This window comes from Haematobia irritans, chromosome 2, assembly GCF_050003625.1.
Source record: "Haematobia irritans isolate KBUSLIRL chromosome 2, ASM5000362v1, whole genome shotgun sequence".
Classification (NCBI taxonomy): domain Eukaryota; kingdom Metazoa; phylum Arthropoda; class Insecta; order Diptera; family Muscidae; genus Haematobia; species Haematobia irritans.
The window spans coordinates 48,503,208-48,575,296 of NC_134398.1; the positions used below are offsets into that span (position 1 = coordinate 48,503,208).

General features: G+C 33.4%; 2 protein-coding genes across 2 annotated transcripts; one reads left to right on the top strand and one right to left on the bottom strand.

Moving 5' to 3' along the window:
* Window positions 1-29,537: 29,537 nt before the first annotated feature.
* Window positions 29,538-35,252, bottom strand: LOC142224553 (uncharacterized). The gene is made up of 3 exons (XM_075294337.1): window positions 34,184-35,252; window positions 31,088-34,015; window positions 29,538-30,388 (listed from the first exon to the last, which is right to left on the bottom strand). The coding sequence occupies exons 1-3, from the start codon at window positions 35,250-35,252 to the stop codon at window positions 29,538-29,540; spliced, it is 4,848 nt and encodes a 1,615-aa protein (XP_075150452.1).
* A 26,014-nt stretch (window positions 35,253-61,266) lies between these two features.
* Nepl4 (Neprilysin-like 4) lies at window positions 61,267-63,934 on the top strand. The gene has a single exon (XM_075293990.1). It carries the CDS (start codon window positions 61,596-61,598, stop codon window positions 63,621-63,623), a length of 2,028 nt encoding a protein of 675 aa, XP_075150105.1. The 5' UTR covers window positions 61,267-61,595; the 3' UTR covers window positions 63,624-63,934.
* Window positions 63,935-72,089: the final 8,155 nt, after the last annotated feature.

The window sequence follows — 72,089 nt, forward strand, 5'->3', positions numbered from 1 at the left end:
GGTAAAAAAAAAATTTAAATTTATAAAATCGTATAATTTCTTCTACATTGTTTGTGTTACAGAAAAAGGTGCTAAGAACTAAAAAACTTCGTGAAAGTGGGAAAGATGTGAGGGAAAATGCAATTAGCCAGAAAAAAAATTTTTTTGAGTTAGTCTTTATGAAATTGTTTTTACATCCTGGAAAAGAATAAACGTTTATCACAAAAAAAATATGATTTTCTTCCAAATACACTTCCTTTCAACGAAAAGCAAATGAGAAACGAACCTTGTTTGTCTGAAATTTCGTTTGGGAGGAAAGAATTATTTTTTTGCGTGTACGCAATCCATGGTGGAGGGTACATAAGCTTCGGCCTGGCCGAACTTACGGCCGTATATACTTGTTTCTTCTTTATATGGGGCCGTTTTGCCGCGACCTTCAAACGCTCCAATAACGCCATATAATAGTCATTGTTGATGGTTTTTCCCTTCTCAAGATAATCGATAAAAATTATTCCATGTGCATCCCAAAAATTAGAGGCCATTACTTGCCAGCGGACTTTTGAGTCTTTCCACGCTTCGGAGACGATTCACCGTTCGCTGTCCACTCAGCCGACTGTCGATTGGACTCAGGAGTGTAGTGATGGAGCCATGTTTCATCCATTGTCACATATCGACGGAAAAACTCGGGTGTATTACGAGTTAACAGCTGAAAACACCGCTCAGAATCATCAACACGTTGTTGTTTTTGGTCAAATGTGAGCTCGAGCGGCACCCAATTTGCACAGAGCTTTCGCATATCCAAATATTGATGATATGACCAACAGGTTCCTTTGATATCTTTAAGGCTTCTGCTATCTCGATCAACTTCATTTTACGGTCATTCAAAATCATTTTGTGGATATTTTTGATGTTTTCGTCGGTAACCACCTCTTTCGGGCGTCCACTGCGTTCACCGTACTCCGTGCTCATTTCACCACGCTTGAAGTTTGCATACCAATCAATTATTGTTGATTTCCCTGGGGCAGAGTCCGGAAACTCATTATCAAGCCAAGTTTTTGCTTCCACCGTATTTTTTCTCCTTCAGAAAACAATATTTTATCAAAACACGAAATTCCTTTTTCCATTTTTTTCACAATAACAAAAGTTGCTTCACAAAAGACGCTCTATCTCACAAACTAATTGACTTACAGACGTCAAAATTTTGACACGAAACATTTGAAGATTGGTACTATATAAAAATAATATGCATTTAATACTAGCGACGCCATTTATGTGTCAGACCGGGGACTTATCAGCCAACTTGTTATTATCAACTAACCTTCTACAACGAAAAGTTTTCAAAGGAAACTAATATTATATTTGATTCATGGTGGTGCAATGTGAAACGCCGTTCGGACTCGGCTATAAAAAGGAGGTCCCTTGTCATAGAGCTTAACATGGAATCGGGCAGCACTCAGTGATAAGAGAGAAGTTCACCAATGTGGTATCACAATGGACTGAATAGTCTAAGTGAGCCTGATACATCGGGCTGCGACCCAACCTAACCTAACCTATGGTGGTAGGTATTTAAGATTCGGTCCGGCCGAACTTACTGTTGACTTGCATACCTCCCTTAAAGTCGCATATCTTCCAACTAAGGCTAATTTTCCTTAAAGTAAAGAAACACATTTTCGATTTAATGAAATTGTCCTTAAATTAACTGAAATATTGAAACTTTAGATTTAAGATAAAAACTCTTCAAATATAGGCTAATACTCATTTTTAGGATTCAGCTTCTTTGCTTTAAAGTTTTTTTGGAATTAAGAAAACATATTTGTTACTTTGAAGTATCCGTTATAATTTGAATTTTTATAATGGCATTTGTTTGTACGTGAGTACCTTTATTAAATACCTCGAAAAGAGAATGAAAATTTGATAAATGAGATATGTATACTAATTTTAATTTTATTGGTCCTAGATTTAAAGCTAAAAAAATTATTTATTTTAAAGAAGCCGCATCTTTGGCTCGGAATCAATACCAAAATCCTTAAGGGAAGGTCAAAATCTATGGATCCAAGTAAACTTTTTTTTTTGAGTGTAGGTCTCTAAGAAATGTCTTTATTTTAAAGAAGACGCATCTTTGGCTCGGAATTAATGCCAAAATCCTTAACCCTCTAATGCCTTTAAGCGGGCTTCCTAAACAAGCTTTTAGTAAAACACACCTTAAGACAACAAAATGGGTAAAATAAAAAGAAAACTTAATAAAATCTGTTCAAGAGGCTTTGCAGCGTATACCGAATTTTACCGCATAATTTTTTCTTGTTTCGTTTTCTTGCTTTTGTGTCGTTAACATTGAACATTTAATCAGCCGGCAAAAATTGGGACATTAGAGGGTTAATGGAAGGTTAAAGTCTTTGGATGAAGTGTTGTTTGAGTGTACCGAATATTATGGGAAAACTTTTTCAGCCTTTCCTTGCATGTCTTCCATAGTAGGTCCTATAGGTTCGATTGATTGACACCCATTTGATTGTAGGATTGTGTAACAATTTTGCTGGAGCATGAGTTTGTCCATTTACTTCAGTATTACCACTATAGGGTTCATTCAGCTTATATCATGGTAAATGTGTGTCCAATAGTAGTTCCATACTCTCCCGTAGTCTTGTTATCTTATAATAATTTTACGAATCAGAATATTATTATGCAAATACCTTCCTTACCCTTAAGTGGTGGCTATACATTATTACGAAATGATATGACTGTTAGCACCTATATGAAACGTTTCTCATACTTTCCCCCAAAGTCTATATGGAGAGTAAACTTGGGGTATAAAATATTCATTATTAAAGTTACAAAACGTGTGATCAAAAATTCCGTTTTTCCCTTTATCATCCACCTTTTTTCAAAATAAACAAAGCCATGTTTATACCATCGTTTACTTGTTGCAAAATTGTAAATCTCTTTGGAAATTTTTTATTCTAAATTGTTTTTTTTTTCCTTCCCGTCACGTTCTTGTAATATCTCTTGAATTTAAATTTAAAACTGTCATACATTCAATATTTCAATTGGTTTCCTGCTAAGATACCATCCTCTTTGACAATCCTCTTTGGATTATGAGAAAATGACAAGAGTGCGCACAAACAAGCCAAAAGCCTAAGATAACAAAATACTTAACAATAATAATAAAAAATAAAATTCGAAAAAAAAATAACAAGGCGTAAAATAACAAGAAAAACAATAACATGAAAAAATCGTAATGAAATTCATAGCCTTATGTTTGACAAATCGAGGAAACAGCAGCAACGGCACCTACACCTTTTTTATAGCATAAGCTTTAGGCGCTGACAATAAGGAGGATTTCACACTCACGCAGAGTGTCGACAAATATGTACAATGGAGAGATATGTGTTTGAGTGTGTGTGTGGGTCTGGCTTAAAATAAGAAACACTTGTGAGAATCTATCGGTAGCACACATCCATACACACATTCATATAAACAATGTGGTATATGAAGAGGGTGTGTTTATTCTCCACATGGCCACAATCCCAATCGTATTCATCGAGTGTATATGTCACAAGAAAATATTTACATCTGCAAATGTGGCTTAAAGTAAGGGTACACTGATAAAAAAATAAGAGTATTTGCCTCTAAATTAAATAGAATATTTAGAGATTAAGAGTTAAAAGTTCAAATCATATATATACGGTTGATACACACAGAACGAAAAAATAATTTTATTGAAAAACGAAAAACACCAAGATACAAATGAAATATTTCTCAATTTTCCTGCTATAACCTTTTTTGTAAGCTTCAATGTCCAAAGTTTTAGGTGTTTAATCGAAAATATATTTTTTTATTTGATAAAAAACTGTATTCTACAATGATATCGTAGGCATTTTATCACCACTAGTGCCAAAAACTAATCTACCAATAATCGAATAAATTTTACCAAAAATCTACTAAATTCAAAACTTATTTTAACGTTTTGTGGTTAGTATAAAAAATGTTTTTTTTTTTAATCTTTGAAAGATATCTTTCCATATATCTATATATCTTCTTTCAGTATGTGCAATATATTATGATCTCTCCTATTAGAGAAAATTTTTTGTGTTATAAATATCCTATGACTTGTAAATGTGTCGAATTTTAAAGGTTTCCACGATTTTAGCTCACCATGGACTTCGATAGTATCACATAACAAGCAAATTAAAATTTGTAAAGATATAGAATTTATTGATATATTGTCAAAACTTTATTTCTATAGACAATTTTGTCAAAATTTTATTTTATAGAAAATTTGGGAAAATTTTATTTCTATACAAAAGTTTCACAAAATTTTATTTCTATACAGAATTTTATTTCTATAGATCTTTTGTTAAAATTTCATTTCTCAAAATTGTATTTCTATACAATTTTTTTTTATACCCTCCACCATAGGGTGGGGGGTATATTAACTTTGCCATTGCGTTTGTAACACATCGAAAACCGCATAAAGTGTATATATTCTGGGTCGTGGTGAAATTCTGAGTCGATCTAAGCATGCCCGTCCGTCCGTCTGTTGAAATCACGCTAAATTCCGAACGAAACCAGCTATCGACTTGAAACAAGTTGTTGTTATTGATGTAGGTCAGATGGTATTGCAAACGGGCCATATCGGTCCACTTTTACGTATAGCCCCCATATAAACGAACTCTCAGATTAGACTTGCGGAGCCCCTAACAGAAGTATATTTCATCCGATCCAGCTGAAATTTATTACAGGGTGTTGGTATATTGTCTCTAACAACCATGCCAAAATTGGTCCACATCGGTCCATAATTATATATAGCCCCAATATAAACCGATCCCCAGATTTGGCTTGCGGAGCCTCAAAGAGAAGCAAATTTCATCCGATGCGGCTGCAATTTGGTACATGGTGTTGGTATATGGTCTCTAACAACCATGCAACTATTGGTCCACATCGGTTCATAATTATATATAGCCCCATATAAACCGATCCCCCGATTTGGCTTGCGGAGCCTCTAAGAGAAGCAAATTTCATCCGATGCGGCTGCAATTTGGTACATGGTGTTAGTGTATGGTCTCTAACAACCATGCAAAAATTGGTCGATACCGGTCCATAATTATATATAGCCCCATATAAACCGATCCCCCGATTTGGCTTGCGGAGCCTCTAAGAGAAGCAAATTTCATCCGATCCGGATTTTTTGGTACGTGGTGTTAGTGTATGGTCTCTTACAACCATGCAAAAATTGGTCGATACCGGTTCATAATTATATATAGCCCCATATAAACCGATCCCCCGATTTGGCTTGCGGAGCCTCTAAGAGAAGCAAAATTCATCCGATCCGGTTGAAATTTGGTACTTGTTAAATTTGGTACATTGCGCTAGTATATGGTCGCTAACAACCATGCAAAAATTGGCGACCGGACATATCCCTCAACGTACATTTCGCCCAAAATGATTTTTGGGCGTTATGACCTCCATTGGGGCGGTCACATCGCCCAATATTAGTTTGGGCTTTATGTCCTCCCTCATCGCGGTCATAAGCCCCATAAAAAAATGTGGGTGTTATGACCGTTTGAATATAATTGAATATAAACAATAGTTTAAAATAACAAAATATATTTTTTTTAAATCATTCAAAAGCTATATATGATTACCTATCCATTAATTTTAAATATTTAATAGATAGATATGCCTCTTATTGACAAATATCGAATCCTGCTTTTATTGTATATGCTGGAAGAAGATGTTAAACTAGCATATCTTGGCTTCATCGTTTGTTTTAATTCTTTTTGACTGGAACAAAATATTTGATCATTTTTCTTCTCAGCGTACGATTGAAATGGAAAAGCGGCTAAAGTGGCACTACGAAGACCTATTTCGCTCGGTTTAAGCTCCAAGTCATTTGAATTTATATATTGTATAAACATGAAAATTCGAAAATTGATAATTTTTTTCTTTTGAACAAAGCAGACTGAAAATTGGAACGAGATGAGATGATCATCTCAACTCTTTCCAATTTTAATGTTTAGAACAAGATAATAAAACGAAAGTTGCAAGAATGTGAGGATGAACTGAATGTGATGAATTTAAAAAAGGATTCGCGCGCGCGATTTGGAGGCAGATGAGATGATCGACGTGCTGCTGATGGGTACTTGAAATAAATCGCGCGCGCGATTTTCAAGTATTCAATTTCAAGTACCCATCAGCAGCACGTGGATCATCTCATCTCTTTCCAATTTTAATGTTTAGAACAAGATAATAAACTGAAAGTTGCTAGGATTTGAGAACGAACTGAATGTGATGAATTTAACAAAGCATTCGCGTGCGCTAATTCTTTTTTAAATTCATCACATTCAGTTTATCCTCAAATTCTTGCATCTTTCGTTTTATTAACTTGATTTAAAAAATTAACACAGTTATACTGACATGTCGTTTGTAACCTTCGTAAATATTGGTAATTTCTTGTAAAATGGAACGACCGAAAAAGGGACATCAATAAAACAATAGCATGTCCATCATCCATATTTCATTTATTCAGTATTTCAGTTACTGGGGTGGAACACAAAGAGACTGTATGCCAAATCGGCTTCCATAATAGTGGTTTGCTAAAATATCTTTTCCGGCACACTTTCGCACATTTAGTATTCACTCATATGTTCTGATTTGGCAAATAGTGCTATGAGTTCTTGGGGACTTTGTGGAGCGTTTTGCACCATTTTCTCCTTAATTTTCTTATAGACCACGAGATCTGCACTGTCTTTCTAGTTACGTCATTTTGAATTAAATACCGTACGTATTTAGTTAACCAAAATTGGGGATCAAAACTACTTCATTTAGGACAGTTTTTGATTTGTATTACGACAGTATTTTCCCCATAAAATATTGGACGTTTTGACCGCCTATTTTTTGGGACATATGACCGCGATGAGGGAGGACATAAAGCCCAAACTAAAATTGGGCGATGTGACCGCCCCATTGGAGGTCATAACACCCAAAAATCATTTTGGGCGAAATGTCCGTTGGGGGATATGTCCGGTCGCCGCAAAAATTGGTCCATATCGGTCTATAGTTATGTATAGCCGATCCCAAAAAAATAATCTACCAAAATTTTATTACTATAGAAAATTTTGTCAAAATTTTATTACTATACAAAATTTTCTCAAAATTTTAATACTATACAAAATTTTATCAAATTTTATTTCTTAGAAATTTTTTTCAAAATTTTATTTCTATAGAAGATTTTGTCAAAATATTAGTTCTATAGAAAATTTTGTCAAAATTTTATTTCTATAGAAAATTTTGTCAAACTGAATTATATACGTATTTAATAGGCTTTTTTTTTGTTTGATATATACCCCGTATGGACTAGCTTACAATTGAGAAGACGGAGTCAACAAGATTCGATTGTGGATGACAGTCTATAGTACAAGTTTCTATGCAATCCATGGTGGAGGGTACATAAGATTCGGCCTGGCCGAACTTACGGCCGTATATACTTTTTTAATGTTATTTCTATGTAAAATTTGGTTAATTTTTATAGAAATAGAATTGATTTCTATAAAAATTTTCTCAAAATTTTAATTCTGTAGAAAATTTTAGAAAAAATTTTCAAAAATTTTGTTCTATACAAATTTTTTTCAAAATTCTATTATATTCCCAAAATTGCATTTCTGTAGAAAATTTTCTCAAAATTGTATTTCTATAAAATTTTTATCAAAATTTTATTTGTCAAAATTGCATTGCTATACAATTTTTTTCTTTTAAATTTTATTTGTATAGAAATGTTGTCAAAATTTGACTCTTTTTATATAACTTTGTCAAAAGTTTATTTGTGTAGACAATTTTGTAAAAATTTTATATTTTTACAATTTTATATTTTGTGGTTGTTTATTTCTAAGAAAATTTTTGTCCAAATTTTATTTCTATAGAAAATGTTGCCAAATTTTTCTATATAGGAAATTGAAGTACTTCTTATTTCGAATATTTTACAAAATCTACCAAATAGTAGAAAATCTAAAATATTTCAGAATTATATTTCGTATTATTGACCTATTTTATGATTATTCGGATTATTCATTTTGTTTGGCTTGATGTCATAGAAACAATCGATTATTGATGTGTTTTAATATTTATTTCCAATATTTCGGTTAGTGCCACTAACCATTTATGTAGATACAAAATCCCAGAAAATGGTTAGTGGCACTTACGGAATTATTGGAAATAAATATTAAAATACATCAGTAATCGATTGTTTCTATGACCTCTAGCCGAACATAATTTATAATCAGTAGAATTCTATTCCTACAAATTTTTTTTTTGAGAATTTTATTTCTATAGAAAATTTTTTCAACATTTTATTTATATAAAAAATGTTGTAAATTTTTCAATTCTGTAGAAAACTTTGTCAATTTTTTATTTCTATAGCCAATTTTGTCAAACTTTTAAAAAAATCTTTGAAAATTTTATTTTTGCAGAAAATATTGTTAAAATTGTATTTCTATAGAAAATGTTGTCAACTATTTCAATTCTGTAGAAAATTTTATTTCTATAGCAAATTTTGTCAAAAATTTATTTCTATAAATAAAGAAAATTGAAGTACTTCTCATTTGGAGAGGAATATTTTACAAAATCTACCAAACAGTAAAAAATCTAAAGTCAAAAATTTTATCAGAATTCTATTTCTATAAAAAAAGTTGTTGAAAATTTTATTTTTGTAGAAAATGTTGTCAAAATTTTATTTCTATAGAAACTTTTGCCAAATTTTATTTCTATAGAAAATTTTGTCAACATTTTATTTCTATAGAAAATTTTGTCAAAATTGTATTTCTATAGAAAAGTTTGTCAAAGTTTTATTTCTATAGAAAATTTTGTTAAAATTTTATTTCTATAGAAAATTTTGTCAAATTTTTTTTTCTATAGAAAAGTTTGTCAAATTTTTTTTTCTATAGAAAAGTTTGTCAAAATTTTATTTTTATAGAAAATTTTGTCAAATTTTAATTCTGTATAAAATGTTGTCAAAATTTTACTTCTATAAAAAATTTTACTTCTATAGAAAATTCTGTCAAAGTTTTATTTCTATAGAAACTTTTGTCAAAATTTTATTTCTATAGAAAATTTTGTCAACATTTTATTTCTATAGAAAATTTTGTCAAAATTGTATTTCTATAGAAAAGAAAATGTTGTCAAAATTTCACTACTATAGAAAATTTTGTTAAAATTTTATTGCTATAGAAAATTCAGTCAATATGTTATTTCTGTAGAAACTTTTGTCAAAATTTTATTTCTATAGAAAATTTTGTCAAAATTTTATTTCTATAGAAAATCTTTCTTTTTGAACAATTATGTCGTAATAGATTTATAAGTTTAATATTGATAAAAAATCCACAATTTGAATCGCCCGATTTTCCCAAAATTTACCCTAATAACCTTATTTGTGACCATAATGCTCTCATTTATTAACTGATCGGGCTCAAATTTCACACAAGCTATTCTCCTGTTATATCAACCAAACCTCTAAAATATCATCCAAATTGGTTCAGATTTAGATACAGCTATGTATCGCCCGATTTTGCCATATTTGGCCATTATATCATTTTTTACTAACCGATCCTATCCAAAGTTGGCACAATATAATCTTCTATAGCACTTTCTAATTCACTTACCTTTTTACAATGTTAGTGTTTTCCACCCTGGGGCATTAGCCGATTTGAATTTTAAGTCTAGAGATTTTGTAGAAGTTTAAAAAAATTTGTAGAGGTTTGTAGAAAATCAGTTCATATTTAATATACAAATTATATGGGAAATCAACGTTTATATATTGCACACAACAAATTGAAGATTTCAAATCCTTCAAATCCAATCGAAAATGTGCAATGTATAATATAGTCGGGCCGGCCCAACTTTGGACTTTCCATACTTTTTTTATACCCACCACCATAGAATGGTGACGGTGGTATAATAAGTTTGTCATTCCGTTTGTAACACATCGAAATATCGATTTCCGACAATATAAAGTATATATATTCTTGATCAGGGAGAAATTCTAAGACGATATAAGCATGTCCGTCTGCCTGTCTGTTGTAATCACGCTACAGCCTTCAATAATGGCGCTATCGTCCTGAAATTTGGTACAGATTCGTCTTTTGCTTGCAGGCAGTTCAAGTTCGAAGATGGGCTATATCGGTCCAAGTTTTGATATAGTCTCCATATAAACCGACCTCCCGATTTAGGGTCTCTGGCTTCTAAAAACTGTAGTTTATATCCAATTTGCCTGAAATTGGAAATCTAGAGGTATTTTAGGACCGTCAAAAAGTGTACCGAAAATGGTGCCTATCGGTCCATGTTTTGGTATAGCCCATATGGACCGATTTTCCCGATTTTGCTTCTTGGGCATCTAGAAAGTGTATTTTCTATCCGATTTGCCTGGAGTTGGAAATCTAGAGGTATTCTAGGACCATAAAGAGGTGTGCCGAAAATGGGGTTCATCGGTCCATGTTTTGATATAGCCCCCAATAGACCGATCTCCCGATTTTAATTCTTGGGCTCCTAGAATCTGTAGTTTTTATCCAATTTGCCTGAAAGTGGAAATCTAGAGGTACTCTAGGACTCTTAAGACGTGCGCCGAAAATGGTGAGTATCGGTCCATGTTTTGATATAGCCCCCATATAGACTGATTTCCCGATTTTACTTCTTGGGCTTCTAGAATCCGTAGTTTTTATCCAATTTGCCTGAAATTTGAAATCTAGAGGTATTCTAGGACCATAAAGGCGTGTGTCGAAAATGGTGAGTACCGGTTCATGTTTTGGTATAGCCCTCATATAGACCGATCTCCCGATTTTAATTCTTGGGCTCCTAGAATCTGTAGTTTTTATCCAATTTGCCTGAATTTTGAAATCTAGAGGTATTCTAGGACCGTAAAGGCGTATGTCGAAAATGGTGAGTACTGGTCCATGTTTTGATATAGCCCCCATATTGACCAATATCCCGATTTTATTTCATGGGCTTCAAGAATCCGTAGTTTTTACCCAATTTGCCTGAAAGTGGAAATCTAGAGGTATTCTATGAAAATAAAGAGATGTGCCGAAAATGGTTATTATCGGTCCATGTTTTGATATAGCCCCCATATAGACCGATCTCCCGATTTTACTTCTTGGGCTTCTAGAATCCGTAGTTTTTACCCAATTTGCCTGAAATTGGATATCTAGGGGTATTCTGGGACGATAAAGAGGTGTGCCGAATATATTGTGTATCGGTACAGTTTTTGATATAGGGCCATTATAAACCGGCCCTCCGATTTGGAGTCTAGATTCTAGAACTACAATTAGATGTGATGAATACTGTGTGGTATAGCCCCCATTACACCGAACTCCCGATTTAACTCCTAGGGTTCCTAGAAATTGTAGTTTTTATCCGATTTGCCACAAATTGAAAATATACTGGCATTTTAGACCCATAACAAAGTGTATATGATTTAGTTTTATCGGTTCATTTGGTAAGGCCTCCATATAGACCGAGTTCACTTATTGAGGGTATAGAAGGCGCACTGATCATGAAAATTGCTTGAAACTGAATGCAAAATTTCCCGATTTTACTTCTCGTAGTCATTTAAAAAATTGGGATGAATATCCACAAATTTTAGATTTCAAATCAAGGCGTTATTTCATCATTTTCTTGCACAATTACAAGAAATGTTTATGATTCCTCTAAAGGTTGATACGGTCAAAATTTGGTCAAGGGAAAACGCGTTGTAAATTAGTGAAATCGTTTATTTAAAAAATCAAATTAAATTTCTTTTTCAAGTTCAATTAGTATAAAATTCAGGAAAAATATTCAGTTAGGCTTTCGCTTTTCCAAATCCGAATTGCCGGGCCTCACGCTTGACATCTGCCATCAGATTTTGTACAGCCACCTTGTCCACCTTCTTCACCTCAGAAAGCCAGTTTGCCTTGAACTGCTGCTCGTCCTTAGCAGTTTTTTGGTCTTCTTTAGGTTCCGCTTGACAATAGCCCAGTATTTCTCAATTGGGCGGACCTCTGGCGTGTTGGGAGGGTTCTTGTCCTTGGGAACCACCTGCACGTTGTTGGCGGCGTACCACTCCATGGCCTTTTTACCGTAATGGCAAGGTGCCAAATCCGGCCAAAACAGTACGGAACAACCGTGTTTCTTCAGGAAAGGCAGCAGACGTTTATTCAAACACTCTTTCACGTAAATTTTTTGGTTGACAGTCCCGGAAGCTATGAAAATGCTGCTTTTCAAGCCACAGGTACAGATGGCTTGCCAAACCAGATATTTCTTTGCGAACTTTGACAGTTTTATGTGCTTGAAAATATCTGCTACCTTTCCCCTTCCTTTTGCCGTATAAAACTCCTGTCCCGGAAGCTGCTTGTAGTCGGCTTTGACGTAGGTTTCGTCGTCCATTACCACGCAGTCAAACTACGTCAGCATCGTCGTGTACAGCCTCCGGGATCGCGCTTTGGCCGTCGTAGTTTGTTTATCATCGCTATTTGGAGTCACTACCTTCTTGTAAGTCGATAGCCCGGCTCGTTTTTTGGCTCGATGCACGGTTGTAGACTATACACCCAGCTTATTTGCGGCATCTCCGAGAGAGAGGTTAGGGTTTCGCTTGAAACTACCGGCAACTCTCTTTGTCGTCTCAGCGGCTTACGGTTTTCGATTTCCCCCCGATCCAGACTTGCTGGCTGTCGACAAACGTTCCCCAAACACTTTAATTACATTTGTAACGGTTGATTTGGCAACTTTTAGCGATTTTGCCAGCTTTGCGTGCGAGTAGCTCGGATTTTCGCGATGCGCGAGCAAAATTTTGATACGCTGCTCTTCTTGCTTGGACGGCATTTTGACAACTGAAGAGTGAATTCCAAAATCAAAATAGGAGCAACATTCTACACACACACACCTTCAAAATGAGGGGTGTTTAAATGCAAAATTGAAAGAAATACGTCAAGTTTATATTGACCAAATTTTGACCGTATCACCCTTTAGCACAGTCTGTATCGAAGAACTAGATCTTCTGAATAGTTCCCAATAAGGCTATATGGGCTTTATTTATCCAAAAAATAATATTTCCCTTAAGATTATTTACGAAAGTTTTTATTTTTCAGTGTATTACAAAAAATACCTCCACATACACATTGTGCGTGTCAACAACAAAACTAAATAAAATTGGAAGATCAGACGCCCCTTAAGGCTACAAAAATCAACAACACTGTCATCATATCAAAGTAAATAATTTTCTGATTTCCCATCTCCTCCGACAGATATGATTTCCCATTTATGGTGTACAGAACGCCTTGTAGATTTTCTTTATCATTTGACAGTATTAAGTACTGCGGCATGTGCATAAACTTTTACAAAATAGGAAACTGCTGTTAAGAATGAATTGAATTGAAAAGACACAAAAAAATGGTGCGATTTATATTTGATTCAGTTGCTGATTTCTTGGTAGGTGTTTACGATTCATATGAAAATGAAATCGAAGATATTTTATGAAAAACAAAAACAACAAAACAATAGCGACAAAATTAGGTTAGCAACCATTTGTAATAGATTCATATCAAAAGAAGCTTGTAGGTGTTTGTCTTTGTCTCTGTAATAACGATTGTTTTTGTTTATAAGGATAAGTACAAACTTCCTTAATGTCATGTTGCATTTACTTGGCGTCATTTTCAAAACAATGCCAGATTTGGATTTAAATATCCTTGTTTCTTTGTTATTCTAGGGATTTTTCGAGCGCTGAAATAATATACAACCAAAGAGCAAGCGAATATGCAAAAGGTCAGATTAGGTTTTAGTGGCAGTCTTGGCTTTATTAAGTCTCGATGGCGACATATGACTTTTATTCCCTGGGTTCTGTGTAAATCACGGCCTATAGTTGGGAAATAATGTTTCAAATTTGTTATTGATGAGAGGTTTTGCCACAGTGTTATCCATATCCCAGCAAAAAAAATTGGATGTTTTTCTAAAGGCACAACTTTAAAAGGACTTCCAAAAATGTTCTCCCAGAGATGTTCTTTATTTTAACTGCACAGGAAGTTCATTTGAGTCATTTTTTTATAACTGGCTGTTTTCATATTTTTAATGGGAATTTAAATTTTTTTTTTTTGTTTCAAATAAGTTATAAACAGTTTAAAAATTAACAAGGCCGTATAGGCCGTTAGTTCGGCCAGGCCGAATCTTATGTACCCTCCACCACACGCAAAAAAATAATTCTTTCCTCCTAAACGAAATTTTAGACAAACAAAGTTCGTTTCTCATTTGCTTTTCGTTGAAAGGAAGTGCATTTGGAAAAAAAGTATATACTTTTTGTGATAAACGTTTATTCTTTTCCAGGATGTAAAAACAATTTCATAAAGACTAACTCAAAAAAAATTTTTTCTGGCTAATTGCATTTTCCCTCACATCTTTCTCACTTCCACGAAGTTTTTTAGTTCTTAGCACCTTTTTCTGTAATACCAACAATGTAGAAGAAATTATACGATTTTATAAATTTTAAATAGTTTTTACCTTTCGCCTGGACGGAGAATCGAACCGCGGACCATGCACTTTGTAAGCCAACACACTAACCACTGAGCTATGTACCTGTTATGGTCATCAATAGATAAATATCCATATAAGTTATATTTATATAGCATAGCTTGCGGCGCCCACGAACCGAATAAACAAAGTTTATTTAACAGAAACAAACATTTAGTTTGGCACCGTGGAGCAGTGGTTGCTACGTCCGACTTGCATGCCAAGGGTCGTGGGTTCGATCCCCGCTTCGACCAAAGTTTTTTTTTGTTTTTTTTTTTTACATATATTCCAGATATGTTCGGAAGTTTCCGAAAAAATGTTCAACATTACATTGTAGTATATTAAATTTTGAACTGTATACTGTGTCTTATTAAAAACCTAAAGTCGGAAAAGAACAGTGTTTGATATAAGCGAAATGGACTGTGTTGTTGTTTCAAAAATAACTTTTTTTATTGAAAAAATAAAAATTTTGTAACAAACGAATTTTTTTGGTGATAAAAGTTTAAAATTTTCGAAGCAATTCAAAAAACTCTAACAATAGAAAAACGTTTTCTTTGCGTGCATGGATTGCGTAGAAACTTCTACGAAAGACTGTCATCCACAATCGAATTACTTGGGTTGCGGTAACACTTGCCGATGGCAAGGTATCTTAAAACTTCGTAAAACCGTCTTCCCAAAAAAAAAAACCGAATTATATACGTACTTACGTATATAATTCAGTTTGACAAAATTTTCTATAGAAATAAAATTTTCTACAGAAATAAAATTTTGACAAAATTTTCTATAGAAATAAAATCTTGTTGACAAAATTTTCTAATAAAATTTTGACAAAATTTTCTATAGAAATAAAATTTTGGTAGATTATTTTTGGAGATCGGCTATATATAACTATAGACCCATATGGACCAATTTTGGCGTGGTTGTTAGCGGCCATGTACTAGGGCAATGTACCAAATTTCACCACGTACCAAATTTCAACGGGATCGGATGAATTTTGCTCCTCCAAGAGCTACGGAGGTCAAATCAGGGGATCGGTTTAAATGGCGGTTATATATAATTAAGACCGGTATGGACCAATTTTTGCATGGTTGTTAGAGACAATATGTAACCACCACGTACCAAATTTCAACCGCATCGGATGAATTTTTCTCCTCCAAGAGGCTCCGGAGGTCAAATCTGGGGGTCGGTTTATATGAGGGCTATATATAATTATGGACCTATATGGACCAATTTGTTCATGATTGTTAAAGACTATATACTAACACCAAATACCAACTTTCAACCGGATCGGATGAATTTTTCTCCTCCAAGAGGCTCCGGAGGTCAAATTTGGGGATCGATTTATATGGGTCTATATATAACATAATTATGGACCGATATGAACCAATTTTTGCATGGTTGTTAGAGACCATATATTAGCACCACGTACCAAATTTCAACCGGATCGGATGAATTTTTCTCCTCCAAGAGGCTCCGGAGGTCAAATCTGGGAATCGGTTTATATTGGGGCTATACGTAAAAGTGGTCCGATATGGCCCATTTGCAATACCATCCGATCTACATCAATAACAACTACATGTGCCAAGTTTCAAGTCGATAGCTAGTTTCGTTCGGAAGTTAGCGTGATTTCAACAGAAGGACGGGCGGACATGCTTAGATTTACTCAGAATTTCACCACCACCCAGAATATATACACTTTATGGGGTCTTAGATCAATATTTCGATGTGTTAGAAACGGAATGACAAAATTAATATACCCCCCATCCTATGGTGTAGGGTATAATAAAATGATACAAATTATTTAAATTTTGACGAAAAAAAGCTGAATCCATTCTAGAAAACTTGCGAATTTTTGAAAATATTTTATGTCAAACGTTCCAGACAAATCATAAAAAAATTTTTAAATGTATTTATTTTTCAAAATATCGCGTAATTTCTTAATTCACATCCAAAACACTGAATTCGCATCACTCCTGAAGAAGTGATGCAAATTCAGTGCAACGGCTGTTGAAATTGTGGACATCCGTCCTATGACAAGCCCATGTTAAATTCATTGCTTTTGCGCCAATTTTGCACCACTTCCGGATCCAAAAAGAACATTTTCACTACTTTTTTGGCAACGCTTTTGTTTTTTTTTTTGCTGATATCGGTTGGCACTCTTTTTTAGAACCAAACTGCGGACAGAACAGCGTTAGCTCGCACAACCGTACATCCGATGTTGCAGCTTTCTGGTGCGACAACATATCTAAAGGCCATACACAGAGAATAGAGATAGGTTGTGACAACCGAATTTATTGCCAACCTCCTTTTGGCAGTTGCAGCAACTATCAGTTGGTAGTTGTGTCACCCGACTGATTCAGTCGACACAACTAATACCGCATATGGTGTTGGTTAGGCCTGTCGACAACATTGGATGTAGCTACTTTCATCATTCGGTTTGTTTAGCCAATTTTAATAATATTTAACATCTATATATATAAAATTCAAATTATGTTTGTTTATTTGTTTGTTTGTTTGTTTGTTTATTTGTATGTTCCGGGTTGGCGCGAAAACGGCTGAACCGATTTACTTGAAACTTTCAGAGATCGTGGGGGGCACTCATGTGCTGAAAATAGGGTACCTCATTTTTTGACATATGGTCGCGGAGAGGAACCACCCCTTTGTCCGACTTTTTGAAAATTAAACCAAACTTGACCAATTTGCACGAAGTTTTCAGGGATAGTAGAGGGTGATCCGTAGACAAAGATTCTCAATTTTTTTTTCGAAATTTGATCGGGAGGGGGTACCTCCCCTTAAGTGACTTTTTGTTTGTTTGTGTGGTCCGAGTTGGCTACGAAACGGCTGAACCGATTTACTTGAAACTTTCAGAGATCGTATGGGGCGTTCATGTGGTGAAAATAGGGTACCTCATTTTTTGACACCTGGTCGCGGAGGGGGACCTCCCCTTTGTCGGACTTTTTGAAATTTGGACCAAATTTGACCGATTTGCTTGAAATTTTCATTGAAGGTTGGGGTTGGCATCTAGACCAAGATCCGCTACTTTATATTTCGATATTTGGTGGCGGAGGGGGGCCTCCGCTTTGTTCGACTTTTTTTAAAGTACAGTGAAAAAACTAAAATTCTCTAAATTATCTGAGATTTACAGAGAACATGTGATGAGGTTATGGAATTAATATGGGGTACCCGATGATTTCATATGTGGATGGGGAGGGGGACCTCCCCCTTGCCCTACTTTTTGAAACTTGGAACAAAATTAAGCGATTTGCTTGAAATTTTCATTGAATGTTGGGGTTGGCATCTAGACAAAAATCCGCTACATTATTTTTCGATATTTGGTCGGGGAGGGGGACCACCCCTTTGCCCGACTTTTTTTTTAAAGTACAGTGAAAACAAAACTAAACTCCCTCGACTGAAATTTTACGGAAAAAATGGGTGAGGTTATGAAATTTATATCAGGTTCCTGATTTTTTAATAAAAATAAAAGGGCATAGGGAGACATCCGCTTCTCTTAAGTACATGCAGAGAAACAATTAAACTTTACCGAGTTACTTGAAATTTACAGAGCACTTTGGAGAGATCGTAACCTCCGTCAACCGTAATAGTTGATACCTGATTTTGTGATATTTGGACGGAAGAGAGGCCGCCCCTTTAGGCTTATAATTTGCTTGACATTTTCTGGGACGTTTACAAAAGATACGCTTTTCGACATTTGGTCGGGGAGGAGGCCCTCCTCTAAAACTGCAAAAAAAAATTTAAGTTTTCTTGAAATTTCAAAAGCAGTGGGGGAAGGTTATGAACGAAGAGGCAACCTTCCTTGCCCCACACTTGAAGGAAAGTTTCAAGAAATTTCAGGGAAGGTTAGGGGTGCTATTCACTACGGTGTTTGTCGATATTGTATCGGGGAAAGTGACGTCCCTTTAAAACAATAGAGCAAAATTTAAACATCGCCGATTTACTTGAAATTTACAGGGAACGTGGGAGGAGGTGATTAAATTTATACATGATTTTTAAATTAGTATATGATTTTTCGATATCTGGTTAGGGAAGGGGAAAATTGAAATAAACTTTGTCGATTTACTTCGATAGAATTTATAGGAACCATTGAGTAGTTGCGAAATTAATATAGGGTACGTGATAGTCCGATATCAGGTCGGTGTGGAGCGATGGTGGGGGGAGGGTTCCCTTTTGTCCGTTTTTTTTCTTAAATTGAAAGTAGAGGGTTGTCCGAAAATGGGAACTCGGTACATAATTTTTGATTTTTGCACAGGCTTCTGCCAGACTTCTTTTTAGTAAAGAGTGGGTTCCCTTTTGTCCGTTTTTTTTTCTTAAGTTGAAAGTAGAGGGTTGTCCGTAAATGGGAACTCGGTACATAATTTTATGATTTTTGCACAGGCTTCTGCCAGACTTCTTTTTAGTAAAGAACTTAAATTTACATGAAATTGGCAGCCAACGTATAGGGTGCATCATTTTCCAACATTTTAGCAAATGTTAATGTGGTAAAATTTTTTACTACTTTTGCTTTTTCCGATTTATTGGATGGGACACAGTAATTCTTTGTATGTTATAATAGAGTGCTTAATTTTCAGATATGTTGAGGAGAAGGATACCTTTCCTTGACAAACCACACTTAAAATTCACAACAAATATACAAGATTGTCCAACTACTTGAATACAGAACATTATTAAAAAAAATTGGAGGAAAGGGCACACCCTCTCCCGCCGTATTTGTACCTATAAACGAAAAATCAAGTAGTCCGTTTTGTTTAAAAGAATTGAAATCTTTTCGAATTTGTTTTCAGCACGAAGGATATAGTTGACTAAGTTAACGCAAAATGTTCCTCCAAATACGCTTCGGAAGGCGCAGCGAAGCGGGCCGGGTTACGCTAGTATATTATAAATATTATAATATAGAATTACTTCCTTTCTGAAAATATTACATTTGGTTTAAATATATTTATTTTAGAATATACACACATACAAAATTATCACCAAAATTTTTTCAATTAAACACTTAATTGAATTTGGAAACGGATTCAATTAATATGTTAATTGATTCAATTAATTATTTAATCAAATCCGAATAAAAACCAATTTAAAAAATTATTGATATTTGTTACGTTTCCAATTAAAATATTAATTGATTCAATCAATTTGTTAATCAATTCGGAAATAATTTTCAATTACAAACGTGATTGAAATTTTTTCCGTTTCCAATTACACATGTGATTGATCCAATCACCTTTGTGATTGAAACTGAATAATTTTGAGCAATGGAAAGAGCGAAAAGAGAACAAGAGAATGGGTATTTATTCAACAATGTATGATGGAGAGATCAGTCTGTGGAAGTAACTCGTAACGAACGGTTGGGTTTTTGTTTTTCGCGTAAATTGAAAAACATGATTGGCGACATTCTGTCTGCTGCATTGAAAATGTGTGCATAAATATTTTGAACGCAACAACAAATCATAGCAAAGGGTTGAAATAAATAAAGTGTGCAACAACAAACGGCCACGTGGTAAAGGTTTGAAAAAAATATATGACAGAATGCATTTGAAATTACCTGTGTTTTGTGGTATTGTAAAAATGGAAAACAATCTACGTTTATTGAAGGTAAGAAATTGTGAAATGTGAATACCGTTTTCCATTGAAGCCTGTTTACATTAAGTTGACTAAAATAATATATTTTTTATTCATTCCTTTTAGTGACCAATTTTATTTCGTGAAATTGACCAATCAATGCCATCAACTCCATAATTTTATCAAATATATAAAAATATGTTTGCAATAAAAAAGTGGGTACCTTATTGATCTTTTAAAATTATAAATTTTTTCACTCCTAGTTTTCTTAAAACCAAGAGCGGTATGGGTTTGTTGGAAGATTCACCTTTAAGTTGCGAAGTGGCGTTGGCATTCAATTGCATTTTTGTTTTATCTGCCTTTTTCAATTTGAACCCAAGTAGAGAGCAGTATATCTGATATATAAACTAATGAGCTGAATTATGTAATGGTAAAAAAATTCTTTCTTTTGGATTTAAAAATATGAAAAATATCCGAAAATAATAAAAATATATATTTTCCATTTATATTTTTTTCTATTTCCAGAATTTGCAAAGTATCATCAATATAATACCAAATTTTACATTGCTTTCCCATTATTTTTGTCTTTGATTGGTTCAAATTTTAATAGACGATTTTTATGTGTGAAAATTTTGGAAAGGAATTGTTACTAAAATTATATTACCCAGCTCCTTAATACACCTTTTTACGCTAAAAGACTACAACTGCAAAAGAAGATTATAAATGTGCAACCTGAAACTAAGAATTGAACTTGATATTCTATGCAGGTAATGTTTAACAAAATTAACTTTTAATTGAACAAAATTAAATTCGAATTATTCTGTTTACTTAAAAAAAACTAATTTAGCTTATAAGCTGCTGATTTATAGGAAATCTAGGCGCATCTACATATTAGAAGGAACATGATGACATGGTTATTCATATAAGGATGATAATGATTTATATAATTTATTTTTTCACCCTATAGTTGTTATTGATAGTAGTTGTATTTGTAAGTTATGGTAGAACAAAACACAAATGACAAGAACCAAATTTATTTGTCTATTGCATAATTCAAAAAATAATAAAATATTAAATATGTTTTACAAGAAACACATATTTTCTTTTATTTCAAAAGAAAAAAAAACTAAATACGATTTTGGGGTCCCAATATATAAATTTTTTGATCGAAATTTTAGCCAATTTCAATTAATTATTTAATTGAATGAATCAAATAGTTGATTGATTTTTGTCGCGAAATTAATTAAAATTTTAATTGATTCAATTAAAACTGTGATTGAATTTTATGTTAAAAATCAATCACGTTTTTAATTGATTCAATCACACAATTAATTGATTCCGTGACAAAAGTCAATTAAATTTTTAATTAAAAATCGTGTTGGTTTTCAATCAAAATGGGTGATTGATACTATCATTTTCGTGATTGAAGACATTTCAATTAAAAAAATGATTGAATCCGCGATTTTCGTGATTGAAATGAAAAATTTTTTTTTTTGTGTGCATAATCATATATAATAGTATAATATAATATTTTACATCTGTTAATATCTAAATTAAAATTGTTATTGAGAAAGTGTACCATATATACCACCCAGCAGGTATAGGAGTCATAAGCATCTCCGCAGATATTTTTTTCGAAAATAAAAAAAAAATTGTATGCCATACATTGAGGAAAAACTTTAATGTGGAATAAAATGGTGAAATACAAGACCATTATTATGCAAAATAACATAAGTAATTTAATCGTAATCTGAAGTCTGTGTGATATACATAAATGGGAACCAAAGTTTCCATCCAAAGGAATAAATGGTAGGTAAAGAGCTATTAGATCGCTAGAGAATCTATCTCAACATGTCAGAAACGATACTTCGTGTAGCCAGATTTTGTTGCGGATAAAAGTATTTATACTCTGACCAAAACTGGTGCATAGCAATAAAATGGACAAATACATAAAAACAAATTAAACATTCCCAATTTGTTTCCACTGTTAACTTCTTGCAATTTCATCCATACATTCATACTGAAAGTTAACTTTTGAGTTCTTCGCCGGATCCATGAAATTTTGTATATTACATTAAATTAATAACTTTGACATAATTCGTTATAAGCAAATTCCTGGGATTATGAGTAATATTTTTTGAATGAGATCCATAGTAAATGCCGAAAAAATAAGGCCTTCAGAAAATTCGTCGTTATATGTTTGTCTTTTCTGGACTTAAGAAATTTTGATATTGACATTTGAAAATATTCAATTTACATTCGGCTGTGGAAACCATATGTATCGTAAATTATAATTACTAAATTACAGTTATGAAATTCTATTAAGGCAGGTTGTACCTACCAATTTCATGTAAACAATTTCAAAATAGATACATTTGGTTGCTGCAACTATTTATCGTAGAACACGAAAGAAAATCTGTTACAACAGTTGTTTAATGGTTGAGCAGATGAAAATATAGATGAAAATAGGGAGAGAGTAGGTAAACAAAAACGACTTATTGTTCCAAATGTGGAATTTAAATTATTACAACCGATTTCCACCCATTCTATTCTCTGTGTGTAATTGCAACATTGCATTAAGAAAATCTGTTCCTGTCTTACCGAATGCACCTGAAATACACAGACGCGTCATTCGATGAACTTTATCTCGTCGACTGCTAAAGTGTCGGTCATCAGACCACACTAAATCTATCTTAACAAGTCTAACCACTGTTTCCTTTTTATACCTTAAATATTGGGCTGCCATTATACCTAACCTAACCTAGCGACGACCGTCCATCCATCCGTCAGTCTGTTGAAATCATGCTAGTTCCGAACGAAAAAAGCCATCCAATTGAAACTTAGCCACGGTTGGCACAGTTGGTATAATTCTACCAAAAAATGGTAGATTTTCTACTGTGTGGTAGCTTGGTAGAATTCTTGATGTTTTGGTAGATTTTGCAAAATATTCCCCTCCAACTAAGAGGTACTTCACAAACTTTCTATAGAAATGAGATTTTATCAAAATAATAAATTCATGTTTTTTCATACTCGATGGAAAAACATGAATTATTATTCTAACAAAATCAAAATGATCGACCAAGAATCAAAAAAAAAAACTAATTTTATCAACATTTTTTATAGAAGTAAAATTATGACAAAATTTTCTCTAGAAATAGCATTAAAAAAAACAATTTGTATAGAAATTTAATTTTGACAACATTTTGTATAGAAATAAAATTCTAACAACATTTTCTTTCGAAATAAAATTTTGACAAAATAGGATTTATTTCTTTCTAAAAATCGTCTTTTTTAAATGTGGAATAAGGAAAAAAATTAGAAACTCAAAACAAATAATCAAATTAAAATATCAAATAATCGAGTTTTTATAATTTTGAAAATAGACTCAAATTGAGTAATCGGTTTTGAATTTTTTAAAAATCAACTTAAATCGAATAATTGAGTTTTTTGTTAAGTTAATATGGGGTACCTGGTTTTTCAATATTTGGTATTTGGATGGCGAATGGGACCCCATTTGCCCCACGATTTTATAGACCAAATTTCTCTGATTTGCTAAAAATTGTCAGGATATGTTGGGGTTGTATCAAGATAATGAACTGCTGCCTTCTTTTTATACCCTCCGCCATAGGATGGGGGCATAATATCTTTGTCATTCCGTTTGTTACACATTGAAATATTGCTCTAAGACCCTAAAGTATATATATTCTGGGTGGTGGTGAAATTCTGAGTCGATCAAAGCATGTCCGTCCGTCTGTTGAAATCACGCTAACTTCCAACTTCTAAACAAACTATCGACTTGAAACTTGGCATAAGTAGTTGTTATTGATGTAGGTCGGATGGTATTGCAAAAGGGCCATATCGAACCACTTTTACGTGTAGCCCCCACAATAAACCGATCCCAAAATTTGACCTCCGGAGCCTCTTGGAGGAGAAAAATTCATCCGATCCGATTCAAATTTGGTACGTGGTGTTAATATATAGTCTTTAACAATCATGCAAAAATTAGCCCTCATATAAGCCGACCCCCCAGATTTGACTTCCGGAGCCTCTTGGAGGAGAAAAATTCATCCAATCCTGTTGAAAGTTGTTATGTGGTGTTAATATATAGTCTTTAACAATCATGCAAAAATTGGTCCATATAGGTCCATTATTATATATAGCCCTCATATAAGCCGACCCCCAGATTTGACCTCCGGAGCCCCTTGGAGGAGAAAAATTCATCCGATGCGGTTGAAATTTGGTACGTGGTGGTTATATATGGTTTCTAACAACCATGCAAAAATTGGTTCGCATCGGTCCATAATTATGTTATATATAGCCCCCATATAAATCGATCCCCAAATTTGACCTCCGGAGCCTCTCGGAGGAGAAAAATTCAACCGATCCGGTTGAAAGTTGATATGTGGTGTTGATATATAGTCTTTAACAATCATGCAAAAATTGGTCCATATAGGTCCATAATTATATATAGACCTCACGTAAACCGACCCCCAGATTTGACCTCCGGAGCCTCTTGGAGGAGAAAAATTCATCCGATCCGGTTGAATGTTGTTATGTGGTGTTAATATATAGTCTTTACAAATCATACAAAAATTGGTCCATATAGGTCCATAATTATACATAGCCCTCATATAAGTCGACCCCCAGATTTGACCTCCGGAGCCCCTTGGAGGAGAATAATTCATCCGATGCGGTTGAAATTTGGTACGTGGTGGTTATATATGGTCTCTAACAACCATGCAAAAATTGGTCCATATCGGTCTATAATTATATATAGCCCCCATATAAACCGATCCCCAGATTTGAACTCCGGAGCCTCTTGGAGGAACAAAGTTCATCTGATCCGATTGAAATTTGGTACGTGGTGTTAATATATGATCTCTAACAACCATGCAAAAATTGGTTCATATTGGTCCATAATTATGTTATATATAGCCCCCATATAAATCGATCCCCAAATTTGACCTACGGAGCCTCTTGGAGGAGAAAAATTCATCCGATCCGGTTGAAAGTTGGTATGTGGTGTTAATATATAGTCTTTAACAATCATGCAAAAATTGGTCCATATAGGTCCATAATTATTTATAGCTCTCATATAAGCCGACCCCCAGATTTGACCTCCGGAGCCTCTTGGTGGAGAAAACTTCATCCGATCCGGTTGAAAGTTGTTATGTGGTGTTAATATATAGTCTTTAACAATCATGCAAAAATTGGTCCATAGACGTCCATAATTATATATAGCCCTCATATAAGCCGACCCCCAGATTTGACCTCCGGAGCCTCTTGGGGGAGAAAACTTCATCCGATGCGGTTGAAATTTGGTACGTGGTGTTAATATATGATCTCTAACAACCATGCGAAAATTTGTCCATATCGGTCTATAATTATATATAGCCCCCATATAAACCGATCCCCAGATTTGACCTCCGGAGTCTCTTGGCTCCGATCCGGTTGAAATTTGGTACGTGGTGTTAGTATATGGTCTTTAACAGCCATGCAAACATTGGTCCTTATCGGTCCATAATTATATATAGCCCACATATAAACTGACCCCAATCACACAAAACCTATCGCCAATCACACAAAAATTGGTCCACATCGCCAAAAATAATCTACCAAAATTTTATTTCTATAGAAAATTTTGTCTAAATTTTATATTTCTGTAGAAAATTTTGTCAAAGTTTTATTACTATAGAAAATTTTGACAACTTTTTATTTCTATAGAAAATTGTATCAAAATTGTATGCCTATAGAAAATTTTGTCAAAATTTTATTGCAATACAAAAATTTTTCAAAATTTTATTTCTATAGAAAATTTTGTCAAAATTTTATTTCTATAGAAAATTTTGTCAAAATTTTATTTCTATAGAAAAATTTTGTCAAACTGAATTATATACGTATTTAATAGTTTCTTTTTGTTTAATATATCTCCCTTATGGACTAGCTTACAATTTAGAAGACGGTGTGAAAAAGTTTTAAGATACCTAGCCATCGGCAAGTGTTACCGCAACCAAAATAATTCGAAGCCGAATCTTATGTACCCTCCACAATGGATTGCGTTGAAACTGTCATCCACACAGTCTTTAGTAGAAATTTCAACACAATCCATTGTGGAGGGTACATAAGATTCGGCTTGGCCGAACTTACGGCCGTATATACTTGTTCATAATTGTTCGGGGAAGGGGACCTCCCCTTTGCAAGACTTTTTTAAGGTACAGCGGAAAAAACTAAACTTCTCCGAATTACTTAAAAAGTTCAGAGCGTGGAGGCAGGTTATGAAGTTAATACAGAATTTTTAATATTCGTGGTCATAGATTCGGACCCAAATCTTCTATTTTCCTTGAAATTTTCAGGCAAATGTTGTAGGTGGCCCCTAATTTATGTTTCGATATCGGTGAAGGATATATTCATTCTGTTAAACTAAATACTTTTTTTTTTAATTGTAAGTTTTTACATTTTCTTGAAACTTCTGTGATACACTAGGAACGATAGAGAGGGGCACCCGATATTTCAGGCCCACTTAGACTATTTAGTCCATTGTGATACCACAGTTCTAAACTTCTCTCTTATCACTGAGTGCTGCCCGATTCTATGTTAAGCTCAATGACAAGGGACCTCCTTTTTAGAGCCGAGTCCGAAAGGCGTTCCACATTGCAATGAAATCACTTAGAGAAACTTTGAAACACTCAGAAATGAGGTGGGATAATCCACCGCTGAAAAACTTTTTGCTGTTTGGAAATTTTGAAAATGTTCTCTAAAATGTATTATTATCCTTAAAGGAAACCCCCACTCAAAATCAACAATATCTACATTTTAAACAAACTCATTTCCCCACCCAGATAGCAACCCCATAATAACTGAAGATTCAATAAATGTCTTTACACATAATTCCGTTTGAACTTTTAAGATTTATATTAAGTTCACTGTTTTATTTTTCCGATTTGACACTTTGGGGTTTCTTTCAATTCACACGCTTCTACACTAAATCCCCAACAAAACGTGACATATATAAGAAGAATAACAAAAAGAAAACACCCACAAGGAGACTATTACAAACAAATACAGTGGTGTGCGAGATTTGATAACATTCGTAAATAGAGATAACTGGTTAGTTTGGAAGGTTATGGATGACAAAGGCCTCAATCTAATTATAGGAAATAAAATATTATCTAATGCTTAGCTAAAGGCTTTAAGATTTTATATATGCCACAAATAAAACAAGTGAGTAAAGTAGGATGAAGGAAGGGTGGCCAACTATATCACACCCTAAAATGTTGATAAAAATATTTATCAAGAAAATTATTAAAAGTTTGATAAATTTTTCATTAGTAATTTGAATTTCTTTATAGATTTTGTATTTGATAAACAATTTTGGGATATCAACGCCGAAATGTACGAGTCTGATCAAAAATGTTGATATATCAACGTTCAATTGTACGAGAATTTTGTTAATAAACTATTTAAATATTTCTGATAAAAAATATCCTTTTTTGGTAAAGATATTATTATGATTTTGTTAATTAGTTGTTCGATAAAAAAATCCACCAATTGATAAAAATATCAACGCCGAAATGTACGAGTATTTTATCATTAATATTTGAAAATAATTTCTGATCAAAAATGTTGAGACATCAACGGCTAATTGCACGAGAATTTTATTAATAAATTATTTAAATATTTCTGATAAAAATATCCCTTTTTGGTAACGATATTATTATGATGTTGTCAATTAGTTGTTCGATAAAAAAAATCCACCAATTGATAAAAATATCGTATGTGTTTTATCAGTTTTATATCATATGTTGCGTACATACATATATACGTCTGCACATTAATTTGTAGCATCCAGAGAGAAAACAGAAAAATGCATTGATGTTCTCACTTGAGAATGTGCAAAAAGGTTTTGAAACCGTTAGTTTTTGGAAGCGTCGAAAAATAATCTATCATACCCAACAATTGTGGATGTAATTTTTCTATCATTCATATCGTAACATTTAAACAGTGAACACGCGTTCTTAAGATTGGAATCGATTTTGAGTTAAAACATCCAGATGCCGCCGAGTTGAATTCGAGCTGGAATGAGTACTGAGTCAAAAATTATATATGCAATGAAGACAACAATTCGAGTGTTTATTTATTTAATATTTCTTTGAAACCTCAACATTTATATTTATTACTAGCGTAAACCTGTGTCTTTGCTGCGCCTTCCTAAGCGTATTTGTAGGATCATTTTGCGTTAACTTAGTCAACCATATCCTTTGTGCTGAAAACAAATTCGAAAAGGTTTGAATTCTTTCAGACAAATCTGACTACTTGCTTTTTCGTTTATAAATAGAAATGGGGCGGATATGCAGATGTAAAACGGTCCGCCTTAAACAATTTCGGGGAGACGGTGGCCCCTTTCCACCAAATAATGTTTTGTATTCAAGTAGTTGGACAATCTCATATATTTTTGTGAATTTTATGTGTGGTTTGTCAAGGAAAGGTATCCTTTTCCTCAACATACCGGAAAATTAAGCACTATATTACAACAACATACAAAGGATCACTGTTTCCCGCCCAATAAATCGGAAAGAGCAAAAGTAGTAAAAACAAGTATATACAGCACTAAGTTCGGCCGGGCCGAATCTTAAATACCCACCACCATGAACCAAGTATTAGGGTTTCCTTTGAAATTTCAGGAGGGCTTGATGACTTGAGAACACTTTCCGAAGATAAATTTAAAGATTTCACCTATGAGAACTATATCAGATTCTGGATTTATAAGAACCATTTTTGTTTGAGTTTTAGAGGAATCATTAACATCTCTTGTAAGTGTGCAAGAAAATTATAAAATAACGTCTTGATTTGAAATCTTAAATCTGTAGAAGTAAAATCTGGAAATTTTACATTGAGTTTCAAGCAATTTTCATGATCAGTGCGCCTTCTACACCCTCAAGAAGTGAAGTCGGTCTATATGGAGGCATTACCAAATGGACCGATAAAAACTTAATCCTATACACGTTTTTGTGACCCTAAAATACCAGAATATTTACTGTTCCCAATAGAAGGTTCGTGGCGATTTTGAATAAATTTCCAACACAGGTTAAAGTTTAGCGAAATCCATTTATTTCTTTATTGCTTATTCTAAGCGCAACCATATGTTTTAATTCCTTAAAATTAATACATTTATTAAATATTTTTAAAGTTCAAGGTTATGTACATACTTATTGGTATCAAAATCACCAACTTATTTTTAAAGTTTTTTCTAGAAGAATCTTTGCTTCTGGTTAATTCAACCAACTATTGTAGAAAGAAAGAATGGGTTTAAGAAATGTGACAATGAAGTATGGTTAAAGTTGGTAATGATAATAATGATTCGATAATCGGAATCGATTCGTCAATTAAAAATTAAATTCACAACACAGGGTGACCAGTGGCGGTAACACCCCCCTGCAGTATTACTAGGAGCTTTCGTAGGAATACTCTCAATTTTTAGCCACATCCAAAACCGCTAATCTGGCAGCGGGTCTCACTAATACACCGTTGGATGTAAGAATTTTTGCGCTACGAACTTGCCCATCTTTTGCTATGGAAGTTTCAACAACTTTTCCTCTAAGCCACACGTTCCTTGGACTCGACGGGTCGACCACAATAACCAGATCGCCAACACTTATTGGTTTTGCTTTCTCATGCCACTTTGACCGAAATGTTAATGATGGTAAATATTCTTTGACCCATCGCCGCCAAAATCTTTCGGCATACTGTTGAGAATACAACCAATTGTTCCTCAGTGCAACTCCACTATCATCATACATTGCTAAAGGCTTCATACCGTTAGAAGAACCAACTAAAAAATGGTTTGGTGTGATTGCCTCACCATTCTCATTATCGATGGGTACATACACAAGAGGCCGTGAGTTTATAATATTTTCCACCTCCGCCATCATACCTCGCAGTAACTCTTCATTTGGTATTCTAGTTGGCGTAATATTATAGTAAACAGTTTTTATGGATCGCACAAGCCTTTCCCATGCGCCACCCATATGTGGTGACGATGGGGGATTAAAATTCCATTTTGTTGTTGTGGTGGTGAATTTACGAACCAACTCATTTTTGTCAACCTCCTTTGCCGCTTCGCGTAGTTCCCTTTCTGCACTAACAAAATTTGTGCCGTTGTCACTGTAGAACTCATTTGGAATCCCACGGCGACACATGAAATTTCTAATTGCCATAATGCATGATGATGTATTAAGTGTGGTGACTATTTCAATGTGGATGGCTCTCATCGTCAAGCAGGTGAATAGAGCACCATATCTTTTCTCCGTATGCCTGCCGACTGTAACCATAATTGGGCCGAAGTAATCTAACCCCGTGTACGAAAAGGGAGCACAAAATGCCGCAAGTCGGGCTGTCGGCAACCTTGCCATTTGAGGAATGGTTGGAGCAGCTTTCCTTATTTTGCATATCTGACAATTTTTTACAACTCTTTTGAGAACCGCTCTTAATTTAGGTATGTAGAATTTTTGTCGAATCTCATTAACCACTGTTTCGTGGTTCATATGGTGAAAATGTGAATGGAAATCATTAATTAACAGCATTGTTATGCGGCTAGCTCTGGGCAAAATAGTTGGATTTCTTGTATCTTCCGAAATCCATGCTTCATTTAAGCGCCCGTCAACCCGAAGAATATCGCATTCATCCAAAAAAGGTGAAACTTTGTATATAGAACTAGCCTTACTTACTCGTTTGTTCATTTTGAGAGCGTGAATTTCATCCGAATAAAATTCTAGTTGTGCCAAGCGAAACAATACACTTTCTGCCTTTAAAATTTCTTCAGATGTTAGTTCTTTGTGTTTTTGTTTCTTTTTGATAATATTACAAAATCGCAATACGTATGCAGTGGTTCTCAAAAGTCTTTTCCATTTCGAAAATCGATCGATTTCTATAATTGGTGTTGTGTCCACGTGTAGTAGAACCGTCTCTCTTGATTCGATGTTTGGTGGAACCAATTCTATTTTTTCTAAAGGCCACTCACTTTTCGGTTTTAGAAGAAAATTCGGTCCCTTAAACCAACGACTCTCAGCAGAAATATCAGGCTTTCTTGCCCATTTAGTTGCCTCGTCAGCTACGTTTTCTTTGCCTGTTATCCAATTCCACTCACCCAATTCAGTAGTTTCGAGAATCTCACTTACTCGGAGGGCAACAAACTGGTGGTATTTTTTGTTATTATAAGTGAGCCAACTTAGGACCGTCCTTGAATCGGACCAAAAATATTTCCTATTTATTTTGATAGAATGATTGCTTACTATGGTGTTTGCAAATCGGGTACCAATGAGAGCAGCCATGAGTTCTAAACGAGGTATTGAGATAACACGCAATGGAGCAACTCTCGTTTTAGAACCGACTAATGAGCAAACCACACTCTCACCATTAACTATTCGAAGATAAGCTACTGCGGCGTAGCCGTTCTCGCTTGCATCTACAAACGTGTGTAGCTCGACTTCTGTGTTGTTGTAATCAGATATACACTTGAGATAACATCGCTGAATGCTCACGTTCTCTAATTCCGGTAGATGTTGTAACCATTTTATCCATTTTTCATTTTGTTCTTTCTTGATGGGTTCATCCCACTCAACCCCGGATTTCCAAATTTCTTGAAGAATTATTTTGAGGTACATGAGGAAGTTGCCGACTAAACCCAGCGGGTCATAAATTGCCATTAAAATTTTCAATATTTGCCTTTTGGTTGCATATTTTCTACCGCAGACTACATCATTCTCTAAAATATGAGGGGATATTTTATCCGTTGGAGGATTCCAAAAAACACCCAAAATTTTTTCAGTTTCCTTGTCCGATCCGATGTTAAGCTGTTTTTGTGATTTTGCTAGTTGGCCTTCTAGTCGTTCAATAACAGCTGGTACGTTGGAGCACCAATTTCTTAAATTGAAGCCAGCTTGCCTTTGTATAAAATGGGTTTCTTTTGCTATTTGAATTGCTTGTTCTGGTGTATCTGTAGAGTAAAGGAAGTCGTCTACGTAATGATTTTCCTTAACTGCCGACGCTGCTTGTGGTAGCTTTTCTTCGAATTTTGCGGCATTTACATTTTTTATATATTGGGAGATACAAGGAGAACAAGATGCTCCGAAGGTCATCACATTCATAATGTACACGTCTGGCTCCACATCCGTTTGGCAGTTTCGCCATAGAAAACGCTGAACGTGCCTATCTTCTTCCCGAATAAACACCTGGTGAAACATTTGCTCGATGTCACCGCAGATCGCTACTGATCTTTCTCTAAATTTATACAAAATGGCTTGAAGTGAGCATAAAAAATCTGGGCCTTTAAGCAACATTGAATTTAAAGAGACCCCGTTAAACTTCGCCGCTGCGTCCCATACAATTCTACACTTGCCTGGTTTGTTTTTATTAAATACGGGAAATATTGGCAAGTACCAAACCCTTTGAAACTTTTCAGTTGGGTCAATCTTGCTAATAAAACCCTTTGCTAGATAATTTCTCAAAGTTTCCACGAATGTATTCAACAAGTCTTTATTTTTCAATAATTTATTTTCGAGACAGACAAGTCTCTTTTTTGCCATCTCATAATTATCTGGAAATAACACTTCGTCATAACGCCACAACAGTGATGTTTGGTAATGTCCGTCCGCACGCTGATGGGTAAATGTTTTTAGTATATTCATTGATTTTTCATCCTCTTTATTTGTATGTTGTTTCACAAAATTTATGCCCAAATTTTCAACGTTATAAAATAATTTCACCATCTGGTGTATTTTGGAGTCGTTCTCTGAACATTCGCAAATATGCATAGAGAAGGGTGAGTAGGGTGAATCGCCGCAGGGGCCAAACACAGTCCAACCAAGCGCTGTCTTTATGGCAATTGGTTTCCCTACCCCTCCTTCTCTAACTTTATTACAAATTGTCAAATTCGCATTGTTCAATCCAATAAGAATTTTTGGAGTAGCAGCACAATAGCTTTCGATGGGTAACCCTTTTAAATAAGAGTATTTCTGGCAAAGAGATTCATAGTCCATCGATTGTTCAGGCAATAAAAGTTGTTTCACAGACCGTACATCAAGTGAAAATGGTTTTTTATTTTGTCCTGATACTCGTATTTGCAGTCGTTGTGACTTACTCTCAGTCCGTTTCACATTAGCCGTCCATTTAAGACAGAGCTGTTCAGTTTCACCTTTTAAATCTAATTGATTTAAAATATTCTCTTCTATTAAGCTAGTTGACGACCCGTCATCTAAAAATGCAAAAGTATGTACGACTTTGTTGTTGTTGCCATGAATACATACTGGTAATACTTTAAAGAGGAGTGGTTGTTTCGTGACGTCATGAGTGTTCAGATTTTCCTCTTCTTTGTTTATATTAATCTCTTTTGTATCCACTCTCTTCTCATTACTTCTCTCTGGATGCATGTGTGGTGAGTTTCTTGAGCCATGCAATAAGTGGTGATGTTTATATTGGCACCCATCGACGTTACAGTTCTTGTTTTTGTTGTAGCAAACACCTGAGTGTTTTCTTAAGCAGTGCTTGCACAAATCAAATTGCTTTATTGCATTCCACCTTTCTTTACGATCGTACTCAAGGAATTTTTGACAATTAGCAATGTTATTACAATCTCCCTTACATACATGACATTTCTTTTTCTTCTCATCTCCGTGAGTGTTTACATACTCGTTTTTTTGTTTACGATTGTGGGTAGATGAAGAATGAATATTATTTTCAACATTAACGGTACTTGCTGAAAGGCCAATGTCAAAAATCCATGCAGAAAAATCAAGTAAGTTTACTTTTTTCCCACTTTGCTGTAAAATTAATTTTTGTGCTCCCCAGTTGATTTGATAGTATGGTGGTAATTTGGATATGAGCTCTTGGAGTAGAGATGAATCGTTAAGCTCATCATCAAGGCCACAGGCTTCAATTGTGGATTGAAGACCTTTAACGTGAATAGCAAAATTTGTAATTGATTCCATTTTATTCGGATTGACGGATGGAAGTGATTTTATTTTACTTTTTAGTGCAAATAATATTTTATCGGGCTGGCCGTACAAAACTTTCAAAATTGAAATTGCATGGGAGACACACGAAGGATGGACTAGTATACGTTTGACGGCTTCTAATGCCTCTCCACGTAATGCCCGTTGCAGACGTATGAGGTTTTCTGCATCAGTTAGACCACAGACGGCGGTGGACCATTCATATGTAGAATTGAACAAGGGCCATTCTTCGGGTGCGCCTGAAAAGGTGGGTAGTTCCTTTGGTACGGTTTGACGAGCGTTCAGTTGATCAGATGTTAATCTGCGTTGGGTTGTTGGTGGCTTCTCCAAGTATGGCTGGGATGTATCAGGCAATCTATGAGAACCTAGTGTTGTTTGTTGAAAATTACCGTTGTCTTTAAAAGAGCTGGGGTTTGTAGGTTGAACCAAATGATGTTTATTATTATGGTGACCACTCGATGTTTGTTGTACGTTACTGCTGTCACGAAAAGAGCATTGAGTTGTAGGATGTACATTCGGACGTTTTGTCGAATGAAGTGCAAACATTGGATCAATAAAATCGAACAAATTATTGTTGTTATTCGTATTATTGGTTTGCGATGGTCCCATACAATGGGCAGCAGCTGACATAAACGGGTAGGTTATGGGCATGCATTCCGGGGCTTTTGCTGCCATTGAGGTTAAGTTTGGCATGTCAGCCTCTACATTTGGGGTAAGTAACATATCTACAGCAGATTTTCCCAAATTCACGCCCATTTCATTTACGCCAACTATGGTACGATCTATTTCTGGAGATTCCTCGAGCTCTTCCAAAATTTTATACTTCTTGGCTAGGTATTCTTGATCCCTTTTCGCTGCAAGTTCTCGTTCCTCCTCCAATCTTTTGAGTTCAAGAGCTGTTTTACTATTACACGAAATGTGTGAAATGCTAGAGGAGCGTGAGCTTCCACAAGATCTTATGCTTTTACTGGAGCGGAGTGTGCAGGGTGGACAAGTCCATGAGTTGAAAGGTTCCGAAGCTTTGCTACAATTTTCGTGGTAAGGCTTTTGGCAATCACGGCAACATACAACAGTTCCATTAATAGACTCGTGGCAAAGTTGGCACAATATTGTGGATGCTTTCTGGTTGGCGACGTTGAGGTTATGTGGTTCGCCCTGACCTATAGAAGAGTCCATTTTAGTACTTACGTGTGGCTTAGGATATGTCACAATCAGCTTCGTGGAATTCGGCAGTTTATCTTCTCTTTCCAGGTCAATACCAGTTAAGACGAGGGAGTCCTCAATAAGAATTAAAAAAATTTGTTCCCAATAGACGGTTCGTGGCGATTTTGAATAAATTTCCAACACAGGTTAAAGTTTAGCGAAATCCATTTATTTCTTTATTGCTTATTCTAAGCGCAACCATATGTTTTAATTCCTTAAAATTAATACATTTATTAAATATTTTTAAAGTTCAAGGTTATGTACATACTTATTGGTATCAAAATCACCAACTTATTTTTAAAGTTTTTTCTAGAAGAATCTTTGCTTCTGGTTAATTCAACCAACTATTGTAGAAAGAAAGAATGGGTTTAAGAAATGTGACAATGAAGTATGGTTAAAGTTGGTAATGATAATAATGATTCGATAATCGGAATCGATTCGTCAATTAAAAATTAAATTCACAACACAGGGTGACCAGTGGCGGTAACATTTACAATTTCAGGCAAATCAGATAAAAATTTCGGATTCTAGAAGCCCAAGAAGTAAAATCGGAAAATCGGTCTATATGGCGCCTATATTAAAATATGGACCAATACTCACCATTTTCGGCACACCCCTTTATGGTCCTAAAATACCTCTAGATTTCCAATTTCAGACAAATTGGATAAAAACTACGGTTTCTATAAGCCCAAGACCCCAAATCGGGACGTCGTTTTATATGGGCACCATACCAAAACATGGACCGATACTCAAAATTTTTGGCACGCGTATTTGTGGTCCTACAATACCTCTAGATTTCCAATTTCAGATAAATTGAATAAAAACTGCGGTTTCTATAAGCCCAAGAAATAAAATCGGTAGATCGGTCTCTATGGGGGCTATACCAAAAAATGGACCGATACTCACCATTTTTGGCACACCTCTTTATGGTCGTAACATACCTCTAGATTTCAAATTTCACGCAAATTGGAGAAAAACTTCGATTTCTATAAGCCCAAGACCCCAAATCGGGAGGTCGGTTTATATGGGGGCCATATCAAAACCTGGACCGATATAGCCCATCTTCGAACTTGACTGCCTGCAGACAAAAGACGAGTTTGTGCAAAATTTCAGCACGATTGCTTCATTATTGAAGACTGTGGCGTGATTACAACAGACAGACAGACAGACGGACATCGTTATATAGTCTTAGAATTTCTCCCTGATCAAGAATATATATAAAGTATATATATAGTATATATAGTCGGAAATCGATATTTCGATGTGTTACAAACGGAATGACAAACTTATTATACCCCGTCACCATTCTATGGTGGTGGGTATAAAAAACTTTGACATGGAGAATATGCCTTTCCCGAACATATACAGGAAAATGATACACCCTCTACGCTGCCTGCCAATTTCTTGCAAATTTAAGTTCTTTACCGAAAAAAGTCTGCCTGAAGCCTGTGCAAAACTCATAAAATTATGTACCGAGTTCCCATTTACGGACAACCCTCTACTTTAAATTTTCAAAATATCGGACAAAAGGGAACCCTCTCCCCACCTTCGCTCCACCCCGACCTGATATTGGAAAATCACGTACCCTATGTTAATTTCACAAACTACCCAAAGGTCCCTATAAATTCCAAGTAAATTGACAAAGCTTATTTCACTATTCCCCTTCCCCAACCAAATATCGAACAATGGTGTACCCTGTATTAATTTAATCAGCTCCTCCCACGTTCCCTGTAAATTTCAAGTAGATCCGAGAAGGTTAAATTTTCCTATTTTTTTTTAAGGGACCCGATAAAATATCGACAAACACCGAAGTGTATAGTACCTTTAACCTTCGCGGAATATTCCAAGTAAATATAGAAACTTTCCTTCAAGTGTGCACGCACAGAAAAACCATGTTTGGACATGGTTGCCGCATCCATTTAATGCTTAGCTAGAGCATATAATTGCCGCGAAAACCATGTATTTTGTCTTTGTAAAAATAGTTTTCGAGCGGAGAAAAATTTATGGTGGCAATAAGCATTTGAATGGTTCTCAAATACCGCAAACATGTTCTATCATTTAAATGATAGAATTTGAGACCATTAAATGGTCGGGAAAATCATGTATCTGACCATTCAATTTTTTTTACTTTTTTACAGGGAAAAAAGTATTTTTATAGGTTAAGTATAGACATGTCTAGAACCATTACATGGCCATAAAGACCATTTACATTTTTTTCGTGACCATTTAATTTTTTAACTTGTTTGCAGCGAACAGAATTTTATAAAAACATTGAGCAGGTACACACGATTTTCATTTTGCGCGTCAGTCGTGTGTTGATTGTTTCTTGGAATGGACGGAGAATACGGATTTACTGTGTTTTGTGTTAATTTATTTACTCAGAAGTGGCACGTGGTTTTATGTGAACACAAAAAAGGAAAGTGTAATTGAAAAAATGTACCTGTTTTTTGTTCTGCATTTTGCTATATGGTATCATTTATTTTTATTTGCAGTTACATGACGTCTGCGTTTGTACATTTGATGCGCACGATGTAAATATGGAATAATTACTTATTGTTGAAATTGAAATAAAATAGAGTGTGTAAAAATATATGATGTTTGCTTGAACGACAAATAAACAATGAATTAGTTTATAAATAAATAAAAACAAACAAATAAAGTTAATTTTGTGTTTTCTTTTCTCAAGTGGCGTCCTTTTTTCGACGATGAAAAAAGTTTTTTCATAAAGATCAAAACATTTTAGGTTGTGACCATGTTCTTTTAACTAGGAGAAAAACATTTTTAATGAATACCATAACATTTTAAATCGTGACCATTGTCTTTTCATTCAAACAAAATTCTTTTTATCAATATAATAACATTTTAGATGAGGACAATTACATTTTTCTTAGAACCATGTTCACTGAGCCAACATGGTTGCAGGTTAAAATGTTACATGGTCGCCGCAAAAATAGCTCCTATCATATTATTTTGCTCTTCGATTATGATTGTAACAATCATGTTTCTTCTCTGCGTGTGGGGCAAGGAGAAGGTTCCCTCCCCGACCAAATACCCAAAACAACAGGTACACCATATTAATTTCATAACCTTCCCTCAAAGCCTTTGTAAATTTCAAGAAAACTTGAGAATTTTAATTTTTTCAGTTTTAGAGGAGGTCTCCCCTTCCCGACCAAATATCGAAAAGTTATGTAGAGTATCTTGTTTAAACTGTTCAGAAAATATCAAGCAAATTATAAGCCCGATTTTCAAAAAGCAGGGCAAGGGGGCGGCCTCTCTTCCCATCCAAATATCACCAAATCAGGTATCCAATATTAATTTCTTAACCCCTCCCCAGGTCCTCTGTAAATTTCAAGTACATTGGAAAAGTTTAATTGTTTCTCTGTATGTACTTAAGGAGAAGCGGATGTCTCCTTATACCCTTTTATTTGCCCCGACCAAATATAAAAAAATTAAGAACCTGATATAAATTTCATAACCTCACCCAGTTTTTCCGTAAAATTTCAGTCGGAGGATTTTAGTTTTGTTTTCACTGTACTTTAAAAAAGTCGGGCAAAAGGGAGGCCCCCACCCCTATCAAAATATCGAAAAATAAAGTAGCAGTTATTTGTTTAGGCGCCCCCTTCAACCTTGCCTAAAGGTCAAGCCAATCGGATAATTTTGTTCCAAGTTTCAAAAGTCGGTCAAATTTTTTTTATAGAAATATAAAATTTTCTATAAAAAATATACAATTTTGACAACATTTTCTCGTGATTTTTCTGTGATTGGGGATCGGTTTATTTGGGCGCTATATATAATATAGATCGATACAGAACAATTTTGGCATGGTTGTTAGATACCATATACTAACACCACGTACTAAGTTTCAACCGATGGGATGAATTTTGCTCCTTCAAGAGGCTCCGCAAGCCAAATCTGGGGACCGGTTTATATGGGGGCTATATATAATTTGGACCGATGTAAACCAATTGTTGCGTGGTTGTTAGAGGCCATATACTAACACCATGTAGCAGATTTTAGCCGGATTGGATGAAATATACTTCTCTTAGAGGCTCCGCAAGCCAAATCTGGGGATCGGTTTATATGGGGGCTATATATAATTATGGACCGATGTGGACCAATTTTTGCATGGTTGTTAGAGACCATATACTAACACCATGTAGCAAGTTTCAGCCGGATCGGATGAAATATACTTCTCTTAGAGGCTCCGCAAGCCAAATCTGGGGCCCATTTATATGGGGGCTATACGTAAAATTGAACCGATATGGACTATTTGCAATACCATCCGACCTACATCAATAAGAACTACTTGTGCCAAGTTTCAAGTCGATAGTTTGTTTCGTTCGGAAGTTAGCGTGATTTCAACAGACGGACGGACGGACATGCTTAGATCGACTCAGAATTTCACCACGACCCAGAATATATATACTTTATGGGGTCTTAGAGCAATATTTCGATGTGTTACAAACGGAATGACAAAGTTAATATACCCCCCATCCTATGGTGGAGGGTATAAAAAAACAGTTTCAAAGGAAAGATAGTGAACTTTCTATTAATTAACATTTCTTTAATTTAAAGATATTTGTCCTTAATATTGTGAAAAATGCGTATCCTAAAATTTAAGTTGCATAATCTTTTATATAAGGTCAATATTTTTTTTCAGTGCAGAATGATGCAGAATTTTAATCAGGGAACTGTGATATAAGGAAATTATATGTCAGGTATCGGATAGTATTTTACCATCAGTTTTCAGTGGATTGTGATTCTAAATAACACTTGATTCTAAATAACACTTCTTGTTGTGAAACCCTTTTAGTAGATTGTTTATACCCTACACAGTTGTGTGGAACAGGCTATCATAATTTCGCATATAGGTCTGCAACACCCAGAAGGAGACGAGATAGACACATGGTGTTATTGGTAAATTTATAAACGCTGCAGATGCAGGGTTGCCATTTTGGTCCGATCGGACCAAAATTGGTCTTAAAATTATTACATTTTAAATTTGGTCCGATGGTCGGACCAAATGGAATTTGGTTGATTTTGGTCCATTTTCGTCAAATCGGTAATTTTTAAAAATTTTTTAAATTTTGAAAAATTTTTCAATAGAAATAAAAATTTTGAATAGAAATAAATTTGACGAAATTTTCTATTAAAGTCAAATTTTGGAAAACTTTTAAATGATATTAATTTAATTTGGATTTTTTTTGACAAATGTTGGTCCTAGATAAATATTCATTGTGGCAACGCTGTGCAGTTGGTTTTCTCCACCACTGGATAACAATTCATTCACATGCCTGCACATACTTATATTTACGGATATGTATTACGATACATAGCCCTACATCAATGTGTGTGTTGTGTAAAGTATTTTGATTCACTATGAAATCCTTCTGCACTTGGTTGTAGACAGATTGGATTCGTATTTCGTAACACAAATCTGTGAAAATTATGGAAACGTAATAGGGTGGATATTCGAGTCACATGAAACGAGGAAATATATAAAAACCTGTTGCACTATTTCGAAAGGGGAAAATATGTAAATATTTGCCTTGCTGAATAGACTTTAAATAATGCTAATAAATGTATATCCAGTGTATTTATATTTATGATGTTCTATGTAATCTAACGAGCATTCAAGATGAAGATACTTATATGAGTTATCTTGGGAAAATTATTTGGGATAACTACTCTTAAATTGAAAATACTAGGAATGGCAGATGTTATCCGATTTTCCTGAAATTGGAAATCTAGAGGTATTCTACGACCACAAATAGCAGTGCCGATTATGGTGTGTATCGGTCCATGTTTTCGTGTAGCCCCCATATAAACTGATCTTCCGATTTGATTTTTTGGGCTTATAATGGCGCAAGAGATTTTGATAATGAGTTTTTCATCTTAACTACTTAGCAAGTTTTGCTGGGTTGTGAATCAATTCAGTCTTTCGAGATTTATTTATTTTCCCACACTCACCACAATTGATAGATTAAAGAAACTACAAAAAAAAATATTCGGATTCAATCACGAAATTAATTGATCAAATTATTTTTTTAATTGAAATGTCTTCAATCACAGAATCACAGATAGTATCAATTAAAAAATTATTTGATACTAACAATTTTTGTGACTGATTTTCGTTTCAATTAAAAAAATTGTTGAATCAATTAAATTTTTAATTGAATATTTTTATACCCTCCACCATAGGATGGGGGTATATCAACTTTGTCATTCCGTTTGTTACACATCGAAATATTGCTCTAAGACCCCATAAAGTATATATATATATTCTGGGTCGTGGTGAAATTCTGAGTCGATCTGAGCATGTCCTTCCGTCCGTCTGTTGAAATCACGATAACTTCCTTTCGAAACAAGCTATCGACTTGAAAGTAGTTGTTATTGATGTAGGTCGTATGGTATTGCAAATGGGTCATATCGGTCCACTTTTACGTATAGCCCCCATATAAACGGACCCCCAAATTTGGCTTGCCGATCCTCTAAGAGAAGCAAATTTCATCCGATCCGGCTGCAAGTTTGTACATGGTGTTAGTATATTATATCTAACAACCATGCAAAAATTAGTTCACATCGGTCCATAATTATATATAGCCCCCATATAAACCGATCCCCCGATTTGGCTTGCGGAGCCACTAAGAGAAGCAAATTTCATCCGATCCGGCCGAAATTTGGTACATGGTGTTGGCATATGGTCTCTTACAACCATGCAAAAATTGGTCCACATCGGTCCATAATTATATATAGCCCCCATATAAACCGATCCCTAGATTTGTTCTCCGGAGCCTCTTGGAGGAGCAAAATTCATGCGATCCGATTGAAATTTGGAACGTGGTGTTTTAATATGGCCTCAAACACCAATGCAAAAATTGGTCGAAATCGGTCCATAATTATATATAGCCTCGAAATAAACCGATCCCCAGATTTGGCATCCGGAGCTGCTTGGAAGAGCAAAATTCATCCGAATCGGTTGAAATTTGGTACGTGATGTTAGTATATGGTATGGAACAACCTTGCAGGAATTGGTTCATATCAGTCCATAATTATATATAGCCCCCATATAAACCGATCCCCAGATTTGACCACAGGTGCCTTTCGGAGAAGCAAAATTCATCCGATCTGGTTGAAATTTGGTACGTGGTGTTAGTATATGGTCTCTCACAACCATGCAAAAATTGGTCCACATCGGTAAATAATTATATATAGCCCCCATATAAACCGATCCCTAGATTTGTTCTCCGGAGCCTCTTGGAGGAGCAAAATTCATGCGATCCGGTTGAAATTTGGAACGTGGTGTTTTAATATGGCCTCAAACACCAATGCAAAAATTGGTCGAAATCGGTCCATAATTATATATAGCCTCGAAAGAAACCGATCCCCAGATTTGGCATCCGGAGCTGCTTGGAAGAGCAAAATTCATCCGAATCGGTTGAAATTTGGTACGTGATGTTAGTATATGGTATGGAACAACCTTGCAGGAATTGGTTCATATCAGTCCATAATTATATATAGCCCCCATATAAACCGATCCCCAGATTTGACCACGGGTGCCTTTCGGAGAAGCAAAATTCATCCGATCTGGTTGAAATTGCGTACGTGGTGGGAGTATATGATATTTAACAACCATGCAGCCACTTGGAGGAGCAAATTTCATCCGAGTCAGTTGAAATTTGGTACATTGTGGTAGTAACAGGTTGGCTGATAAGTCCCCGGTCTGACACATAGATGGCGTCGCTAGTTTTAAATGCATATTATTTTTATATAGTACCAACCTTCAAATGATTCGTGTCAAAATTTGACGTCTGTAAGGCAATTAGTTTGTGAGATAGAGCTTCTTTTGTGAAACAACTTTTGCTATTGTGAAAAAATGGAAAAAAAGGAATTTCGTGTTTTGATAAAATACTGTTTTCTGAGGGGAAAAATACGGTGGAAGCAAAAACTTGGGTTGATAATGAGTTTCCGGACTCTGTCCCAGGGAATTCAACAATAATTGATTGGTATGCAAAATTCAAGCGTGGTGAATTGAGCACGGAGGACGGTGAACGCAGTGGACGCCCGAAAGAGGTGGTTACCGACGACAACATCAAAAAAATCCACAAAATGATTTTGAATGACCGTAAAATGAAGTTGATCGAGATAGCATAGGCCTTAAGGATATCAAAGGAACGTGTTGGTCATAAAATTCATCAATATTTGGATATGCGGAAATGCAAAATGCAAAATGGGTGCCGCGCGAGCTCACATTTGACCAAAAAAAAAAAAACAACGTGTCGATGATTCTGAGCGGTGTTTGCAGCTGTTAACTCGTAATACACCCGAGTTTTTCCGTCGATATGTGACAATGGATGAAACATGGTTCCATCACTACACTCCTGAGTCCAATCGATAGTCGGTTGAGTGGACAGCGACCGGTGAACCGTCTCCAAAGCGTGGAAAGTCTCAAAAGTCCCCTGGCAAAGTAATGGCCTCTGTTTTTTGGGATACGCATGGAATAATTTTTATCGATTATCTTGAGAATGGAAAAACCATCAACAGTGACTATTATATGGCGTTATTGGAGCGTTTGAAGGTCGAAATCGCGACAAAACGGTCCCATATGAAGAAGAAAAAAGTGTTGTTCCACCAAGACAACGCACCGTGCCACAAGTCATTGAGAACGATGGCAAAAATTCATGAATTGCGCTTCGAATTGCTTCCTCACCCACCGTATTCTCCAGATCTGGCCCCCAGCGACTTTTTCTTGTTCTCAGACCTCAAAAGGATGCTCGCAGGATTACCATTTACCAATTTCTGTTTGTTTGCGTTGGTCCTTGTAGCCATTCGAAATCCGACTCATAAGTGGGGAATTTCTTACTTTTTCCCTGTCTGTTGGTGTTAGCTTAACACCATATGTTGTTGCTGGAAATTTTTAAGTTGATAAACATTGTACACTGAATAAAAGCATGCTCGGTTCCAAAGATTGTGTCTTTACTTTAAAAATGTTGGTATTGATTCCGAGCCAATGAAGCGGAGAATTCAAGTTAGGATACTTTTAAGACACAATTCTCTTTTAAATTTGGGTATTGTGTACTTGCTTCTAGGAAGTATATTTTAATTTTTCGTTTTTTCAGCTTTTTTCTTCATATGCTATTAAAGTCATTTAAAAAAATGTTTTCAAAAACTTTATTTTCCACATTCAGTCTCACCTTCCTGTAGAAATTATGCTATGTTTCAAGTAAAAAGCGTCTTTAAAATAAAGTGTTGGAAAACATTTCCTATTTTTGAACGATTTTTTGCTTTTTAGTCAAGATGCAAAAAAGACAACAAATCTAAAGACAATTTCATTAATTTTAAAGAATTTTTCTGAATTATTAATGTCAATAATGTTTTAATAATAAAAAAAAAAAAATAAAAACAAGTATATACGGCCGTAAGTTCGGCCAGGCCGAATTTTATGTACCCTCCACCACGGATTGCGTAGAAACTTCTACGAAAGACTGTCATCCACAAATTTCAACTCACATGGTTGTTAAATATCATATGCTACCACCACGTACCAAATTTCAACCAGATCGGATGAATTTTGCTTCTCCAAAAGGCACCGGAGGTCAAATCTGGGGATCGGTTTATATGGGAGCTATATATTATTATGGACTGATAGGAACCAATTCCTGCACTATACTACCCTATACTAAGATCACGTACCAAATTTCAACCGAGTGGGAAAAATTTTGATCTTCCAAGGTGCTGCGGAGGTCAAATCTGGGGATCGGTTTATATGGGGCCTATATATAATTATGGACCGATATCGACCAATTTTTGCATGGGTGTTTGAGGCCATATATTAACATCACGTACCAAATTTTAACTGAATCAGATGAATTTTGGTCTTCTAAGAGGCTACGGAGGTCAAATCTGGTGATCGGTTTGATTTTCAGAGCCTATTGGAAGAGCAAATTTCATCCGATCTGGTTTAAATTACGTACGTGATGTGAGAGTAGACCCTCTATACAAAATGCAACTATGCAAAAATTGGTCCATATCGATCCAAAGCTATATATAGCCCCCATATCAACCGATTCCCAAATGTGACTTCCGGAGCCTTTCGGAGTGGTAAAATTCATATGACCTGTCGAAATTTCGTTGGATTGTGGATGACAGCCTTTCGTAGAACTTAGTTTGCAATCCAAGGTGGAGAGAACACAAGATATAACTTTCGGTAGTATATATTTGTTTTTGTTTCTTTTAATTGAAACTTAAACAGTCAAATAGTGTAATTGGTAAGACTTGTCCAATTGTTCATCATATGTCAGACTCTGAAATCGATAATTCAGGAGGAATGTTAGGTTAGGTGTAATGGCAGCTGGTTATTTCAGAATCACTTAGACTATTCTGTGCATTGCATACCACAGTGGTTAACTTCTCTATTATCTGTGAATGTTGTCCGATTCTATGTTCAACTCAATGACAAAGGACCTGCTTCTTATAGCCGAACGGCCTTTCACATTGCGGAGAAACCACATCGCGAAGTTTTGAAACACTCAGAAATGTCACCAACATTCCTGAGCGGTTGAAAAATTTGTTGGTGTTAATTTTTTGATATAGGGTCTAGAAAATAAGAATGAAAGTACTTAATCAATGCAAAACCTATATGATGATATACATAATGGTGTAGGCATTTACATATTTTAATGTTATGGCACAAAACTTTCAACCAGTTTGTGTATTTTGTTTTAATTAGTCACTATTTCATTGATAACGCCAAAGGGTCTAATGCAATCAAGTGAAATATTTCATCATCCCATTATGGTTTAGTATACAGAAATCAATAGATTTCGTCTAGACACTAAATGTATGATTAGGTGTCTGGACTTTTTTAAAAATATTTTTTAATATATTTTGGGAAATTTGCAAATGTTCTATATATGTACTATATAGAATATTACGACTTAATGTAATTTTACTCAGCGAATTTAACTAAACAAGGAAAGTCTAAAATCGGGTGAGGATGACTTTATTGTGCCCTTCACTTGTTGTCATCTCAAATCCTGTAAATTTTTTGGGTGCTATATAAAAGTTTACATTCTCATACACGTATAATTAAATCTTAACTAGAAATAAATTTTTGACACAATTTTCTATATAAATAAATTCTTGACAACATTTTCTATACAAATAAAGTTTTGTCACAATCTTCTATAGAAACAAAATTTTGACAAAATTTTCTATAGAAATAAATTGTTGACAAAATTTTTTATAGAAATACAATTTTAGCAAAATTTTCTTTAGAAATAAAATTTTGACAAAATTTTATACAGAAATAAAATACTGACAAAATCTTCTATACAAATAAAATTTTAACAAAACTTTCTATAGAAATAAAATTTTGACACAATTTTTGATAGAAAATAAATTTTGCAAAATTTTCTACATAAATAAAATTTAGACACATTTTTCTATAGAAATGAAAATTTGACAAAATCCTCTATAGAAAATAAAATTTTGATTATAAGAAAGCATACAACTAATTGATTTTCAATAAACACTCCTAATGAAGTTGGAAAGAACCATCGAAACGTTGAGTAAAATATGAAATAAATTAGTTTTATTTAATTCATACAAAAACTAACTGACCAAAAAGCCCAGTTTGAACAACTATAATAGAATAAAATAAGTATATACGGCCAGGCCGAAGCTTATGTACGCTCCACCATGGATTGCGTAGAAACTTCTACTCAAAACTGTCTTCCACAATCGAATTACTTGGGCTGCGGTACCACTTGTCGATGGCAAGGTATCTTAAAACTTCCTAACACCGTAATATAAAGGGTGATACGGTCAAAATTTGGTCAATATAAACTTGACGTATTTCTTTAAATTTTGCATTTAAAAAACCTGAACACCCCTCATTTTGAAAGTGTGTGTGTGTAGAATGTTGCTTCTATTTTGATTTTGGAATTCACTCTTCAGTTGTCCAAATGCCGTCCAAGCAAGAAGAGCAGCGTATAAAAATTTTGCTCGCGCATCGCGAAAATCCGAGCTACTCGCACGCAAAGCTGGCAAAATCGCTAAAAGTTGCCAAATCAACCGTTACAAATGTAATTAAAGTGTTTGGGGAACGTTTGTCGACAGCCAGGAAGTCTGGATCGGGGGGAAATCGAAAACCGGAAGCCGCTGAGACGACAAAGAGAGTTGCCGGTAGTTTCAAGCGAAACCCTAACCTCTCTCTCCGAGATGCCGCAAATAAGCTGGGTGTATCGTCTACAACCGTGCATCGAGCCAAAAAACGAGCCGGACTATCGACTTACAAGAAGGTAGTGACTCCAAATCGCGATGATAAACAACATACGACGGCCAAAGCGCGATCCCGGAGGCTGTACACGACGATGCTGACGAAGTTTGACTGCGTGGTAATGGACGACGAAACCTACGTCAAAGCCGACTACAAGCAGCTTCCGGGACAGGAGTTTTATACGGCAAAAGGAAGGGGAAAGGTAGCAGATATTTTCAAGCACATAAAACTGTCAAAGTTCGCAAAGAAATATCTGGTTTGGCAAGCCATCTGTACCTGTGGCTTGAAAAGCAGCATTTTCATAGCTTCCGGGACTGTCAACCAAGAAATTTACGTGAAAGAGTGTTTGAATAAACGTCTGCTGCCTTTCCTGAAGAAACACGGTTGTTCCGTACAGTTTTGGCCGGATTTGGCATCTTGCCATTACGTTAAAAAGGTCATGGAGTGGTACGCCGCCAACAACGTGCAGGTGGTTCCCAAGGACAAGAACCCTCCCAACACGCCAGAGCTCTGCCCAATTGAGAAATACTGGGCTATTGTCAAGCGGAACCTAAAGAAGACCAAAAAACTGCTAAGGACGAGCAGCAGTTCAAGGCAAACTGGCTTTCTGCGGTGAAGAAGGTGGACAAGGTGGCTGTACAAAATCTGATGGCAGATGTCAAGCATGAGGCCCGGCAATTCGGATTTGGAAAAGCGAAAGCCTAACTGAATATTTTTCCTGAATTTTATACTAATTGAACTTGAAAAAGAAATTTAATTTGATTTTTTAAATAAACGATTTCACCGATTTACACGCATTTTCCCTTGACCAAATTTTGACCGTATCACCCTTTATACCACATAGTTCATACGTGGTATATATTAAACTAAAAAAGGCCGATTAAATACGTATATAATTAAATTTAAAGTTTCTATAGAAATAAAATTTTTACAACATTTTCGATAGAAGTAAAATTTGGAAAAAAATTTTCTATAGAAATAAAATTTGGAAAAAATTTTCTATAGAAATAAAATTTTGGCAAAATTTTCTATAGAAATAAAATTTTCACAAAATTTTCTATAGAAATAAAATTTTGATACAATTTTCTATAGACATAAAATTTTGATAAAATATTCTAGAGAAATAAAATTTTGACAAAATTTTCTATAGAAATAACATTTTGACAATGTCTTCTATAAAAATAAAATTTTGGTAGATTATTTTTGGCTCGAGTGGCAACCATGATTATGAACCGATATGGATCAATTTTTGTGTGATTGGGCTATATATAACTATAGAGCGATATGGATCAATTATGGCATGGCTATAAGCGGCCTTATACTAACACCACGTTGCAAATTTCAACCGGATCGGATGACTTTTGCTCCTCCAAGAGGCTCCGGAGGACAAATCTAGGGATCGATTTATATGGGGGCTATATATAATTATGGACCGATATGGACCACTTTTGGCATGGTTGTTAGAGACAATATACTAACACCACGTTCCAAATTTCAATCGGATCGGATGACTTTTGCTCCTCTAAGAGGCTCCTGAGGTAAAATCTAGGGATCGGTTTATATGGGGGCTATATATAATTATGAGCCGATGTGGACAAATTTTTGCATGGTCATTAGAGAACATATAGCAACACCATGTACCAAATTTCAGCCGGATCGGATGAAATTTGGTTCTCTTAGAGGCTCCGCAAGCCAAATCGGGGGATCGGTTTATATGGGGGCTATATGTAATTATGGACCGATATGGACCAATTTTTGCATGGTTATTAGAAATTTCAGATGTATCGGATGAAATTTGCTTTTCTTAGAGGTTCCGCAAGCCAAATCTGGGGATCGGGTTATATGGGGGCTATATATAATTGTGGACCGATGTGGACCAATTTTTGCATAGTTGTTAGAGACTATATGCTAAAACCATGTACCAAATTTCAGCCGGATCGGATGAAATTTGCTTCTCTTAGAGGATTCGCAAGGCAAATTTGGTGTCCGTTTACTTTCGGATGTTAGCGTGATTTCAACAGACGAACGGACATGCTCAGATCGACTCAGAATTTCACCACGACCCAGAATATATATACTTTATGGGGTCTTAGAGCAATATTTCGAAGTGTTACAAACGGAATGACAAAGGCAATATACCCCCATCCTATGGTGCAGGGTATTAAAATATGATTGAAGAAAAAACCAACAATAAAAAACAAAACAAATAAACTTAAAAAAAAAATCTATAGAAATAAAATTTTAACAAATTAAATATATGGTGGAGGGTATAAAATTGAGTTCTAGATATTCTTTGGAGTCGATTTTCATACTTCAGTTACATCTATTGGAGCTCGTTTTCATAGGACTCATATTCATAACGAAGCGTCAGCCCACGTTTGGGGCCCTGTGTCATTTGGTTTTGGGGCTCAGGTTACTGGGGCTTATTTTCATACCGACATCAGCTATATCTTAATCTGAACCGATTTGTTTCAAAATCAATTTGGAAACGATCGGACTCAAACTGCGAACTGCACTTTGCACACGAAATACATTAACAGTCAAACGGACGGACACGAAACGTGCATCAGCTGCCAGCTAATAAGAACACCTTTTATCTGCTTTAAAATGACTCAGTTTGAAGCTTTTGATCAAATTCTGGGATGGTGGTCTGAAAAAAATATATATTTGATTCTAAAAAATGTCCTTCTGAACATAGTTATAATAACATATGCATATTACAGAAATTACAGAATAAATACTATTGAATATTGTCCCGATTTCCTTGTACTGAAATTCGTCAAACATAAATATTATAGAAGAGTTATTGAAGGTACCTCTCAAATGGAAGGAAACAAAACATAGAGAATTCTATCAATGTGACAAAAAGTAAGATCGATGAGTTTTGATAGAATTCTACACAGAAAAAAAAAATTTCACAAACAATTTCCCAATTAAAGTCTTAATTGAGTTTTAAAAAATATTCAATTAAAAATTTAATTGATTCAACAAATTTTTTAATTGAAGCAAAAATTAATAGTATCAATTAATTTTTTAATTGGACCAATTAATTTTTAATTGACTTTCAATTAATTTTTTAATTGATACTATCATCTCTGTGATTGAAGACATTTCAACTAAAAAAATAATTGGAACAATTAATTTCGTGATTGAATAAAAAAAAATTGTGTGTACCAACTGTAGCAAGGATGCTCGACAGCCCTGATTATAATCCTTAATTCAGTTCAATCAAAGACTCCTTTATTAAGTAGCAATCCTTTCCCAATGTGTAATATCTTATCAGTCTGTATTAAATGTGGGTGCCAAACATTTCCCCCCACACAAAAAAAAAACAATTTCCCCCTTTACTACATTCCAAAGGATATAAAAACCAATAGCGTATGTGTATACCTGAATTAAATAAAAATCCAGCTTGTTAATGTCAATGAATTTTACAATTCTGCCGTCGTCACAGAAAGTGTGTGGCATAGCTGTCAGCCTTGATTGCCTGCAGGAATGTAGTGCCAACGTTGTATAACCCTATAAAACCAATAAAAAAATTCCAAACGTTGACAGATAAACACCTTCGTATATGTGGTCACAAAGACTCACATGTACATATACATACGTTAAATATTTTTCTTGGGTTTGTGGTTTGATTTTCTTGGTGTAGACAATAACAAATATTTTCGTAGTCAACATTTTGTCTTCTGGTAAAATAACCATTTATATATGTAGTGGTACTGAGATCAATATAAAATTGCCAAACGATTAAGCTTAAGATAAATCCTCATTTTGTTTTTGTCCAAATTTTACAATTGTTAAATCAATTTTATTGTCAACTGCATAATTGATACTATCATTTCTGTGATGTAAGAAATTTCAAATGAAATTCAATTAGATCAATTAATTTCGTGATTGAAGACAACATTTATTTTTTTTCTATGTATGTGGTCCACAGAGTCCACAAAAATGGTTTTTGTAGTTCTAAAATTATTTCATTCATTATCGGTATTATATTATAAATAGCTATGATTGCAGATTTTTTTTCACATTCAAAAAAAATATATATTTATAGAAAAATGTCTATTCTTTCCGCTTTTGAGTATATGCCACACTTTTCTATACTCAACTTTAACGCACAAAGGTGATGGTATAGCTGAGATAACACTATCCAAGGTTAAACTTAAATATCAATATGGCAAAAACTAAAAGAATTGTATGTATAAAACTACAAATATATTTTTGCAAATAAAACAAGTAAGGAAAGTCTAAAGTCGGCCGAGCCCCACTATATTATACCCTGCACCACATTGTAGATCTAAATTTTCGATACCATATCACATCCGTCAAATGTGTTAGGGGCTATATACAAAGGTTTGTCCCAAATACATACATTTAAATATCACTCGATCTGGACAGAATTTGATAGACTTCTACAAAATCTATAGACTCAAAATTTAAGTCGGCTAATGCACTAGGGTGCAACACAATGTTAGTAAAAAACAAGTATATACGGCCGTAAGTTCGGCCTGGCCGAATCTTATGTACCCTCCACCATGGATTTCGTAGAAACTTCTACGAAAAATGTCATCCACAATCGAATTAATTGGGTTGTGGTATCCTAAAACTTCTTAACATCGTTTTCTAAATTGTGATTTAGTCCATACGTGGTATATATTAGACAAAAAAGGTATGTATAGGTAAGTCTACAAATAATTACGAATCGATACGGACTTTTGCACGGTACGTAGAGAGCCAGAATTGAAATATGGGGGTCGCTTATATGTGGGCTATATACAATTATGAACTTGATATGGACCAATTTTTGTGTGACCTATTTATCTGAGGGCTATATATAACTATATACTAACATCACGTATCAAATTTCAACCGCATCCGATGAATTTTGCTCTTCCAAGTGGTTCCGGAGGTAAAATCTGGGGATCGGTTTATATGGGGGCTATATATAATTATGGACCGATTTCGACCAATTTTTGCATGGGTGTTTGAGGCCGTATATTAACACCACGTACCAAATTTCAACCGAATCGGTTAAATTTTTCTCTCCCACGAGGCTCCGGAGGTCAAATCTGGGGACCGGTTTATATGGGGGCTATATATAATTATGGACCGATGTGGATAAATTTCTGCGTGTTTGTTAAAGACAATATACTAACACCATGTACCAAATTTCAGCCGGATCGGATGAAATTTGCTTCTCTTAGAGGCTCGGCAAGCCAAATCGGGGGATCGGTTTATATGGGGCTATATATAATTATTGACCGATGTGGACCAATTTTTGCATAGATGTTAGAGACCATATACTAACACCATGTACCAAATTTGAGCCGGAGCGGATGAAATTTTCTTCTCTTAGAGGCTCCGCATAGGGATGGGTATCGAACTGTAAAACATCGATTAATGTAATCGATTATTATTTTCAAGGCAATAATCGATTCATAGATTAATCGCCCATGAAAACATCGATTAATCGGCGTTTTCGATTAATCGACAGCGAGTAGGCATTGTGAATAGTAGAGCAGTAGTCTTCAGAACTTTCTGAAATCCTACATGCTCTACTACAGATAGAGGTTGTAAGTCCTTACAAAACATATAAACAATACTTTGAGTAATTTTGAAACTCAAATTACCACCCTCTTTATGATCAGCTACGTTCTCTAATGCACAGTTTATCAGAGGTTGACTCACAGCACATGAGGAACTGGATGATGGTTTTTGTGGTTTTGCTTCAACAATTTCTGTAGCTTTCTGTGCAGGCCTTTTCAAACCGATTTTAGGATGCTTGTGCTCGAGATGGTTTTTCAAATTTGTCGTGTTCCCACTTGTTGTTATTTTAACTCCACAATGTCGACATTTAGCACAGTTGTTTGGTTCTTTCTCAAAATGTTCCCAAACAGCACTTTTTGGAGGCATCTTGTAACAATCTCAGGAAAAACTAAGAATAAATAGGTAAATAAATATTTTGTAATAGTAATTAACAAAATTCACACTAACTGCAGTCACAACACAAATTAATCAACTTTCAACTGAACAACTAGAATTTTTTTTGACAAAGGACAACTTTACTAATACCACATTTGCCAACTTCTAAAATTTGTTCTCCATTAGTGTTACCATATGACTATATTTTTGCTGAATGGCATTACGAAAATATAATAATATTTCTGCGTATAAACAGTGAGTTAAGCTGAAAACACAATGGGATCGACCGTTTTTGATGGTGTTCACAATGGGAGTAACAAAACACAGGCTTATGTGAAATGTTGTGAGAAAGAGCTGGATGGCGTGTAGGTTAGGTTAGGTTATGGAGGTTGACACCAATCCGAACTAGCGGGTTTGTGTCCACTTAGACCATAGTTGGTCCATTGTGATTCCTCTAAACTGGCGTGTAAACAGAAATGGTCGATCCCGTTGTGTTTTCAGTTTAAGTATTTGCAAATAAGACTTTCCTAAAAATATCGATTTATTTAAATATTAAACATCGATTATTCGATTAATCGAACATAGAACACATCGATTAAAAAAACATCGATCACTTTGTAAAAACATCGATTTTTCCCATTAATCGATTAATCGATACCCATCCCTAGCTCCGCAAACCAAATCTAGGGATCGGTTTATATCGGGGCTATATATAATTATGGACTGATGTGGACCAATTTTTGCATGGTTGTTAAAGACCATATACTAACACCATGTACCAAATTTCAGCCGGATCGGATGAAATTTGCTTCTCTTAGATGGTCTGCAAGCCAAATTTGGGGGTCCGTTTATATGGGGGCTATACGTAAAAGTGGATACCATATACTATATGTAATTATGGGGGGCTATATATAATTATGGACCGGTGTGGACCAAGTTTTGCATGGTTGTTAGAGACTATATGCTAACACTATGTACTAAATTTCAGCCCGATCGGATGAAATTTGCTTCTCTTAGAGCAATCGCAAGCCAAATTTGAGGGACCGTTTATATGGGGGCTATACGTAAAAGTGGACCGATATGGCCCATTTGCAATACCATCAGACCTACATCAATAACAACTACTTGTGCCAAGTTTCAAGTCGATAGCTTGGTTCGTTCGGAAGTTAGCGTGATTTCAACAGACGGACGGACGGACATGCTCAGGTCGACTCAGAATTTCACCACGACCCAGAATATATAGTTTATGGGGTCTTAGAGCAATATTTCGATATGTTACAAACGGAATAACAAGGTTAATATACCCCCATCCTATGGTGGAGGGTATAATAAATGTTTGACAAAATTTTCGAAAGAAATAAAATTCTGACAAAATATTATATAGAAATATAATTTTGGCAAAATATTCGATAGAAATAAAATATTGACATAATTTTCTATAGAAATAAAATTTTGACAAAATTTCCTATAGAAATAAAATTTTGACAAAATTCTCTATAGAAATAAAATTTGTGACAAAATTTTCTATAGAAATAAAATTTTATCAAAATTTTCTATAGAAATAACATTTTAACAAAATTTTCTATAGAAATAAAATTTTATCAAAATTTTCTATAGAAATAAAATTTTGACAAAATTTTCTCTAGAAATAAAATTTTGGCAAAATATTCTATAGAAATAAAATTTTTGACAAAATTTTCTATAGAAATAAAGTTTTGATAAAGTTATCTATAGATATAAAATCTCAAGGTGAAAAAGTATTGAAAAAGGTCTATAGTACTGCATTTTCCACCCCTGTTATACACCCATCATCAGGGTGAGAGGAAAAAAAAAAACACTTGTAGCCTAGTGTATTCATAACTATCCAGTGACAATGTTCACACCTCCAAATTATACGACTTCGTGTTTCCAGACCTCCTGTAGACACAGAAACACAATTTCAATTATTTGGGTTTTCAAACCCACAATCCTTCCTCCCTCAGCTCATCTCTTTATAAAAGTGTTCACATTCCACCAACTAGCTTCGAACTATATTGCGTCATTCAATTGGGGTATAGCTTCTGATTAATGCTCTACTGGCCGCTTGACTTATTCAGTATTCACCAGAAAATCTTGGATTCAATTATCATGGCTGAACAACGTACTCTATCAGTTCTGCCTCAGATTTGAATTTCATGTCGGATGTTTCATAGTTTATGTGGTCTTTTTGTGATATCAGGAAATACGTGTGGGTATGGACGTCGTGGTGGACCTTTGAAGCATGAATGAGTACGTCGTCGATTTCTCTGTCCAGTGAGTGAGTTATCAGTGATAAAGTCTCAAATGGCGTTTGTTTGATGGGGAGGGGGCATGTATGTGGTACATTTTGTGTCAATTAATTTGCTAAAAGGGTTAATGACTGTTGCTGAATTATTTGAGGACGCAGATTTATTTTGGAAATTGTCCAAAAATTAAAACTACACAAAGAGAAAAGAAAAGACGACAAGACAATTGGAACAGAATATTAGCTAAAGATTATTGAAATCCAAAATTATAAATGGAAATCAGGGAGTATGTTCCCAATTAATGATTAAAAAGTGTATGTAATTGTAAAATATTTAGTGTATTAGTCAAGACATGGGAGTATAAATGAGAGGACAAAGCTAGTGTCCTATAAGACGTCTTATGCAGGCCTTCAATAGGTTTTCCAATTCCCCAATACTCAACATGCCACATCTATGATGTCATTCACCTAAAGCTCTAAACATCATTATTATTGTCCTCCTTCTGATAGTTCTTTCACATATTCCATGTAAAAAGATTCGATTATCAATTCGAAACTATTACAGTCAATGCACTTGCATGAGTTTTTTCTTCTAATCTCAAATCTATTCTTCAATGCAACCTTCTTTGGATTATCTCGGTCGTTCCTCTCGACAGCTATCAATAATTAAGATTAGAATGTCATGTTGATTAACATAATAATTACATAGATTCATATAAAACATTAGCCGTTTACATTGCCATTGTGCATCGAATAACATATAGTTCATTAGCCTATTTTCCTTCGCCTTAATTGTAATCCTGTTACTTGAATCCATGAAATTGCAAGTACAAAAGCAATATATGTAGTATGGTTAAATCTATTCAACTGAATAGTATGCGTTAGCTTACTACTAAAATTAAAAAACAAAAAAGGGATTTTTTTTAAATGTTTTAGAATTTATGCTAAAACAAAAATTTAACAAAATGATTAATTTTCTTATATTTGTGGCTACAAAACAATACTGCGATGAAAACACGACTCAACCCACGACTCGACCGAATTTTTGGCATCCTCATAAGAATAAAACTGCTTATCATTCAGGTCACTCGTCATCGATTGGAACAAGTGGTAATCAGAAGCCGCTATGACCACGGTTTCCTATGGAGCAAAAATTTTACCGAAAAACTACCAACTTAATCTGCAAAATTTTATTTCTATAGGAAATCTTGTCAGAATATTAGAAAATTTTGTCAAAATTTTATTTCTATAAAAAACTTTGTCAAAATTTTGTTTCTTCATAATATTTTTGGCAAAATTTTATTTCTATAAAACATTTTGTTAAAATTTTATTTCTATAGAATATTTATCAAAATTTTACTTCTATAGAAAATTTTGTCAAAATTTTATTTCTATAGAAAATTTTGTCAAAATTTTATTTCTATAGAATATTTTGCCAAAATTTTATTTCTTGAGAAAATTTTGTCAAAATTTTATTTCTATAGAAAATTTTGTCGCAAATTTTATTTCTATAGAGAAATTTTATTTCTAGAGAAAATTTTGTCAAAAAACCTTGAGATTTTATATCAATAGATAGCTTTATCAAAATTTTATTTCTTTAGAAAATTTTGTCAGAAATTTTATTTCTATAGAAAATTTTGTCACAAATTTTATTTCTATAGAGAAATTTTATTTCTAGAGAAAATTTTGTCAAAATTCTATTTCTATAGAATATTTTGTTAAAATTCTACTTCTATAGAATATTTTGTCAAAATTTTATTTCTATAGAATATTTTGCCAAAATTTTATTTCTTGAGAAAATTTTGTCAAAATTTTATTTCTATAGAAAATTTTGATAAAATTCATTTCTATAGAAAATTTTGTCACAAATTTTATTTCTATAGAGAAATTTTATTTCTAGAGAAAATTTTGTCAAAATTCTATTTCTATAGAATATTTTGTCAAAAATTTTATATCTATAGAATATTTTGTCAAAGTTTTATTTCTAGAGAAAATTTTGTCAATTTTTTATTTCTATAGAAAATTTTGATAAAATTTTATTTCTATAGAAAATTTTGATAAAATTTTATTTCTATAGAAAATTTTGTCAAAATTTTGTTTCTTCATAAAATTTTTGGCAAAATTTTATTTCTATAGAACATTTTGTTAAAATTGTATGTCTATAGAATATTTATCAAAATTTTACTTCTATAGAAAATTTTGTCAAAATTTTATTTCTATAGAACATTTTGTTAAAATTTTATTTCTATAGAATATTTATCAAAATTTTACTTCTATAGAAAATTTTATTTCTAAAGAAAACTTTGTCAAAATTTTATTTCTTCATAATATTTTGTCAAAATCTTATTTCTATAGAACATTTTTTCAAAATTTTACTTCTACAAACCTTTTTTTATAGAACATTTTAACAAATTTTGTAAAAAATTTATTTCTTCATAATAATTTGTCAAAATTTTATTTCTATAGAAAATTTTGTCAAAATTTTATTTCTTAGAAAATTTTGTTTCCATACAAAATTTTATTTTTATAATTTTATTTCTTCATAATATTTTGTCAAAATCTTATTTCTATAGAGAATTTTGTCTATATTTTATGTCTATAAAAAAATTTTGTCAAAAATTTAATTCTACTGCATTTTTGTAAAAATTTTATTTCTATAGAAAACTTTGTCAAAATTTTAAATTTTCATAATATATTTCTGTTGGTTAAGCTACTCATGTAGTTTAGTCAATGTATGGTTTTAAGCTGCAATAAAAAACAACAACAATGCTTAAAGAACAAAACCAAAATTAACAAAACAAAACGATTGAGAACATTTCATTTCTATAGAAAATTAATCAACATTTTATTTCTATAGATTGTTTTTTGTTTGTTTTTTATTTTATACCCTGCGCCACACTGTGGAACAGGGTATTATAAGTTAGTGCATATGTTTGTAACACTCAGAAGAAGACGAGATAGACACATGGTGTCTTTGGCAATAATGCTCAGGGTGGGTCCGTGAGTCGATATAACCATGTCCGCGTGTCCGTCCGTCACATTTTTGTGATCAAAGTCAAGGTCGCAATTTAAGTCCAATCGCCTTCGAATTTGGCACATGTCCTAATTTGGGTCAGAATAGAACCCTATTGATTTTTGAAAAAATCGATTCAGATTTAGATAAAGCTCCCATATACATCTTTCGCCCGATATGCACTAATATGGACCCAGCTGCCAGAGTTTTATACCGATTTGCTTGAAATTTTGTACAAACATAACACTTAGTCGTATAGTCAAGTGTGCAAAATTTCCTAATTTGGGTCAGAATAGAACCCTATTAATTTTTGAAAAAATTGGTTCAGATTTAGATATAGCTCCCATATATATATCTTTCTCCCGATATGGACTAATATGGTCCTAGAAGCCAGAGTTTTGGCCCAATTTGTTTGAAATTTTGTACTAGGAGTACAATTAGTAGTGCAGGTAAGTGTGCAAAATTTGATTGAAATCGGTTCAGATTTAGATATAGCTCCCATATATAGCTTTCCCCCGATTTGCACTCATATGACCACAGAGGCCAATTTTTTGCTCCGATTTAGTTGAAATTTTACACAGGGAGTAGAATTAGCATTGTAGCTATGCGTGCCAAATTTGGTTGAAATCGGTTCAGATTTAGATATAGCTCCCATATATATGTTTTTCTGATTTCGACAAAAATAGTCAAAATACCAACATTTTCCTTGTAAAATCTCCATAGGTTAGTCGAAAAGTTGTAAAAATGACTCTAATTTTCCTAAACTTCTAATACATATATATCGAGCGATAATTGTAGCTATGCGTGCCAAATTTGGTTGACATCGGTTCAGATTTAGATATAGCTCCCATATATACCAACATTTTCCTTGTAAAATCGTCACTGCTTAGTCGAAAAATTGTAAAAATTACTCTAATTTTCCTAAACTTCTAATACATATATATCGAGCGATAAATCATAAATAAACTTTTGCGAAGTTTCCTTAAAATTGCTTCAGATTTATATGTTTCCCATAGTTTTTCACTAACATTGTGTTCCACCCTAGTGCATTAGCCGACTTAAATTTTGAGTCTATAGATTTTGTAGAAGTCTATCAAATTCTGTCCAGATCGAGTGATATTTAAATGTATGTATTTGGGACAAACCTTTATATATAGCCCCCAACACATTTGACGGATGTGATATGGTATCGAAAATTTAGATCTACAAAGTCGGCCCCGCCCGACTTTAGACTTTCTTTCTCTGATTTTACATTTTTCTGATTTAAAGTTTTTTCCTTGTCCAAAACAAGAAAAAAATTGCAAAAATCTTTTCGTGTATTTTGTTTGCTTTGCAATTATGCTTTAATAGTTCTGAAAATTTCTTCAAAATTAATGGAATTATCTTTAAATTTGTTGCTTTTTTGCATCGTGACATGTCTTTCTAGACTTTATTTTAAAGACAATTTTTACTTTAAGCGTAGCACAATTCATGCGTGAAGTCGAGTCTGAATTTGAACATTTAAGTTGTCGTTAAAACATTTTAGAAGATTTTGATAAGTATTATTGGATAAGTAATTAAGTATCAAGTACTCGAAACTCAAATTTAAAAGACAATTATGTTTTAAATGTATCCTTGCATTAGGGAGCCACCGTGGTGCAATGGTTAGCATGCCCGCCTTGCATACACAAAGTCATGGGTTCGATTCCTGCTTCGACCAAACACCAAAAAGTTTTTCAGCGGTGGATTATCTCACCTCAGTAATGCTGGTGATATTTCTGAGGGTTTCAAAACTTCTCTAAGTGGTCTCACTGCAATGTGGAACGTCGTTCGGACTCGGCTATAAAAAGGAGGTCCCTTGTCATTGAGCTTAACATGGAATCGGGCAGCACTAAGTGATAAGAGAGAAGTTCACCAAAGTGGTATCACAATGGACTGAATAGTCTAAGTGAGCCTGATATATCGGGCTGCCACCTAACCTAACCTAATCATCTTTGCATTAGTGTAAAGACAAAATCTTTGGAATTGGGCAAGTTTTTTTCAGCCCCTCTTGGTTTTCCAGCCAAATGTAAAGCAATCACATTATCACATTTGAATTCCATCACTAAATACCTTTGTAAGCTTATAAAATAGAATGATGTTGGATGCAATGCAACCGAAATCCTTCTCACGCATCTGCTTTCGCCCACCCTAATATAAAAGCATAATTTATTGTTCCTATTCTTTTTCTTAGTGTAATCTGATGTAGGTCCACATACAAGACCCTAAGAAGAATCACGAGTCAAGATAAGAAGTCTCATATATATACGAACGAACATCAATTAAGTCACGCCTTGCAAAAAAATCGAATAAAAGCGTATTGAATATTAAAAAAAAAAATTAAAAAAAAAAAAACAAAAGCCGCTGATAAGGCTCAAGATGCTCGATTGGAAGACAAACCTATAAGGGTAGAGGAATAAAAAAAAAATAATAAACGAACATTAACATTTTCGCAATAAACTTTCAATGAATGAAATTTCAAATCAGTAGCTAGTGAGAAGCGAAAGTTTGAAGACGTTTAGCGGAATACAAAAACGGAAAAACAAGAAATATTAAGTGAACAATAGTAATTTTTTCCATAAAAATAAAATTTTCAATAAAATAAAGATCTGTGGCAATGCTTTTTAAGAATCTATGGACTGGACAAGGAACCAAATTTAAACAAAAGACTTGATAAATATCCAAAAATTATTTTGAAAAAAAAAACATAAATAAAATTTATAGTGTGAAATATCTGTGATCTAGAATTTTATAAAAATTCTATTGATTGTCTACAGTTGCTTAATAACTGTGCAAACTTTGCAAAAGGCCTTCACAATGGCAATGATAAGCCTTCAATTTTACTCTGCACTGATTGTTGGTTGGACCTTGGCTCTAAGCTCCACAATAATGGTGAATGCCAAGCCCACCAAATCATCCGATAATGCTGTATGGGAGCATTTGAATAAAACCTGCCTCTCACGTGAATGCGACGAACACGTGAATATCAAACACTTACAACACTTAGAAAAACATATGGATCATAGAGCTCAACCCTGTGAGAATTTCCATGAATATGCCTGTGGCCATTGGAAGACACAACATGATGAGAGTACCATGATGGCTGTGGGCGAAAAATTGCTGATAGGAAAATATCAAAAAATTTTTGCTGAATATAGAGAAAGGTCGGAGCTACGCAGAAATCGTGTGTATCAAAAACTACAACAATACTATGATGTATGTTTGCTTAGTGAGAGAAAAGAGAAAGTCAATTGGCTGGAATACATTCATACACTGAGAGCAATGGGTCTCTTGAGATTGAGTAATGAAACACATTGGCTTAGCACTCTCAGAGATTTGAGTGAATTTTCAAATATGAGATTTTTCATATATGGAGATGTGGAGAGATTTAATGCTTCAATGTTTATGTTGAATCTCTATCCCCATGACAATACAATGACAGTGGATTTATCCAAGGAGATTTATGAAATCTTGAGATATTTCAACTATACTGAAGAATCTAGAGAAGGGATAGAGAGGAGTTTCACAGACTTGGAAATGGATTTGTCTGGTATTTTGAATAGTACCAGTTTGGATTATGACAATGTCATTGAGTCTGATGAATCTGATTGGATGACCTGGGATCAACTTCTTCAACTAAATTCTTCGCTAAATTGGCAATTTCTCCTTGCCCCTTTTCCTTTGGCTGCCAATGATATCGTAGCTGTTAACAATCTAACAGCAATGGAGAAAATCAAAAATTATTTGGATACCTATTCCCAGCAGACATTGTTCTTGTATAGCCTTACTCGTTTCCTTAATCATTTGGAAAATCTCAAATACAATGTGGTGGTCGAAGGCTCATCGTCGTCATCCTGTTTGCGGCATATGAGAAAAACGTTTCCTTTGGCTATGAATTATATCTACGATACAGTCTTCTATGATGCCCAAGAACGTTCTGCCAGTGATGCTGTTATTATTTCAGTTTTTCAACAACTCAAAGATCAATTTGCCCTGAGACTAAAGCAAAATCCAATGCAACTTGATTGCGAAAGTCTAGAGTATTTAAGCCATAAATTGAAGGCCTTGGAATTGAATATTGGAAATTTACCCAAAAATACTAGCCAAGAATTCTATGAAGAATTCATAGGGGATTTAAATGTAACCAGTCATCAAAGTTTCTATCGTAATCATTTGGAATCTCTACGACATTTCTATGCACGCCGACGCCATTTGGCTTCGAAGGGGAAATTTTCCCCTGTATGGAATCACTTTAATCTTCATATGCCCGATATGCCGGATAATTTTGATACCACTCCGTATTATCTAGCCAATGCTAATATTATAGTATTACCCTTTGCCTATCTGCAGTTACCTTTCTATGATCATCGTTTTTGGCCTTCTCTGGTCTATGGAGATCTGGCCAATACTTTGGGTCATGAGCTCATACATGCCTTCGACAGTTATTTCCTGAGAAATGATTATGGAGGAAATTACAATGAAAATGAATCCCTGGAGATTTTGAAAAATCCCACATTTCAAAGGAACCTAAAATGCCTTGAGCAAATACCAACGAAATTCATAAATGAACGTATAGCCGATATTAGTGGTACCCGTTTGGCTTTGAATGCTTTTGCCAAAGACCCGGTATTCATGAAACACAATGGTAAACTTTTCTTTCTACAATTTGCCCAATTTTTTTGTGGATCTGCCGATGAGGAGACATTTGCCACACTAGATCCCTTACATGATATGGATAGTATGCGTTTGAATTATGCTTTGGCTCATATGCCAGAATTTTCCGAAGTATTTCAATGTCCCACGGGAAGTCCTATGAATCCCCAGGAAAAATGTGAATTATGGTAGGGCGGAAAGGGATAAAGGGATTATATTATACAAAAAAAAAAAAAAAAAATAATTATAATTAAAATAAAATAAATTTAATATTATACCTACAAGTAATTCATACACTGGAAAAAATAGTGATTTGACTACAAAAAAAGAAAATGTAGCGTATTTGAAAGATGCAAAAAGAAAAAAAAATATTAAGGACAATTTACTTAAAATATAAAAGTATTTTAATTGGAGAAGGTTTAAAAAAAAAACTAATTAAATTTAAAGTGAATAAACCCGCTTTTTATTTTAACAAAATATTCTTTGAACCTATGGATTAAAGACATATACTGTATTCTTAATGTAAAGATTTTTTAAATGTATTTATAATATTTTTAAGGAAATTTATAACCATTTTTTTTGTAAAGAGTCATTTGGAATTTGGACTGTATTTTTTATTAAATTTAAAATGTTTCTCTTTGAAATTTTCATTCCTAAATAAATGTAGATATTTTGTTTTTAAACAGATCGCCCCTAAAATAAAGAAACCCCTTATTTTTTGTACAAATAACGTTTGAACTAAGTTATTTTGAATCTTAAAATCTTAAGTAGGGGTTTTTTTTGAGATATTGAATATTTTATTCAAAAATTTTTAGTAAAAACAAATTAATAAACAAGGTCTACTTTAGCCAAATAGAATTGATAATTTTGTAAAAAATTAAATTAGGATATTTTTCCTTGGAGATTTCTTTCTTAAATAAATGTGGAATGTTTTTGAAAAATTGGGGTACATATACCTTTTATTGTTTTAAGAAAACAAAATATTCATATTTTTAAAAACCCGCATCTAGAAATATCACAATTATTTTTCAATTAAAAAAAAATTGCCAAATTTAAAAAAAAAATTAATTGATAAACTTTTTAATCAATAACAAACATTAATAGATTTTTATTTGGTGTTGGTGATTGATTTAATTAATTGCGTGATAAAAGAAATTTTAATAAAAAATTAATTAGTGATTTAATAAAAAAAATGCTTTGGTTAAATATTTTTGGTTTACTTTTTTGATTCTCAATTAAAACAGTGATTGAATTTTTATTAAATCAATTTTCTGTATTATGTTTTAAATAAAATAAAAATATTTACATATATCATTTCAAATTTTGTTATATTTAATATGTTTACAAAAATTGTTTTTAATATTGTTTTAACTTGAATATTTCTAAAAGAAATCTATATTTTTCTAATAAACAAGGTCTACTTTAGCCAAATAAAATTGACAATTTTTAAAAAATAAATTAGGATATTTTTCCTTGGAGATTTCTTCCTTAAATAAATGTGGAATGTGTTTGAAAAATTGGGGTACAGATACCTTTTATTGTTTTAAGAAAACAATATATTCCTATTTTTAAAATCCGCATCTATAACAAAAATATCACAATTATTTTTCAATTTAAAAATAAATTTGCCAAATTTTACAAAAATTAATTGATAAACTTTTTAATCAATAACAAACATTAATAGATTTTTATTTGGCATTGGAGATTGATTTAAATAATTGCGTGATAAAAGAAATTTTAATAAAAAATTAATTAGTAATTGAAACAGAAAAAATTGGCTTGGTTAAATATTTTTGGTTTATTTTTTTGATGCTCAATTAAAACAGTGATTGAATTTTTATTAAATCAATTTTCTGTATTTTGTTTTAAATAAAATAAAAATATTTACATATATCATTTAAACTTTTGTCATATTTAATATATTTGTAAATATTTTTTTTGTTTGTTTTTACTTCAATATTTCTAAAAGAAATCTATATTTTTCCCATTGTGTGTGACTTTATTTTTTAATTTTATTAAAATTATTCACTTATTTATATACACATCATATAGGCTCTTGCAATATTTAATATATGTTTTGGTAAGAAATTTCCAAATAAAAATCCACACTTTTTTCCATTCTGGGAAACTTTTTTTTTCAAACTTAAATTTTATGTATATATATGTATATATTTATCTTTAATTGTATTTGTAATTTTTTTTTATATTCTCTATTTTGTAACATATTCAATTTTTACCTTTTTTAGTTTTTAAAATTTGCTTTTCGTTATCTATTCCTTAAAATGTAAATAATAGATTTTCTTGTTATGAATATGTAAATTTTGTAGTTCAACCATTTGTAGTTTTAACTTAATTAGATATTTATTTTATATACAAAATGTTTGTTTATTTTCATTTCGTTTTGTCTCTTAATTAAATATCCATTAATTATGTATAAATAATTATTGTTATGTGTATTGTACTTAGTTTACTGAATCACTTAAATGGTATTGAAAATCAATAAAATACTATAATATTTATTCCACTAATTAAAATAAATGTTTTTACTTTGGCAGTAACGTGAGAGGTCAACGAAATTATGATATTGTAATTTTAGGTAATTTTTAACAAAAAATAAAATAGACACATTGATCCAATGAAGGTTTATAGATAAACTGAAATCATATTGAATGTAGATTTTGGCTAAACAGAGTGGGTGATCAACACTGTAATATAATGGTAAGGTAATATAATGTACAGGACCAAGGAAGACCTCATTGCAAAGATTTTTGAAATATCTTTACACATCCTTCCGTCTATGCAGAGTTGCGACGTCAATACTGTTTTTAGCATATTTTTCCGATAATAATTCGTTATTTATTTTGACCCCACCTTCGATGAGTGCGAGAGGAGAGCGACCATCGGCCTTTATAGCGGCCTACAACTTCCCTTGTCATTAAGCCAAACATGGAATTGGACAGCACGCAGTGATAACATTTTAAGAAAATTTTACCAAAAACTAGCATATAAAAAAAATTTATTTTGCTATGTTTGATAATACTTTGTTCAAATTTTATTTCTTTAGAAAATTGTGTTAAAATTTTATATCAATAGAAAATTTTGTCGACATTTTATTTCTATAGCAAATTTTGTCAAAATTTTATTTTTAAAGAAAATGTTGTCAAAATTTTATTGCTATAGAAAACTTTATCCAAATTTTATAGCTATAGAATTTTATCCAAATTTTAAAGCTATGGAAAATTTTATACAAATTCTATTTCTATAGAAAATTTTATGAAGATTTTTTTCTATAGACAATATTGTCAAAATTTTATTTCCTTTGAAAATGCTATCCAAATTTTATTTCTATAGAAAATTTTGTCAAAATTTTATTTCTATAGAAAATTTTATGAAGATTTTTTTCTATAGAAAATTTTTTCAAAATTTTATTTCTATAGAAAATTTTATGAAGATTTTTTCTATACAAAATTTTTTTAAAATTTTATTTCCATTGACAATTTTATCAAAATTTTATTCCTATAGAAAATTTTGTCAAAATTTTATTTCTATAGAAAATTGTGGCAAAATTTTATACCAATAGAAAATTTTGTCAACATTTTATTTCTATAGAAAATTTTGTCAACATTTTATTTTTAAGGAAAAATTTGTCAAAATTTTATTTTTAAAGAAAATTTTGTCAAAATTTTATAGCTATAGAAAATTTTATCCAAATTTTATTTCTATAGAAAATTTTGCCAAAATTTTATTTGTATAGAAAATTTTGTCAAAATTTTATTTCTATAGAACATTTTGTCAAATTTTTATTTCTATTGAAAATTTTGTAAAAATTATATTTCTATAGAAAATTTTATCCAAATTTAATTGATTTAGAAAATTTTATCCAAATTTTATTTCTATAGAAAATTTTGTCAAAATTTAATTTCTATTTTGCCAAAAATTAATTTCTATAGAAAATCTTGTGAACATTTTGTTAGAAAATTTTATTTCTATAGAAAATTTTATCCAAATTTGATTTCTATAGAAAATCTTATCCAAATTTTATTTCTATAGAAAATTTTATGAAGATTTTTTACTATAGAAAATTTTTTCAAAATTTTATTTCTATAGAACATTTTATGAAGATTTTTTCTATACAAAATTTTTTTTAAAATTTTATTTCCATTGACACTTTTATCAAAATTTTATTCCTATAGAAAATTTTGTCAAAATTTTATTTCTATAGAAAATTGTGGCAAAATTTTATAGCAATAGAAAATTTTGTCAACATTTTATTTCTATAGAAAATTTTGTCAAAATTTTATTTTTAAAGAAAAATTTGTCAAAATTTTATTTTTAAAGAAAATTTTGTCAAAATTTTATAGCTATAGAAAATTTTATCCAAATTTTATTTCTATAGAAAATTTTGCCAAAATTCTATTTGTATAGAAAATTTTTTAAAATTTTGTTTCTATAGAAATTTTTTTAAAATTTTATTTCTACAGAAAATTTTGTCCAAATACTATTTCTATAGAGAATTTTGTCAAATTTTTATTTCTATAAAACATTTTTTTAAAGAAAAATTTGTCAAAATTTTATTTTTAAAGAAAATTTTGTCAAAATTTAATTAAACAAGTATATACGGCCGTAAGTTCGGCCAGGCCGAATCTTAAATACCCACCACCATGAATCAAATATCAGGGTTTCCTTTGAATTTTCAGGGGGGTTTGAGGAAAAATCAAGCAGAGCAGTTCAACCAGTACATTTCCCGAAGATAAATTTAAAGCTTTTACCTATGGAGACTATATCATATTCTGGATTTGTAAGAACCATTTTTGTATGAGTTTTAGAGGAATCATTAACATCTCTTGTAAGTGTGCAAGAAAATTATAAAATAACGTCTTGATTTGAAATCTTAAATCTGTAGACTTTCACTCGAGAAGTAAAATCTGGAAATTTTACATTGAGTTTCAAGCAATTTTCATGATCAGTGCGCCTTCTATACTCTCAAAAAGTTAAATTTCAGGCAAATCGGATAAAAACTACGGTTTCTAGAAACCCAAGGAGTTATATCGGGAAATCGTTCTTATGGAGCTATACCAAAACATGGACCGATACTCAACGTTTTCGCACACCTCTTTATGGTCCTAAAATAATTCTAGATTTCGAATTTCATGCAAATTGGATAAAAACTACGGTTTCTAGAATCCCAAACAATAAAATCATTTCTTGCACAACTATTTATAGTCCTAAACAAACTCCAACAACCACGGTTTCTACAAACCCAAAAAGTAAAATCGGGATATCGGTCTATATGGGTTCTATACAAAAACATTGACCGATACTCACCATTTTCGGCGTATCTCTTTATGGTCCAAAAATAATTCTAGAATTCGAATTTCATGCAAATTGGATAAAAACTACGGTTTTTATAATCCCAAGAAATAAAATCCGGAGATCGGTCTATATTGGGGATATATCAAAACATGAACCAATACACGCTCTTTTCGGCACACCTCTTTATGGTCATAAAATACTTCTAGATTTCCAATTTCAGGCAAATTGGATAAAAACTACAGTTTCTAGAAGTAAAATCGGGAGATTGGTCAATATGGGGGATATATCAAAACTCACCATTTTCGGCACACCTCTTTAGGGTTCAAAAATACCTCCAGATTTCCAATTTCAGGCAAATTGAAAAAAAAAGCTTCGGATTCTAGAAGCCCAAGAAGTAAAATCGGGAAATCGGTCTATATGGGGGCTATACCAAAACATGGACCGATACTCACCATTTTCGGCACGCCTATTTATGGTCCTAAAATACATCTAGATTTCCAATTTCAGGCAAATTGGATAAAAACTACGGTTTCTATAAGCCCAAGACCCCAAATCGGGAGGTCGGTTTATATGGGGACTGGAGGTGTGCACGTGAGTAAAAGTTTACTCACGCTCACGCACACTCACGACTGAAAAATCATACTCACGCACACTCACACACGATATTTTTGGTAGGACTCACGCTCACGCATACTCACGAAAAGAAAATTTGCACTCACGCACACTCACTCACGAAAACGTCGTGACTCACGAAAAATAGCGTGACTTACGAAAAATATCGTGACCCACGAATAATTTTATGATTAATTTATCTTACCGAAGTGTCTAAAAACATGAGCATTATTAAAATCGAGAGAGTTATTAAACTCTAAACATCCCAGGTGTCACTAAAATTGTAATTGTATTTATCTCGTAAGCGTTTTATGTTGGTGAGCAGGAATATTTTCGTGGTGTAATTTGTTACTCACGCATACTCACGAAGATATTATTTTTTGGTTTGTTAATCACGTTTGGTTTGTTAATCACGCTCACGCACACCCACGCTGTTGTCATGAGCGTGACTCACAACTCACGCACGAATCACGAAAATTTTCGTGAGTCACGACAATTTCGTGTCATGTGCACACCTCTAAAGGGGACCATACCAAAACATGGACCGATGATCACCATTTTTGTCACACCTCTTTATGGTTCTAAAATACCTCTAGATTTCCTATGTCTGGTAAATTGAATAAAAACTGCGGTTTCTATAAGTCCAAGAAGTAAAATCGGGAGATCGGTCTATATGCGAGCCACCGTGGTGCAATGGTTAGCATGCCCGCCTTGCATACACAAGGTCGTGGGTTCGATTCCTGCTTCGACCGAACAGCAAAAAGTTTTTCAACGGTGGATTATCCCACCTCAGTAATGCTGGTGACATTTCTGAGGGATTTCAAAGCTTCTCTAAGTGGTTTCACTGCAATGTGGAACGCCGTTCGGACTCGGCTATAAAAAGGAGGTCCCTTGTCATTGAGCTTAACATGGAATCGGGCAGCACACAGTGATAAAAGAGAAGTTCACCAATGTGGTATCACAATGGACTGAATAGTCTAAGTGAGCCTGATACATCGGGCTGCCACCTAACCTAACCTAACCTATCGGTCTATATGGGGGCTATACCAAAACATGAACCGATACTCACCATTTTTGACACACCTCTTTATGATCATAAAATACCTCTAGATTTCAAATTTCAGGCAAATTGGATGAAAACTACGATTTCTATAAGCCCAAGATCCCAAATCGGGAGGTCGGTTTATATGGGGACTATATCAAAACCTGGACCGATATAGCCCATCTTCGAACTTGACCTGCCTGCAGACAAAAGACGAGCTTGTGGAAAATTTCGACTGTAGCGTGATTACAACAGACAGACAGCCAGACGGACAGGCGGACATGGTTATATCGTTTTAGAATTTCTCCCTGATCAAGAATATATACTTTATATTGTCGGAAATCGATATTTCGATGTGGAAATCAATATTTCGAGGAATGACAAACTTATTATACACCCGTCACCATTCTATGGTGGCGAGTATAAAAAAATGTCATGATTTAATTTCTATTGAACATTTTTTTTCAGAGTTTTATTTATATAGAAATGTTTGTCCAAATTTTATTTCTATAGAAACTTTTGGCCAAAATTTAATTTCTATTTTGTCAAAATTTCAATTCTATAGAAAATTTTGTCAATATTTTATTTCTATAGAAAATTTTGTAAATATTTTATTTCTATAGAAAATTTTGTCAGAATTTTAGTTCTAAAGAAAATTTTCTTAAATTTTTATTTCTTTAGAAAATTTTGTCAAAATTTTATGTCTATAGAAAATTTTTTAAAATTCCATTTCTACAGAAAATTTTGTCTAAATAGTATTTTTATAGAAAATTTTATTAATTTTTTATTTCTACAGAAACATTTTATTTGTAAAGGAAATTTGGTCAATTCTTTTTTTAAGAAAATTTTGTCAAAATTTTAGTCTTAAAGAACTTTTTTTTTCAAAATTTTATTGCTATAAAAAAGATTGCTAAAATTTTATTTCTATAGAGAATTTTATTCAAATTTTATTTCTGTAGAAACTTTTGTCCAAATTTATTTTCTGGTTTGTCAAAATTTTATTTCTATACAAAATTTTGTGAAAATTTTATTTCTATACAAAATTTTTGTGGAAATTTTGTTTCTATGGAATATTTCATCAAAACTTTGTTTCTATAGAACATTCTGTGAAAATGCATTTGTAAGCTCGTAAACAATAAAATGAACTGTGACTGGAATGGATCTATTAGCTGTTAGACGAGTGGTTTAGAAATCACATCAACCACCCGGTACACTGAAAAAATATTGTCGTGAGGTCAAAGATTTCATGTCTTTAAAATACGAATACAATTTTTGCTTAGCATAGAAGACGCATTTCTCTAAAATAAAGTTATTTTCCTTGTCCAAAAGTCGATAAACTTTTCAATGAAGACGTATTGTCCTTATAACTAAGTGATTTGTCTTAAAAATGGGTATCTTAACATGAAAGAAAAAATTTATAGGCTAAGGTCAAGTTGACTTTAATAATTCAGGAAAATTCTTTAAATTTAATGAAATTGTCTTTAAATTTGTTGTGTTTTTGCATCTTGACTACAAAGCAAAAAATCGTTCAAATATAGGACATGTTTTTCAAAACTTTATTTTAAAGAAGTTTTTTTACTTCAAACATAGCATAATTTCTACTGAAAGCCGAGTCTTAATTTGGAAAATAAAGTTGCCGTTAACTCGTTTTTAAAAAAAAATTAAAATTTGCTTCCTAGAAGCAAGTACAC

Bases quoted from the DNA above. Each gene is read 5' to 3' on its own strand.
- Nepl4 (XM_075293990.1), top strand. From the start codon at position 61,596: ATGGCAATGATAAGCCTTCAATTTTACTCTGCACTGATTGTTGGTTGG.
- LOC142224553 (XM_075294337.1), bottom strand. From the start codon at position 35,252: ATGGACTCTTCTATAGGTCAGGGCGAACCACATAACCTCAACGTCGCC. The intron at 34,016-34,183 runs GTATACTAGTCC...TTCACGTTAAAG, and splicing joins GGCATTAGAAGCCGTCAAAC to GTCTTCAATCCACAATTGAA. The intron at 30,389-31,087 runs GTGAGTGGCCTT...TTATGGTTACAG, and splicing joins TTTTCTTCTAAAACCGAAAA to TCGGCAGGCATACGGAGAAA.